This window comes from Bombina bombina, chromosome 7 (assembly GCF_027579735.1).
Source record: "Bombina bombina isolate aBomBom1 chromosome 7, aBomBom1.pri, whole genome shotgun sequence".
NCBI lineage: Eukaryota > Metazoa > Chordata > Amphibia > Anura > Bombinatoridae > Bombina > Bombina bombina.
The window spans coordinates 21,011,496-21,083,584 of record NC_069505.1 but is presented as its reverse complement, the minus strand read 5'-3'; the positions used below and the strand labels follow the sequence as shown (position 1 = coordinate 21,083,584).

General features: G+C 36.4%; 1 protein-coding gene across 1 annotated transcript; it reads right to left on the bottom strand.

Annotated features, from left to right (window-relative positions):
• Positions 1–35,299: 35,299 nt before the first annotated feature.
• On the bottom strand, positions 35,300–63,750 carry ZNRD2 (zinc ribbon domain containing 2). The gene is made up of 4 exons (XM_053719980.1): positions 63,710–63,750; positions 53,178–53,326; positions 53,017–53,101; positions 35,300–35,740 (listed from the first exon to the last, which is right to left on the bottom strand). Exons 1-4 carry the CDS (start codon positions 63,720–63,722, stop codon positions 35,421–35,423), a joined length of 567 nt encoding a protein of 188 aa, XP_053575955.1. The 5' UTR covers positions 63,723–63,750; the 3' UTR covers positions 35,300–35,420.
• Positions 63,751–72,089: the final 8,339 nt, after the last annotated feature.

Sequence of the window (72,089 nt, the reverse complement as noted above, 5' to 3'; positions counted from 1 at the left end):
GTGGATGTTCAAATGGCTTCATGAGCTCCTGTTCATACCATGACATGTAAATATTTGCGTAAATGGGTGCCACATTAGACCCCATGGCTGTGCCAGCTACCTGAAGATAGTAACAATCCTCAAATTTAAAATAGTTCTTTTCTAGACAAATCAACAATAATTCACACAGGAACTCAATAGGAGGACCACTGTAGTAGATGTTATTTGTCACCATGGACCTGACCGCCTCCACCCCCCCAGTATGGGGGATCACGTGTAGAGGCTGTCCACGTCCATGGTGACCAGGATATCATCCTGTCTAAGATCAACAAAGTCTGCGAGTCTCCTCAATAAGCAGGGTGAATCTTGTAGGTAAGCCCTGGTGTGTCTGCCCGGGGCTCGGTGTTAACCAATATTGCCATCTTTGTTGACTCTTTCCTACAGGATATTGTCAAGAACACCAGGGCTTACCTACAAGATTCACCCTGCTTATTGAGGAGACTCGCAGACTTTGTCGATCTTAGACAGGATGATATCCTGGTCACCATGGACGTGGACAGCCTCTACACGGTGATCCCCCATACTGGGGGGGTGGAGGCGGTCAGGTCCATGGTGACAAATAACATCTACTACAGTGGTCCTCCTATTGAGTTCCTGTGTGAATTATTGTTGATTTGTCTAGAAAAGAACTATTTTAAATTTGAGGATTGTTACTATCTTCAGGTAGCTGGCACAGCCATGGGGTCTAATGTGGCACCCACTTACGCAAATATTTACATGTCATGGTATGAACAGGAGCTCATGAAGCCATTTGAACATCCACAGGTGACTTTTTACACCCGCTACATCGATGATGTTCTCCTGATTTGGAGAGGTGACGAAATATCTTTGCGTGAGTGGGTGTCACATGTGAACCTCATGGCCAGCCCTATTCGTTTTAAACTTGAATTCAGTACAGACAATGTCAACTTTCTGGACCTCAATTTGTTCAAGGTGAATGATGCTGGCAGATGGCGATTTGGTACTAAATTGTACTCCAAGCCCACTGATCGCAATTCTTTGTTGCACGCCAGTAGTTTTCACCCTGGACACCAGAAAAAGGGTATTCTCACCTCCCAACTCACGAGGGCGAAGAGAAACAACAGTGAGACACATTCACAAGTTATCCAAGTAAAAGAAATGGGCATTAAACTACACAAAAGGGGTTATCCCATGACAGACATCTGCGAAATACAGGATAAAGTGCTATGCACTGATACTTTACGTGACACCAGGGCTCCTAAAAAGGATGAGCCTGAACAACTGAATCTAATCACTACGTACACACCTGGCTGTGAACGTTTATCTAATGCAGCACGCCGCCACTGGCCAGTGGTGGGCACGGATCCCACGTTACCCTTTCAGAAGATGACCGCTCCAAGGGTGGTCTACCGCAGAGCAAGGAACCTGAGGGACATTCTGGTGAAAGCTGATCCTGTGAATCACTATAAAAAGGAAACATGGCTCAAGTCATCCAAGAGAGGTTGCTTCCCCTGTGGGAGTTGTACAACATGTAACAGCATGTGCAAAGGGGACACTTTCCAACACCCTCACAAAAACCAACGGTTTAAAATAAACCATCGTCTCAGTTGTACCAGCACCTTTGTGATCTACATGCTATCTTGCCCATGTTCACTTATTTATATAGGAAAAACAATAACTTCCTTCCGCGACAGGATGGCAAATCATCGCCACGCCATTCGTGAAGCCCTGAAAGATGGTGACTCGGATCAACCGGTGGCATGCCACTGTGCAAAATTTAAACACCCGGTGTCAAGCATTAGATCGATGTTGATTGATCATATCCCACCAAACCCAAGAGGTGGTGACAGGGGAAAAAAACTACTCCAATGTGAGAGCAGGTGGATACACAAATTGGGAACTATGACCCCAAAGGGACTTAATACCACTTTGGATTTTAGCCCTTTCTATTAATGCTCATGCTACGGACCATACAAGTGCTTGGTTCTGTGGATATCTCACTGTTTGACTACTACCATACTCCTATGGGCTCGTTGTGATTTAAATCTAGGCAGTGCACTGATCTTTTGGTGCATATTTTGTCCCATTATGGTCTTTACCTTTTAATCATATTACTTTGAATTTTTTCTGCATATATATTTCTGTCATAATTTTCTGGTCAATTTTAATATTGCTCATATGGTTGTGACATGTCTTTCCTTTTTTCCTACTACATAGCAAACACAGGTTGGGTGACCTGGTTTATATTTTGTGTTTGATGTGTGATGGGAGATTATGACAAGATTGCACACCCTTACTGCCTCCGCCATAGCCACTTACTTTGGGAAATCCAGAGCGATTCTTGCCTTACCAATTGGATTGTTTATGTTGGTTGCCTATAGCAACGGCTGCGCTTCAAGAAACTCTGTTGTTCTGAACATGCGCAGTTTATTCTCTGGTGCTCCCCTGGTATCTGGCTGATTCGTCGACGTAACGCCTTGGACGTTGCCATGACAACGCCATGCTATGTGTCATCACGCTAGGCACGGCTAGCGTGTCAGCGTGACGTAGCGTTCAGTTGTTTGAACGAACAGGTAACAGGATTGGCGGCAAAGGCTAAGTGGGGTTATTTTCTATCTTCTATTTAAGGGGATTGTTTTAAATGTATGTCAATTGATCTGGGGTGTTTGGGTGCACTCTGTCCTTGTACTTTTTGTTGTATAACATTGACAAAGGCACAATGCGGTGCCGAAACGTTTGTTATCTTTTAAACTGATGTAATAAATTCTAGTTTTACTGCAAAGACCAGTGGGCTGCCTGCTTCTTGGAGAGTATTGATTTGATATTAGCAGAGCACCGTGGCACTACTCAAGTAAGATTGTGCAATCCTATCCATGACTGTATATATATATATATGGAAAAAGTACCACTAAAGAAAGTATACCATTGAAGCAGTACTACACCACCTTGGTACACAAATGGGACACTAAGGGCCCAGCGGGGTCTTGGCCGTGGTGTAGTGAGAAGTCACAAATTGTTCCTATCAGTTGAATGTAATTTGTAATCCCAGGTTCAGTGAAAATATGATGTAAAATTTCCAAGTGTATACTTAGGTAGAGTCCAATATAGTTATAGATGATCCCTCATTAGTGATGGTGTAGGAGAAAAAAGGGGATGTGATTGAAAGCTCAAAAAATAGTGCAAAATAGTGAGAGAGAAAAAAATAATTCTTCAACAAAGGATACAAATACAAAAATGTAAAAATAATGTGATTTTTTTTTTTTTAGCAGAAATTGCCAAAAGATGCCATTGATGAAAAAAAGAAGATGAAAAAGATGTGTTGAAGTTAGGATAAATACATTCGTAGGTGCAATATAAGTCTAAGTGACGAAAGTTAGTGAATGGAAAATGATTCTCAAGGTTCAGTTGGGTGTTGCAAGATTAGTGCAGCTGGGTGCTGCAGGGTTAGTGCTGCGACCAAAGGAGGAAATCCAGAGATTTTAGTGGATGTCCTGCTCCTAGCTGGATTTATCTATGAAAGATCTGCTCCTAGCTGGATTTATCAGTGAAAGATCTGCTCCCAGCTGGATTTATCTGTGAAAGATCTGCTCCTAGATGAATTTATCTGTGAAAGATCTGCTCCTAGCTGGATTTATCTATGAAAGATCTGCTCCTAGCTGGATTTATCAGTGAAAGATCTGCTCCCAGCTGGATTTATCTGTGAAAGATCTGCTCCTAGCTGTATTTATCTGTGAAAGATCTGCTCCTAGCTGGATTTATCTGTGAAAGATCTGCTCCTAGCTGGATTTATCTGTGAAAGATCTGCTCCTAACTGGATTTATCTGTGAAAGATCTGCTCCTAGCTGGATTTATCTGTGAAAGATCTGCTCCTAACTGGATTTATCTGTGAAAGATCTGCTCCTAGCTGGATTTATCTGTGAAGGATCTGCTCCCAGCTGGATTTATCTGTGAAAGATCTGCTCCTAGCTGGATTTATCTGTGAAAGATCTGCTCCTAACTGGATTTATCTGTGAAAGATCTGCTCCTAACTGGATTTATCTGTGAAAGATCTGCTCCTAGCTGGATTTATCTGTGAAAGATCTGCTCCTAGCTGGATTTATCTGTGAAAGATCTGCTCCTAACTGGATTTATCTGTGAAAGATCTGCTCCTAGCTGGATTTATCTGTGAAGGATCTGCTCCCAGCTGGATTTATCTGTGAAGGATCTGCTCCTAGCTGGATTTATCTGTGAAAGATCTGCTCCTAGCTGGATTTATCTGTGAAAGATCTGCTCCTAGCTGGATTTATCTGTGAAGGATCTGCTCCGAGCTGGATTTATCTGTGAAGGATCTGCTCCTAGCTGGATTTATCTGTGAAAGATCTGCTCCTAGCTGGATTTATCTGTGAAAGATCTGCTCCTAGCTGGATTTATCTGTGAAGGATCTGCTCCCAGCTGGATTTATCTGTGAAGGATCTGCTCCTAGCTGGATTTATTTGTGAAAGATCTGCTCCCAGCTGGATTTATCTGTGAAAGATCTGCTCCTAGCTGGATTTATCTGTGAAAGATCTGCTCCTAGCTGGATTTATTTGTGAAAGATCTGCTCCCAGCTGGATTTATCTGTGAAAGATCTGCTCCTAGCTGGATTTAACTGTGAAAGATCTGCTCCTAGATGGATTTATCTGGGGAAGATAATCAATATAGTGTAGCATGCTCAAAGTAGATATAGATGTCGAAATAAGGATTACCAGATGCTTGGTCAACGTGTTTCAGCCTCTCTCTTTTCAAGACAAAATCACTGCCCTGCATGCATTACTGACAATAAAGAAGCAAATCACTGCCCTGCGTGCATTACTGACAATAAAGAACTAAATCACTGCCCTGCATGCATTACTGACAATAAAGAAGTAAATCACTACACTGCATGCATTACTGACAATAAAGAAGCAAACCACTGCCCTGCATGCATTACTAACAATAAAGAAGTAAATCACTGCCCTGCATGCATTACTGACAATAAAGAAGTAAATCACTGCCCTGCATGCATTACTGACAATAAAGAAGTAAATCACTACACTGCATGCATTACTGACAATAAAGAAGCAAATCACTGCCCTGCATGCATTACTGACAATAAAAAAGCAAACCACTGCCCTGCATGCATTACTAACAATAAAGAAGTAAATCACTGCCCTGCATGCATTACTGACAATAAAGAAGTAAATCACTGCCCTGCATGCATTACTGACAATAAAGAAGTAAATCACTACACTGCATGCATCACTGACAATAAAGAAGTAAATCACTACACTGCATGCATCACTGACAGTAAAGAAACAAATCACTGCCCTTCATGCATTACTGCCAATAAAGAAGTAAATCACTGCCCTGCATGCATTACTGACAATAAAGAATGAAATCACTACACTGCATGCATCACTGACAGTAAAGAAACAAATCCCTGCCCTGCATGCATTACTGCCAATAAAGAAGCAAATCACTGCCTTGCATGCATTACTGACAATAAAGAAGCAAATCACTACCCTGCATGCATTACTGACAATAAAGAAGCAAATCACTGCCCTGCATGTATTACTGACAATAAAGAAGTAAATCACTGCCCTGCATGCATTACTGACAATAAAGTAAATCACTGCCCTGCATGCATTACTGACAATAAAGAAGTAAATCACTGCCCTGCATGCATTACTGACAATAAAGAAGTAAATCACTGCCCTGCATGCATTACTGACAATAAAGAAGTAAATCACTACACTGCATGCATTACTGACAATAAAGAAGAAAATCACTACACTGCATGCATCACTGACAATAAAGAAGTAAATCCCAACACTGCATGCATTACTGACAAAGAAGTAAATCACTACACTGCATGCATTACTGACAATAAAGAAGAAAATCACTGCACTGCATGCATTACTGACAATAAAGTAAATCACTGCCCTGCATGCATTACTGACAATAAAGAAGTAAATCACTGCCCTGCATGCATTACTGACAATAAAGAAGTAAATCACTGTCCTGCATGCATTACTGACAATAAAGAAGTAAATCACTGTCCTGCATGCATTACTAACAATAAAGAAGTAAATCACTACACTGCATGCATTACTAACAATAAAGAAGTAAATCACTACCCTGCGTGCATTACTGACAATAAAGTAAATCACTGTCCTGCATGCATTACTGACAATAAAGTAAATCACTGTCCTGCATGCATTACTGACAATAAAGTAAATCACTGTCCTGCATGCATTACTGACAATAAAGTAAATCACTGTCCTGCATGCATTACTGACAATAAAGAAGTAAATCACTGTCCTGCATGCATTACTAACAATAAAGAAGTAAATCACTACCCTGCGTGCATTACTGACAATAAAGAAGTAAATCACTACACTGCATGCATTACTGACAATAAAGAAGTAAATCACTACACTGCATGCATTACTAACAATAAAGAAGTAAATCACTACACTGCATGCATTACTGACAATAAATAACTAAATCACTGCCCTGCATGCATTACTGACAATAAATAAGTAAATCACTGCCCTGCATGCATTACTGACAATAAAGAAGTAAATCACTGCTCTGCATGCATTAATGACAATAAAGAACTAAATCACTGCCCTGCATGTATTACTGACAATAAAGAAGTAAATCCCTACACTGCATGCATTACTGACAATAAAGAAGTAAATCACTACACTGCATGCATTACTGACAATAAAGAAGCAAATCACTGCCTTGCATGCATTACTGACAATAAAGAAGTAAATCCCAACACTGCATGCATTACTGACAATAAAGAAGTAAATCACTACACTGCATGCATTACTGACAATAAAGAAGTAAATCACTGCTCTGCATGCATTACTGACAATAAAGAAGTAAATCACTGCCCTGCATGCATTACTGACAATAAAGAACTAAATCACTGCCCTGCATGTATTACTGACAATAAAGAAGTAAATCACTGCTCTGCATGCATTACTGACAATAAAGAAGTAAATCACTGCCCTGCATGCATTACTGACAATAAAGAACTAAATCACTGCTCTGCATGCATTACTGACAATAAAGAAGTAAATCCCTACACTGCATGCATTACTGACAATAAAGAAGTAAATCCCAACACTGCATGCATTACTGACAATAAAGAAGTAAATCACTACACTGCATGCATTACTGACAATAAAGAAGTAAATCACTACACTGCATGCATTACTGACAATAAAGAAACAAATCACTGCCCTGCATGCATTACTGACAATAAAGAAACAAATCACTGCCCTGCATGCATTACTGACAATAAAGAAACAAATCACTGCCCTGCATGCATTACTGACAATAAAGAAACAAATCACTGCCCTGCATGCATTACTGACAATAAAGAAGTAAATCACTGCTCTGCATGCATTAATGACAATAAAGAACTAAATCACTGCCCTGCATGTATTACTGACAATAAAGAAGTAAATCCCTACACTGCATGCATTACTGACAATAAAGAAGTAAATCCCAACACTGCATGCATTACTGACAATAAAGAAGTAAATCACTACACTGCATGCATTACTGACAATAAAGAAGTAAATCACTGCCCTGCATGCATTACTGACAATAAAGGGTTGTGCATTAGTCGTGGAATGAGAGAGTTAAGTAAATCCCTCACTACCGTGTGTGTGTTACTGGCATTAAAGGGACAGTAAACACCAGAATTTTTGCTGTTTAAAAAGGTAGATAATCCCTTTATTACATATTCCCCAGTTGTGCCTAACCAACACAGTTATATTAATATACTTTTTACCTCTGTAATTGCCTTGTATCTAAGACTCTGCAGACTGCCCCCTTATTTCAGTGCTTTTGACAGACCTGCATTTTTAGCCAATCAGTGCTGACTCTTAGGAGCTTCACGTGTCTGAGCTCAATGTTATCTATATGAAACACATGAACTAATGCCCTCTAGTGGTGAAAAACTGTCAAAATGCTTTCAGATTAGAGGCGGCCTTCAAGGTCTAAGAAATTAGCATATGAACCTCCTAGGTTTAGCTTTCAACTAAGAATACCAAGAGAACGCATCATAATTGGTAATAAAAGTAAATTGGAAAATTGTTTAAAATGACATGCTCTATCTGAATCATGATTTTTTTTTTTTTTTTACTTTACTGTCCCTTTAAATAAATCACTTCATGCCTGTGTCTGGTCAGACCATTCAATTGTCACTGCAGGTCGATGGATTCTGGGATCCGCACAGAAGTAGAACCTGGACCTATGAACCCACATACCACAAAAAAAACAAAAATATGAAAGCATACTACGACATATGACAGAATACTGGCACATAAATACGGAAACCACAACCAACCCAATAAATACATGGGCAGCACACAAGGCGGTCATAAGGGGGTTACTTATTAAAGAAAAAACACCAGGCACAATTATACAAAGAAATTGAAACCCTAGAAAGGCAACACAAGCTCACTAATAAAAGGGCCACCCTGCAAGCTCTCCACACTAAAAAAAAGAATTAGCTTCTCTTCTGAATGCACAGGCAACCAGGGCTATACAAAAATTAAAATCACAATATTTCATATTCGCTAATAATCCGGATAAATATATGGCCTATAAGATTAGAGAACGGTGTAGAGCCTCAGCAATTCCATTGATTGAAACAGTGCATAACACTACAACCTCACACCCACAAGAAATAGTAGACACTTTCGCAACTTATTATAGTACACTTGACGGGAAGAAGGTAAATCACAACCGGAGGACAGCAACTCTGATCTCTGCCTTTTTTGACCACACCCCACTACAAACTGTCTCTAAAGAACATATAAAAGCTTTGAACATCCCTATCTCCAATTTGGAGGTGTTGGGGGCCATTAAGGACCTCAAACCGGGTAAAGCAGCAGGCCCGGATGGATTTCCGGGCAAATATTATAAATTATTTAAAGTTGCACTGGTCCCACACCTTAACAAATTCTGCAATTACATTATGGAGGGCGGCCCTGTCCCAACAGAACTACTGAGCGCAAAAACAGTAGTTATACCTAAACCTGCGAGAGACCACACAAAATGTCAAAACTACCGCCCAATCTCCCTAATCAATCAAGACCTCAAAATTTTCACGAAAATAATAGCCAATCGACTTAAATTGATTGTTCCCCACCTGGTTCATCCGGATCAGGTGGGCTTTATAAAAGGTAGGGAAGCCCCGGACAACATACGGAGGATAACTAATCTAATCCAGACCCCAGGAAAAACAAGAACGCCTTCTCTGCTCCTCTCTTTGGATGCTGAGAAGGCGTTCGATCGAATTGATTGGGAATACATGTTTCTAACTCTACATAAGATGGGGTTTAGAGGTCCCTTTATAAAAGCCCTGCGGGCCATATACTCTCTCCCGGGGGCCCAAGTAGCCTTGGCAGGTTACAAATCAAAAAATTTCCCAATTCGCAATGGTACTAGACAGGGCTGCCCTCTATCGCCATTGCTCTTTGCCCTATGCATAGAGCAGTTAGGATCCGCGCACACCCGGACATAGAGGGGGTCAAAATAGCCACATCAGAATATAAACTAGCTCTCTTTGCGGACAACATATTACTGACAATCACCAACCCACTTATATCACTTCCCAACCTATACGACACCTTAGAGACTTTTTCTACAATCTCAGGTTTCAAGATAAATGCTGAAAAATGTGAAGCCCTTCCCATCGCAATCCCACTTCAGACCCAAACACTTCTTGAAGCAAACTTTAACTTCAGATGGATGGAAAACCAAATAAAATACTTGGGAATACACCTCCCGACAGACAGTCAGCTACTATACAAGTGTAATTATACCCCACTGTTCAGACAGATAAAACAAGACCTGATGAAATGGAGAGGGTACAACTTCTCCTGGCTGGGAAGAGTAGCAGCTGTGAAAATGAATGCTCTCCCACAGATCCTATACTTGTTTCAGGCCTTACCCATCAAAATAGTTAAAGCAGAAGTAGAAACACTACAGACAGACTAAATGTCATTAGAGGAAGCAAAACAGCTAGAATACCGAAAGCAATAATGGGTAGACATAGGATATTGGGGGGGTGGGAGTCCCAAATCTACTAGACTACTACAACGAGTCCAGACTAGCCCAAGATACTTTGCTTCTAAAAAGATCCAGGGAGGTCAAATGGCCATCCCTTGAAAAGGAGGTGGGGGATGGTATGAAATAGACTCAATCATATGGGACACAGGGGGCTCACAATCTAATAGGGAACTCCCAAGACCCTTTACTGCATATCTCATAGGGGAGACTTGGAAGACAGCGAGAACTAAAATTAATCTCCTACCACAGCACTCTCTATTTATCCCAATAAGATATATATTACCCAGTGAATTATGGTCTCAACTTAGGAAATGGGAGAATAAGGGCCTTTATAGGGTGGCGGATTGTTTGATGGCAAGAAAACATTATCACATAACCAGCTGCAAACGAAATTAGACCCGATAAAGCTACATTGGTATATGTATTTGCAACTAAACTCAGCTATACAGACTTATTTTAAAAAATTGGTAACGAGACCCCCACGATATTAGAAACCTTCACCAGATCCGAGGACCGCATTAAACACTCTATTTCCACCCTGTACTTGGCTATACAATCCTCCTCAGGTACCTCCAAAACCTCTATTATGTTAGCATGGGAAAAAGAATTGCATATACATAAAGATGTAAAGGATTGGGATAAACTCTTTCAGAGTGCTGACAAAGGCCTCTTGAGTGTAGACCTTAGAGAGAATGTGACAAAGACCATCTTTAGATGGTATATGACACCCGTGAGAACAGCACACATGCACCCACAAGGTAGTAGACTGTGCTATAGAGGATGAACTGGGAACATATAGACACATGTGGTGGGATTGCAGGGAGGTCAAAAAGATCTGGGGACAATTGTCCTCCTTTCTCAGTCAAGTTCTGAAAGAGGAACTCAATCTTTCGATACAACAGGCCCTTTTACATGAGTACATAAGCACCTATAACAAATATATCAGAATCCTTTGCACAGTCACTAGAACGTGTATAGTCAGATACTGGAAGACTGGAACTCCCACATGGACTGAGATTTACAATAAAATACAGCATACATACACCATGTATGATTTGGCTGCAGGCTTGTTAGATAACAAAGAGGTAGTCCATAGGATTTGGTATTATTGGATCGATAGGCAGATAAGGTAAAAGGGCATGGACTGGTTGGCTATTGCGCAAATCAGATAAATCATATTGTGTCGTCACCCCTCACCCCTCCCTACACTGACTTTTTTTTACTCCTATTTTTTCTCCCCTTTCCTTTTTTGCATACATGTACATTAATATCAGATAGGAATGTATATATGTTTAAAATAAGTCTGTTGAAGCAAGTTACACCATAAGAAAACAGAAAGTTGCTGGACTAAGTTGTATTAGATTAGGAATTATTGAATACAAACGAGGAGAGACTGTCTGATGCATATTTTCTTTGGAGTTGTGAATAGCCATCTCTATGTGTTATTGTATAAGTGACCTCTGGTGCACCCCCTTGTGGGGCACATAGGAGGAGCAGATATTGTTATTTATGTTACTACATGATGTACTTCTATAACCTAATAAAAATATATTTAAACATAAATAAATCACTTCTCAGTGTGCGTTACTCACACCTCCACATTTAAAGGGACCCAAAATGTTTATCTCATGATTTAGATAGAATATAACATTTTAAACCACTATCCAGTTTACTTCTATTATCTAATTTGCTTAATTCTCTTGGTATCATTTGTTGAAGGAGCAGCAATGAACTACTGGTTTCTAACTGAACACATGCGTGAGCCAATCACAATCAGTATATATATGCAGCCACCAATCAGCAGCTAGAACCTAGGTTCTTTACTGCTCCTGAGCTTACCTAGAAAAGCTTTCAGCAAAGGATAACAAGAGAAGGAAGCAAATTAAATAATAGAAGTAAATTGGTAAGTTTTTTAACATTGTATTCTCTGTCTAAATCATGACTGTCTAATTATGACTTTACTGTTCCTTTAAGTGCGCTCCTCACACAACTGCTACAGCTGGCCGTGCCCACCTGGAGCCCTCTGGACATTGATTGTTGCCTATAAATACTTCACATACAGCATCATATTGCAGTGATACCTATCGCGCGTCCTGCGGTACTTGCTTGTTCTTACAAACATTTTCAGTGCATTATAGGTTTTTTCTTTTTCTAACCTAAAAAAAACGAGAACAAATATATTAGCATTGTTTTGTAGCCAGGTACAAACACTTTGAACAAAAGATAAATTATTATCTAATTGGCTCTAAGGTGACCAATTAGGGCACAGATAAAATGATCACTTGCTCAAATCACTTTGTAGCACATTGCAGGGTCAGTATTTTGTCATTCTGGGGACACAATTATCAGATGTAAATTAAAGGAAAAAATAATTTTTTTGTTTACTATCCCTTTAAAATGGAGGAAGGAACAACTTAATTCCAGAGCTTCGTTTGGTGTCTTTCTCTCAATACCAGATGACATCAGGGATTGGCTGTGTGTTGTAACCATTTGTCACTCGCCATAAACACGTCCAATGATATTAGGTCGTTCATGATCTATTTAAAGCACCAAACACAATTCGGCACAGCTGTTTTTTTTGTTTGTATTTTTAAATAGCCCTTATACTGCAAGATTTAAAAAGAAACAGCGCGCGTCTTCAAACGTATCTTCCGACAACGCACTTCAAGTCATTAGTGCACTTTTATGCTTATTCAAAACAAATTAAAACGGAATACGCAACCTGTTTTTCCCAATAATGGATGCCTGTTGCACTCTAAAGTACACCTAACCAGGGGGGTACAAATCAATGTTTGTTTGGCTAAATGTAGCCCCCAATAAGCAAGCACTACTCAGGTGCTGAACCAAAAATGGTTTGGCTCCTAAGCTTACATTTCTACTATTCTAAATAACAACTAAACAAAAATGATATTAGGAGTAAATTAAAAACTTGCTTAAAATTGCTGCTCTATCTGAATCATGAAAGAAAAATTTGGGTTTACTTTCCCTTTAAATCAAATCCACCCTGCACCTAACCAAGTATAAAAGGTGAATATTTCAGTGAAAAGCGTACAAGTGCTGCTCTTTTTCTCTCTGTATGTATATATACTGTATATTACACCATGCAATGTTTCACAGAATGTACACAACTTGCCAAAAGCATATAGAATACATTATTAGTTTTCAATGATTATGTTCCTGGACAGCAAAACCAAACAAACAGCTGGAACACTTTTTAAAACATTTATTGTGTGTGCAGACTTTTGTAATGCAGCACTTAATTACTGATATATACTGTGCATATATAAACATGTATTGTGTGTGCAGACCTTTTGTAATGCAGCATTTAATTACTGATATATACTGTGCATATATAAACATTTATTGTGTGTGCAGACCTTTTGTAATGCAGGACATAATTACTGATATATACTGTGCATATATAAACATTTATTGTGTGTGCAGACCTTATGTAATGCAGCACTTAATTACTGATATATACTGTGCATATATAAACATTTATTGTGTGTGCAGACCTTTTGTAATGCAGGACATAATTACTGATATATACTGTGCATATATAAACATTTATTGTGTGTGCAGACCTTATGTAATGCAGCACTTAATTACTGATATATACTGTGCATATATAAACATTTATTGTGTGTGCAGACCTTATGTAATGCAGCACTTAATTACTGATATATACTGTGCATATATAAACATTTATTGTGTGTGCAGACCTTATGTAATACAGCACTTAATTACTGATATATACTGTGACTTATATTAACCATTTAATTGTGTGTGCAGACCCTTATGATAATTCACAGCAACTTAATTACTGATATATACTGTGCAGTAATAAACATTTATTGTGTGTGCAGACCTTATGTAATGCAGCATTTAATTACTGATATATACTGTGCATATATAAACATTTATTGTGTGTGCAGACCTTATGTAATGTGGCCTCTTAATTACTGATATATACTGTGCATATATAAACATTTTATTGTGTGTGCAGATCTTATGTAATGCAGCATTTAATTTACTGATATATACTATGCATATATAAACATTTATTGTGTGTGCAGACCTTATGTAATGCAGCACTTAATTACTGATATTATACTATGCATATATAAACATTTATTGTTTGTGTGCAGATCTTATGTAATGCAGCATTTAATTACTGATATATACTGTGCATATATAACATTTATTGTGTGTGCAGACCTTTTGTGATGCAGCACTTAATTACTGATCTATACTGTGCATATATAAACATTTACTGTGTGTGCAGACCTTTTGTAATGCAGCACCTTAATTACTGATATATACTGTGCATATATAATATTTATTGTGTGTGCAGACCTTATGTAATGCAGTACTTAATTACTGATATATACTGTGCATATATAAATATTAATGTGGTGTGCAGACCTTATGTAATGCAGCACTTAATTACTGATATATACTGCGCATATATAAACATTTATTGTGTGTGCAGACCTATGTAATGCAGCACTTAATTACTGATATATACTGTGCATATATAAATATTTATGTGTGTGCAGACCTTAATGTAATGCAGCACTTAATTACTGATATATAATGTGAATATATAAACATTTATTGTGTGGCAGACTTTTGTAATTCAGCACTTAATTACTGATATATTACTGTGCAATATATAAACATTTATTGTGCGTGCAGACCTTTTGTAATTCAGCACTTAATTACTGATATATACTGTGCATATATAAACATTTATTGTGTGTGCAGACCTTATGTAATGCAGCACTTAATTACTGATATATACTGTGCATATATAAACATTTATTGTGTGTGCAGACCTTATGTAATGCAGCACTTAATTACTGATATATAATGTGCATATATAAACATTTATTGTGTGTACAGACCTTATGTAATGTGGCACTTAATTACTGATATATACTGTGCATATATAAACATTTATTGTGTGTGCAGATCTTATGTAATGCAGCATTTAATTACTGATATATACTATGCATATATAAACATTTATTGTGTGTGCAGACCTTATGTAATGCAGCACTTAATTACTGATATATACTGTGCATATATAAACATTTATTGTGTGTGCAGACCTTATGTAATGCAGCACTTAATTACTGATATATACTGTGCATATATAAACATTTATTGTGTGTGTGCAGAAATTATGTAATGCAGAACTTAATTACTGATATATACTGTGCATATATAAACATTTATTGTGTGTGCAGACCTTATGTAATGCAGCACTTAATTACTAATATATACTGTGCATATATAAACATTTATTGTGTGTGCAGACCTTATGTAATGCAGCACTTAATTTACTGATATATACTGTGCATGTATAAACATGTATTGTGTGTGCAGACCTTTTGTGATGCAGCACTTAATTACTGATATATACTGTGTATATATAAACATTTATTGTGTGTGCAGACCTTATGTAATTCAGCACTTAATTACTGATGTATACTGTGCATATATAAACATTTATTGTGTGTGCAGACCTTATGTAATGCAGCACTTAATTACTGATATATACTGTGCATATATAAACATTTATTGTGTGTGCAGACCTTTTGTGATGCAGCACTTAATTACTGATATATACTGTGTATATATAAACATTTATTGTGTGTGCAGACCTTATGTAATGCAGCACTTAATTACTGATGTATACTGTGCATATATAAACATGTATTGTGTGTGCAGACCTTATGTAATGTAGCACTTAATTACTGATATATACTGTGCATATATAAACATTTATTGTGTGTGCAGACCTTATGTAATGCAGCACTTAATTACTGATATATACAGTGCATATATAAACATTTATTGTGTGTGCAGATCTTATGTAATGCAGCATTTAATTATTGATATATACTGTGCATATATAAACATTTATTGTGTGTGCAGACCTTTTGTGATGCAGCACTTAATTACTGATCTATACTGTGCATATATAAATATTTATTGTGTGTGCAGACCTTATGTAATGCAGTACTTAATTACTGATATATACTGTGCATATATAAATATTTATTGTGTGTGCAGACCTTATGTAATGCAGCACTTAATTACTGATATATACTGTGCATATATAAACATTTATTGTGTGTGCAGACCTTTTGTAATGCAGGACATAATTACTGATATATACTGTGCATATATAAACATTTATTGTGTGTGCAGACCTTATGTAATGCAGCACTTAATTACTGATATATACTGTGCATATATAAACATTTATTGTGTGTGCAGACCTTATGTAATGCAGCACTTAATTACTGATATATACTGTGCATATATAAACATTTATTGTGTGTGCAGACCTTATGTAATACAGCACTTAATTACTGATATATACTGTGCATATATAAACATTTATTGTGTGTGCAGACCTTATGTAATGTGGCACTTAATTACTGATATATACTGTGCATATATAAACATTTATTGTGTGTGCAGACCTTATGTAATACAGCACTTAATTACTGATATATACTGTGCATATATAAACATTTATTGTGTGTGCAGACCTTATGTAATGCAGCATTTAATTACTGATATATACTGTGCATATATAAACATTTATTGTGTGTGCAGACCTTATGTAATGTGGCACTTAATTACTGATATATACTGTGCATATATAAACATTTATTGTGTGTGCAGATCTTATGTAATGCAGCATTTAATTACTGATATATACTATGCATATATAAACATTTATTGTGTGTGCAGACCTTATGTAATGCAGCACTTAATTACTGATATATACTATGCATATATAAACATTTATTGTGTGTGCAGATCTTATGTAATGCAGCATTTAATTACTGATATATACTGTGCATATATAAACATTTATTGTGTGTGCAGACCTTTTGTGATGCAGCACTTAATTACTGATCTATACTGTGCATATATAAACATTTACTGTGTGTGCAGACCTTTTGTAATGCAGCACTTAATTACTGATATATACTGTGCATATATAAATATTTATTGTGTGTGCAGACCTTATGTAATGCAGTACTTAATTACTGATATATACTGTGCATATATAAATATTAATTGTGTGTGCAGACCTTATGTAATGCAGCACTTAATTACTGATATATACTGCGCATATATAAACATTTATTGTGTGTGCAGACCTTATGTAATGCAGCACTTAATTACTGATATATACTGTGCATATATAAATATTTATTGTGTGTGCAGACCTTATGTAATGCAGCACTTAATTACTGATATATAATGTGAATATATAAACATTTATTGTGTGTGCAGACTTTTGTAATTCAGCACTTAATTACTGATATATACTGTGCATATATAAACATTTATTGTGCGTGCAGACCTTTTGTAATTCAGCACTTAATTACTGATATATACTGTGCATATATACACATTTATTGTGTGTGCAGACCTTATGTAATGCAGCACTTAATTACTGATATATAATGTGCATATATAAACATTTATTGTGCGTGCAGACCTTTTGTAATGCAGCACTTAATTACTGATATATAATGTGCATATATAAACATTTATTGTGTGTGCAGACCTTATGTAATGTGGCACTTAATTACTGATATATACTGTGCATATATAAACATTTATTGTGTGTGCAGATCTTATGTAATGCAGCATTTAATTACTGATATATACTATGCATATATAAACATTTATTGTGTGTGCAGACCTTATGTAATGCAGCACTTAATTACTGATATATACTGTGCATATATAAACATTTATTGTGTGTGCAGACCTTATGTAATGCAGCACTTAATTACTGATATATACTGTGCATATATAAACATTTATTGTGTGTGCAGATATTATGTAATGCAGAACTTAATTACTGATATATACTGTGCATATATAAACATTTATTGTGTGTGCAGACCTTATGTAATGCAGCACTTAATTACTAATATATACTGTGCATATATAAACATTTATTGTGTGTGCAGACCTTATGTAATGCCAGCACTTAATTACTGATATATACTGTGCATGTATAAACATGTATTGTGTGTGCAGACCTTTTGTGATGCAGCACTTAATTACTGATATATACTGTGTATATATAAACATTTATTGTGTGTGCAGACCTTATGTAATTCAGCACTTAATTACTGATGTATACTGTGCATATATAAACATTTATTGTGTGTGCAGACCTTATGTAATGCAGCACTTAATTACTGATATATACTGTGCATATATAAACATTTATTGTGTGTGCAGACCTTTTGTGATGCAGCACTTAATTACTGATATATACTGTGTATATATAAACATTTATTGTGTGTGCAGACCTTATGTAATGCAGCACTTAATTACTGATGTATACTGTGCATATATAAACATGTATTGTGTGTGCAGACCTTATGTAATGTAGCACTTAATTACTGATATATACTGTGCATATATAAACATTTATTGTGTGTGCAGACCTTATGTAATGCAGCACTTAATTACTGATATATACAGTGCATATATAAACATTTATTGTGTGTGCAGAGCTTATGTAATGCAGCATTTAATTATTGATATATACTGTGCATATATAAACATTTATTGTGTGTGCAGACCTTTTGTGATGCAGCACTTAATTACTGATCTATACTGTGCATATATAAATATTTATTGTGTGTGCAGACCTTATGTAATGCAGTACTTAATTACTGATATATACTGTGCATATATAAATATTTATTGTGTGTGCAGACCTTATGTAATGCAGCACTTAATTACTGATATATACTGTGCATATATAAACATTTATTGTGTGTGCAGACCTTATGTAATGCAGCACTTAATTACTGATATATAATGTGAATATATAAACATTTATTGTGTGTGCAGACTTTTGTAATTCAGCACTTAATTACTGATATATACTGTGCATATATAAACATTTATTGTGCGTGCAGACCTTTTGTAATTCAGCACTTAATTACTGATATATACTGTGCATATATACACATTTATTGTGTGTGCAGACCTTATGTACTGCAGCACTTAATTACTGATATATAATGTGCATATATAAACATTTATTGTGCGTGCAGACCTTTTGTAATGCAGCACTTAATTACTGATATATAATGTGCATATATAAACATTTATTGTGTGTGCAGACCTTATGTAATACAGCACTTAATTACTGATGTATACTGTACATATATAAACATTTATTGTGTGTGCAGACCTTATTTAATGCAGCACTTAATTACTGATATATACTGTGCATATATAAACATTTATTGTGTGTGCTGACCTTATGTAATACAGCACTTAATTACTGATATATACTGTGCATATATAAACATTTATTGTGTGTGCTGACCTTATGTAATACAGCACTTAATTACTGATATATACTGTGCATATATAAACATTTATTGTGTGTGCTGACCTTATGTAATACAGCACTTAATTACTGATGTATACTGTACATATATAAACATTTATTGTGTGTGCAGACCTTATTTAATGCAGCACTTAATTACTGATATATACTGTGCATATATAAACATGTATTGTGTGTGCTGACCTTATGTAATACAGCACTTAATTACTGATGCATACTGTACATATATAAACATTTATTGTGTGTGCAGACCTTATTTAATGTAGCACTTAATTACTGATATATACTGTGCATATATAAACATGTATTGTGTGTGCAGACCTTATGTAATGCAGCACTTAATTACTGATGTATACTGTACATATATAAACATTTGTGTGTGCAGACCTTATGTAATGCAGCACTTAATTACTGATATATACTGTGCATATATAAACATTTATTGTGTGTGCAGACCTTATGTAATGCAGCACTTAATTACTGATATATACTGTGCATATATAAACATTTATTATGTGTGCAGACCTTATGTAATGCAGCACTTAATTACTAATATATACTGTGCATATATAAACATTTAGTGTGTGTGCAGACCTTTTGTAACGCAGCACTTAATTACTGATATATACCGTGCATATATAAACATTTAGTGTGTGTGCAGACCTTTTGTAATGCAGCACTTAATTATAGATATATACTGTGCATATATAAACATTCATTGTGTGTGCAGACCTTATGTAATGCAGCACTTAATTACTGATATATACTATGCATATATAAACATTTATTTTGTGTGCAGGCCTTTTGTAATGCGGCTCTTAATTACTGATATATACTGTGCATACATAAACATTTATTGTGTGTGCAGACCTTTTGTAATGCAGCACATAATTATTGATATATACTGTGCATATATAAACATTTATTGTGTGTGCAGGCCTTTTGTAATGTGGCACTTAATTACTGATATATACTGTGCATATATAAACATTTATTGTGTGTGCAGGCCTTTTGTAATGCGGCACTTAATTACTGATATATACTATGCATATATAAACATTTATTGTGTGTGCAGGCCTTTTGTAATGCTGCACTTAATTACTGATATATACTGTGCATATATAAACATTTATTGTGTGTGCAGACCTTATGTAATGCTGCACTTAATTACTGATATATACTTTGCATATATAAACATTTATTGTGTGTGCACAACTTATGTAATGCAGCACTTAATTACTGATATATACTGTGCATATATAAACATTTATTGTGTGTGCAGACCTTATGTAATGCAGCACTTAATTACTGATATATACAGTGCATATATAAACATTTATTGTGTGAGCAGACCTTATATAATGTAGCACTTAATTACTGATATATACTGTGCATATATAAACATTTATTGTGTGTGCAGACCTTATGTAATGCGGCACTTAATTACTGATATATACTGTGCATATATAAACATTTATTGTGTGTGCAGGTGTCAGGGTTTTTTCCCTGTTGTGTTTGCCATGTGCTGTTGGTAGCCATTTTACTCACCTCTCTTCCTGACTATGGTGCATTGTGGGGGATGCTGCTCAATTCCTGCACTTCCTTTTATGGCCAGACTGGTGTGCATCATCCATGTGAGACAGGATGCAGTCTCAGAATTGTGATGTCATCACTTATTATTTAAAGGGCCTCTGTTCAGTATGCTTTGCCTTTGCGTTGTCTCAGACCTGTTTGTGAGAGTTGCTGTGTATTACCTGGCTGCCTGACGTCCTTCCTAGTTCCTGATCCCTGGCTTGTTCCTGACTCTGCTGTTTTCCTTGTTCCTGATTCCGGCTCGTCTGACTATTCGCTTTGGCTCCTGACTCGGCTCGTCTGACTAGTAGCTCTGGTTTTGATTCCTGGCTTGTTATTTGACTTGTGGACTTTTAATTATTTTTTGCTATTAATAAAGGTGTGATTATTTTTGCACTTCTCGTCTCAGTCTGATTCCTGGCACCCTGACATTACGCAAAGGCCATGAATCCTGATGGTGCTAATAATCCACCTTTAACTGACATCATTTCCAGGATGGATGAACAGGATCACTGCTTGGATCAATTTGCACTAGCCCTGCAAACCATGCTGACTCGCACTGCACATTTGGACAAAAGTGTCCCGCAAGTGATGGCTGCTCCTGTTTCCACTGCTGCACCTATGCCTACCAGGAGCATGTGCGGTTCTGCACCTCTACCTCAGCGATATGGAGGCGATCCTATTCAGTGCAGAGGGTTTTTGAACCAGCTGGGCATTTACTTTGAGATGTTACCTCAGGCGTTTCCCTCTGACAGAGCTAAGGTGGGATTTCTCATCTCGTTACTCTCTGACACATCTCTTGCCTGGGCTAATCCCTTGTGGGAGACTAATAAACCTGTGACTTCAAATTACCCTGAATTTGTGGTCTCCTTTCGAAGGGTATTTGATGTTCCGGCTCGCTCCTCCTCTGCTGCTAAACGACTCGTGTCAATTCAGAAAGGTACAAGATCTGTTGCTCAGTATGCTATTGAGTTCCGTACGCTTGCCGCAGAGGTAGGTTGGAATAATGAAGCCCTTGTTGCCGCCTTCTTTCATGGGCTCTCTGATGCAATTAAAGACGAAGTTGCTGCCAGAGATTTACCAGAGGATCTCGAGGCATTGGTGTCTTTTTGATCCTAATTGACATCAGACTCAGAGAGAGACCCTCTTTCAAGGAGCGCTTGCGGAAGCCTCCTGTTCCGTTGTCTCCTACATGTTCGTTCCCACCCATGCCTCCCTCTCCTCCCATGCCTCCTGGACCCGAGTCACCAGGTACTGCTGAGCCGATGCAGCTGGGATTCACGCATCTCTCCGCGGCGGAGAGGGCCTTTAGGAGGAGGGAGGGGCTCTGCCTCTATTGTGGGTTACAGGGCCACCTTTTGAAGTCTTGTCCTACACGTCCGGGAAACGCTCACAGCTAAGGTCCTGTCGGGGGCAGACCTTGGGTGGTTTATCCTCGTCCCCAGAACCACTTAAGGAGAAACCTTTAGTAACGGTTGTCCTTTTCTGGGTGGACTCCTCCATAGTCACCCAGGCTCTTGTTGACTCCGGTGCTGCGGGCTATTTCATTGACAGTGCTTTTGTATCAAAGCACTCCATTCCTGTTTTGCCTCGGTCCGTTCCGCTTGCTATTGAGGTCATTGATGGCAGGCCCCTTCAGCCCACACTCGTTACTCACGAAACTGCTCCGTTGTCCATGGATGTTGAGGCTCTCCATTTTGAAACCCTCCAGTTCCAGGTGATAAACTCTCCGCATTTTCCGGTTGTTCTGGGTTATCCCTGGCTCCAAAAGCACAATCCCAGGCTCGACTGGCGCAGGTCCAAAATTTTGTCGTGGTCCACGCAATGTATTTCCACTTGTCTTCGGAAACCAGTTAAAGTCTTGTGCACTTCTTCGGTATCTCAATTGGCAGAGGAGTACCGAGAGTTCCTAGACGCGTTTGACAAGGTGCGTGCCGGTACGTTGCCTCCTCACCGGTCTTACGATTGTGCCATAGACCTGCAACCCGGAGCCATTCCTCCTTGGGGCCGGGTGTACCCTCTGTCTGTTGCAGAGAATTGTGCTATGGAGGAGTATGTTGCCGATGCTCTGTCACGGGGCATCATCCGCAAATCCTGCTCTCCTGAAGGGGCTGGCTTCTTCTTTGTGAAGAAAAAGGGTGGCGGGTTAAGACCATGTATCGATTATAGGGGTCTTAATCGTCTTACCATTAAGAATGCTTACCCTATTCCGCTTATTATGGAACTCTTTGACCGCCTCAAGGGAGCTACGGTCTTTACTAAACTTGATTTGAGAGGAGCGTACAATCTCGTTAGGATTAAGGAGGGCCAAGAATGGAAAAAAGCATTTAACACCAGGAGCGGGCATTATGAGTATCTTGTAATGCCCGTTGGCCTATGTAATGTTCCTGCCATTTTTCAGGAATTTATTAATGATGTCCTACGAGATATGTTGCAACAGTGTGTTGTGGTGTACTTATACGACATCCTCATACACTCACCCACACTTGAGGCTCATCGTTCTGATGTTACACGGGTTCTTCAGAGACTACGTGAGAACGGCCTGTTTTGTAAACTCGAGAAATGTGAGTTCCATCAGACTCAAGTAACCTTCCTAGGTTATGTTATCTCCGTTGCAGGGTTCTCCATGGATCCTGACAAGTTATCTGCAGTTCTGCAGTGGCCTCGCCCAGTTGATCTTCGGTCTATTCAACGTTTTTTGGCGTTCGCCAATTACTATAGAAAGTTTATTAAAAACTTTTCTTCCTTGGTCAAACCTATCACAGACATGACCCGTAAAGAGAATGATCCACTCCATTGGTCACCTACTGCCATTAAGGCCTTTGATAGTGTTAAGACTGACTTTGCTGCCGCTCCAGTTCTGGCTCATCCTAACCCTGTCCTGCCTTTCGTTCTTGAGGTTGATGCGTCTGAGACTGGAGTAGGTGCCCTCTTCTCTCAACGTCCTACACCTGACGGTTCCTTGCATCCGTGTGGTTTCTTCTCTAAGAAATTGTCTCCAGTGGAGTGCAATTATGAAATTGGCGACAGGGAATTACTGACCATAATTTTGGCACTTAAAGAATGGAGGCATCTTCTCGAGGGTACTAGCGTGACAGTGCTCATTCTTACTGACCACAAGAATTTAACTTATCTATCTGAAGCAAAACGTTTGTCGCCCCGACAGGCCAGATGGGCGCTATTTTTGTCTCGGTTTAATTATGTGGTCTCCTACCTGCCTGGTAGTAAGAATGTTAGGGCTGATGTCCTCTCTCGACAATTTTTGCCTCTGTCCAAGGAGGAGTCTGTACCTACTCCTGTTATACCTCCTGACCATATTTTGGCTACCATACGTACTAATTTGACTTCTCCCTTGGGGGAGGAGATCCTGGCTGCACAAACCAATGCACCTCCTGAGAAACCTAGTGGTAAGAGTTTTGTTCCTGAGAATCTTCAAACTAAACTTTTGCACACCTACCACTATCCTAAAGCCGCAGGTCACCCAGGCAAGAACCAAATGATTTGGTCTGTCATTCGACAATTCTGGTGGCCAGGTCTTCGTTCTGATGTTGCTGCGTATGTTGCCTCCTGCTCAGTTTGTGCACAGTATAAGACTCCTCGACGTCTTCCTGTGGGTCTTCTTCAACCTATTGCTAATGGTGAGCGTCCTTGGACACATCTTTCCATGGACTTCATTGTCGAGCTCCCTGTTTCCAATGGCAATACTGTTATCCTTATGGTGGTTGACCGTTTTTTCTAAAATGTCACATTGCATTCCCTTGATGAAGCTGCCTACCACTCAGGAGCTTGCTTCAATTCTTGCCCGGGAGGTCTTCCGTTTACATGGGTTACCCAAGGAGATAGTGTCGGACCGGGGTAGCCAGTTTGTGTCTAGACTTTGGCGTTCCTTTTGTGCTCAAATAGGGATCCAGCTTTCCTTCTCCTCGGCATATCACCCTCAATCCAATGGGGCTGCGGAACGGTCTAATCAAGCTCTGGAACAGTTCCTCCGTTGCTATGTCTCAGATCACCACAATAATTGGTCTGAGCTGTTACCTTGGGCAGAGTTTGCTTGTAATAGTGCTATTAATGCTTCCTCCAAGATATCCCCGTTCATGGCGAATTATGGGTTTCAACCATCCTTGTTGCCCGATTCATTCATGTCTCAGGGTATTCTGGCTTTGGAGGAGCATCTCCGGCAACTCCGTTCCACGTGGGTGCAGATTCAGGATTGCCTTCATCGTTCTATGCAGTGCCAAAAGTTCCAGGCAGATCGTAGACGTCTGCCCGCGCCTTACTACCAGGTTGGTGAGAGAGTTTGGCTGTCCTCCCGCAACTTGAACCTTCGTGTGCCTTCCAATAAATTGGCTCCCCGTTATGTTGGTCCTTTTCGAATACTCCGTCGGGTTAATCCTGTGGCCTAGGCTCTTGACCTTCCTCCTGCTATGCGCATCTCCAATGTTTTTTTTATGTCTCCCTCTTGAAACCATTGGTTTGTAATCGGTTTACCACTGTGTTGCCTCGTTCCCATCCTATCTTTGTTGACAACCATGAGGAGTATGAGGTCAGCAGCATTATTGACTCTCGTATGTCCAGGGGCCGTGTACAGTATTTGGTTCACTGGAGGGGGCTACGGTCCGGAGGAGCGTTCTTGGGTTCCCTCCCCTCATGTTAATGCTCCCGCCCTCCTCCGTGCCTTCCATGCCTGTTTCCCCAATAAGCCTTTTGTCCTCCCGCGGGGGAGGGGTCGTTGAGGGGAGGGTACTGTCAGGGTTTTTTCCCTGTTGTGTTTGCCATGTGCTGCTGGCAGTCATTTTACTCACCTCTCTTCCTGACTATGGTGCATTGTGGGGGATGCTGCTCAATTCCTGCACTTCCTTTTATGACCAGACTGGTGTGCATCATCCATGTGAGACAGGATGCAGTCTCAGAATTGTGATGTCATCACTTATTATTTAAAGGGCCTCTGTTCAGTATGCTTTGCCTTTGCGTTGTCTCAGACCTGTTTGTGAGAGTTCTTGTGTATTACCTGGCTGCCTGACGTCCTTCCTGGTTCCTGATCCCTGGCTTGTTCCTGACTCTGCTGTTTTCCTTGTTCCTGATTCCGGCTCGTCTGACTATTCGCTTTGGCTCCTGACTCGGCTCATCTGACTAGCAGCTCTGGTTTTGATTCCTGGCTTGTTATTTGACTTGTGGACTTTTTATTATTTTTTGCTATTATTCTCGTCTCAGTCTGATTCCTGGCACCCTGACAGCAGGCCTATTGTAATGCTGCACTTAATTACTGATATATACTGTGCATATATAAACAGTTATTGTGTGTGCAGACCTTTTGTAATGCGGCACTTAATTAGATATATACTGTGCATATATAAACATTTATTGTGTGTGCAGACCTTTTGTAATGCGGCACTTAATTACTGATATATACTGTGCATATATAAACATTTGTGTGTGCAGACCTTATGTAATGCAGGCACTTAATTACTGATATATACTGTGCATATATAAACATTTATTGTGTGTGCAGACCTTATGTAATGCAGGCACTTAATTACTGATATATACTGTGCATATATAAACATTAATGGTGTGTGCAGACGTTTTGTAATGCAGCCATTGATTGCTGATATATACTGTGCCTATATAAACATTTATTGTGTGTGCAGACCTTTTGTAAAGCAGCACTTAATTACTGATATATACTGTGCATATATAAACATGTTATTGTGTGTGCAGACCTTTTGTAATGCAGCACTTAATTACTGATATATACTTTGCATATATAAACATTTATTGTGTGTGCAGACCTTATGTAATACAACACTTAATTACTGATATATACTGTGCATATATAAACATTTATTGTTGTGTGCAGACCTTATGTAATGCATCACTTAATTACTGATATATACTGTACATATATAAACATTTATTGTGTGTGCAGACCTTATGTAATGCATCACTTAATTACTGATATATACTGTGCATATATAAATATTAATGGTGTGTGCAGACTTTTTGTAATGCAGCAATTGATTGCTGATATATACTGTGCATATAAAAACATGTATTGTGTGTGCAGATCTTTTGTAATGCAGCACTTAATTACTGATATATACTTTGCATATATAAACATTTTTTGTCTGTGCAGACCTTTTGTAACGCTGTACTTAATTACTGATATATACTGTGCATATATAAACATTAATTTTGTGCGCAGACCTTTTATAATGCGGCACTTAATTAGCGATATGTACAGTGCATATATAAACATTTATTGTGTGTGCACAGACCTTTTGTATTATATATATGCTATATATACATACTGTACATATACACATTTATTATAATTGCTCATGATGAATAGAATTACTAAATTTAATGTGTTTGTCCCAAGTCTCTAGAAATTAATTCTTATCTTAGCATCTGTGTGTGTGTAAAATCTTTACTTTAACACTTTTGTGACCAAACTTTATTTTCTAACCTTATTATAGTGAGACGCCGATGTTTTCTTGCAGGTCTCGTACACCTGTATGTCTCATTATTTCATCTCACCAAATGTAAGATGGTGAGTTTGTCTCAAAATGCGTAAAGCGTATCTACAATCTCTAATCCTATATTATAAAAGGCCAAGTGTTTGTCTGAAGCCGTCATGCGCAGTAGAGACAAACACTTGGCCTTGAGATAGGGAGCGCAAGGTACACAGCATACAAGCAGCTGTGAGATAGGGAGCGCGAGCTACTCAACAGCTGTGAGGTCTGCTGCGTGAGAAGCGGCAACGTGCTCCCCAGACCTCACAGCTGTTTGTGGCCAACGGGAGCGTCGCGAGGGGCAGTGGCTGGGCGTCGTGAGGGGCGTGGCCGGGCGGGTGTTGCCGCGATGGGGCGTGGCCGGGCGGGGTCCCGCGAAGACAGAGCCAAAGAGAAGGGGGGGGGCAGAGAGCCAAAGAGAAGGGGGGGGGGGGCAGAGAGCCACAGAGAAGGGGGGGCAGAGAGCCAAAGAGAAGGGGGGGGGGCAGAGAGCCAAAGAGAAGGGGGGGGGCAGAGAGCCAAAGAGAAGGGGGGGGCAGAGAGCCAAAGAGAAGGGGGGGGCAGAGAGCCAAAGAGAAGGGGGGGGGGGCAGAGACCAAAAGAGAAGGGGGGGGGGCAGAGAGCCAAAGAGGGGGGGGGGCAGAGAGCCAAAGAGAAGGGGGGGGGGGCAGAGAGCCAAAGAGAAGGGGGGGGGCAGAGAGCCAAAGAGAAAGGGGGGGAGAGAGAGCCCAAGAGAAGGGGGGGCAGAGAGCCAAAGAGAAGGGGGGGGGGAAGAGAGCAAAGAGAAGGGGGGAGAGCCAAAGCGGGGGGAGAGAGAGAGCCAAAGAGGGAAAAAGAGCCAAAAAGGAGAGAGAGCCAAAGAGGGGGGAGAGAGAGCCAAAGAGGGGGGGGGGAGAGAGCCAAAGGGGGGGGAGAGCCAAAGAGGGGGGAAAAGAGAGAGCCAAAGAGGAAAGAGAGCCAAAGAGGAGAGCAAAAGAGGGGAGAGAGACAAAGAGGGGGGAGAGAGAGCCAAAGAAAGGAGGGAGAGAGCCAAAGAGGGGGGAGAGCGCAAAGAGGGGGGGAGAGCGCCAAAGAAGGGGGAGAGAACAAAAGAGGGGGGAGAGAGCCAAAGAGGGGGGAGAGAGCCAAAGAGGGGGAGGGGAGAGAGCAAAAGAGGGGGAGGGGGAGAGCCAAAGAGGGGGGGGGAGCCAAAGGGGGGGGAGAGCCAAAGAGGGGGGGAGAGAGAGAGCCAAAGAGGGGGGAGAGAGAGCCAAAGAGGGGGGAGAGAGAGAGCCAAAGAGGGGGGAGAGAGAGCCAAAGGGGGGGGGGGAGAGAGAGCCAAAGGGGGGGAGCAAAGAGGGGGGAGAGAGAGAGCCAAAGAGGAGAGAGAGCAAAAGAGGGGGAGAGAGCCAAAGAGGGGGGGGGGGAGAGCCAAGAGGGGGGAGGAGAGCCAAAGGGGGGGGAGAGCCAAAGAGGGGGGGAGAGAACAAAAGAGGGGGGGAGAGAGAGCAAAAGAAGGATGGAGAGAGCCAAAGAGGGGAGAGAGAGAGCAAAAGAGGGGAGAGAGAGAACAAAGGAGAGGGGGGAGAGAAAGCAAAAGAGAGGGGGGAAAGAAAACAAAAGAGAGGGGGGGAGAGAGAGCAAAAGAGAGGGGGGAAGAGAGAGCAAAAGAGAGGGGGGAGAGAGTAAGGGGGTGGGACCGCTGTTCTGAAAAAAATGGCCCGTGTACACGGGCTTTAGTACTAGTAAATTATAAACACTATTTCACTTCACACCAAATAAAATTTTTCAAAACAATCAAATAATTAGGACTCAAATAACAAATACATTTCCTAAGAAATTGTTTGTAAAACGCGCTTGTATGAAATCAAAATGCATAGAGGCTCATATATTATTTATGGGGGAATTAATGACCTACCGTGAGGATGGGTCAGCACAATACATTATATTGTTACTAGAGATACTTCATGTCATTTACATGTTCTGTAAACTTCATTGTGGTGTCAAATAATTGTTTTTACTTTGAATTGCAAGTTATGTTTGTACAAATGTCCCATTATCTCTAAGGACAAACCAGTTGACCCTGTCAGTGAAAATACAATTACAAATACGTGTAAAGGGGGAGGGGAAGAGAGCAATAACTGGCAAATAGTAAATGACACAGTGGGAGGAGCAACTTACTGCTTTATTAACAGAAAATAGCGAAAAACAGAAAAGCACCGTGCTGTGCTCTGTAAGGGGAAGTTTACCCAAATATAACCTCCGCTTTCATGAAATAAAACAGGAATTCAGATACATACAAGTTTTCCACAACCTTTTTTATTTCTGCAAGTTACAGGAACTTCTCATTTCTCTGGTTTAAAGGGACACTGAACCCAATTTCTTCGTGATTCAGATAGTGCATGACATTTTAAGCACTTTCTAATTTACTCCTATTATCAAATTTTCTTTATTCTCTTGGTATCTTTATTTGAAATGCAAGAATGTAAGTTTAGATGCCGGCCCATTTTGGTTAACAACCTGGGTTGTCCTTGCTGATTGGTGAAATAAATTCATCCACCATAAAAAGTGCTGTCCAGAGTTCTGAACCAAGAAAAAAAGCTTAGATGCCTTCCTTTTCAAATAAAGATAGCAAGGAGAACGAAGAAAGATTGATAACAGGAGTAAATTATAAAGTTGCTTAAAATTGCATGCTCTATCTGAATCACAAAAGAAAAGAATTGGGTTCAGTGTCCCTTTAAGTTATAAGAATTAAAGGAACAGTGTGTTTTTTAAATGTGTACAGTATATATCACTAATTAAAGGGACATGAAACCCAATTTTTTTCTTTCCTGATTTAGAAAGAGCATGTCATTTTAAACAACTTTCTAATTTACTTCTATTATCTAATTTGCTTCATTCTCTTGATATCACTTGCTTAAAAGCATATCTAGATATGCTCAGTAGCTGCTGATTGGTTGCTGCACATAAAGGCCTTGTGTGATTGCTCACACATGTTACATTGCTATTTCTTCAACAAAGGATATCTAAAGAATTGAGCAAATTAGATAATAGAAGTAAATTGGAAAGTTGTTTAAACTTGCATGCCCTATCTGAATCATGAAGTTTAATTTTGACTAGACTGCCCCTTTAAGTGCTGCATTATAAATGGTCTGCCCATACAATAAATGTTTATATATGCACAGTATATATCACTAATTAAGTGCCGCATTGCACGTATTACATAAGGTCTGCACACACAATAAATGTTTATATATGCACAGTATATATCAGTAATTAAGTTCTGTATTACATAAGGTCTGCACGCACAATAAATGTTTATATATGCACAGTATATATCAGTAATTAAGTGCTACATTACATACGGTCTGCACACACAATAAATGTTTATATATGCACAGTATATATCACTAATTAAGTGCTGCATTATAAATGGTCTGCCCATACAATAAATGTTTCTATATGCACAGTATATATCAGTAATTAAGTGCAGCATTACATAAGGTCTGCGCACACAATAACTGTTTATATATGCTCAGTATATATCAGTAATTAAGTGCTGCATTACATAAGGTCTGCGCACACAATAACTGTTTATATATGCACAGTATATATCAGTAATTAAGTGCTTCATTACATAGGGTCTGTACACACAATAAATGTTTATATATGCACAGTATATATCAGTAATTAAGTACTGCATTACAAAAGGTCTGCACACACAATAAATGTTTATATATGTACAGTATATATCAGTAATTAAGTGCTGCATTACATAAGATCTGCACACACAAATGTTTATATATGCACAGAATATATCACTAATTAAGTGCTGCATTACATAAGGTCTGTGCACACAATAAATGTTTATATATGCACAGTATATCACTAATTAAGTGCTGCATTACATAAGGTCTGCACACACAATAAATGTTTATATATGCACAGTATATATCAGTAATTAAGTGAGGTATTACAAAAGGTCTGCACACACAATAACATGTTTATATATGCACAGTATATATCAGTAATTAAGTGCTGCATTACATAAGGTCTGCGCACACAATAAATGTTTATATATGCACAGTATATTTCAGTAATTAAGTGCTGCATTACAAAAGGTCTGTACACACGATGTTTATATATGCACAGTATATATCATTAAGTGTTGCATTACATAAGTCTGCACACACAATAAATGTTTATATATGCACAGTATATATCAGTAATTAAGTCTACATTACATAAGGTTTGCACACACAATACGTTTATATATGCACAGTATATATCAGTAATTAAGTGCTGTATTACAAAAGGTCTGCACACACAATAAATGTTTATATATGCATAGTATATATCAGTAATTAAGTACTGCATTACAAAAGGTCTTGGCACACAATAAATATCTATATACAACGTAATTTAGCACTGATTTGCAAATAGTGTGCATACACAATAGCTATTTTAAATATGTACAGTACATACAACAATTAAAGGGGCAGTGAACTGTAAAATTGTACCCATTTTAATGTGTTTCTAATATATTTTACCTGCTTCAGTTTGTTAAATTGTTTTAAAATAGCTCCTTTACCTTTATTTTGTCATTTGAAACAACTGCATTTGTCTGCTACCTATACTAAAAATGTCATTATTGCTGTAATGTGTAAAGAAAAGCTATGTAACCAAGATCCAGCTGAATAAATTATACTCCAAGTGAGGGGGTGGAAGAGATTGTGACTAAAATGTTAATTTTCATTTGCGATCTCAGACAGAGATAAGGAAGCGTTTGGGGTCTATTTATTAAGCTGCGGCGGACAGGGGTGCACATACGCGCCCGTCTGCCCGCAGCTCGCCTCTAGCAGGCTGAATTCCACTGCCGAAATTCAGCATTGCAAACGAGCGCTATTTTGCTGTCAATCTGCCCGGTCGGACAAGACCATGGATATTGAAATTCGCCACCTAAGAGGTGGTGAAAGGTTAGGGAAACAGTGGTCTGATGACCGCTGCTTGTTAAATACAGACTGCAGGTCCTCTTGTGAGAACCTGCAGTCGTAGGGGGTCAAAGGGTGGCGAAAGCCTTTAATAAAGCGACCCCTTTTTTTGTTTATAGAGTAATAAGATGTCATCCAATATGGCGGAGGTAATCTCACTGTGTTTAGCATAAGCACACTATAAATACTCCATGAAAGCTTTTGGGGTACTTACTAAAAAGTCAAAAATTGTTATCCGGGGTTTCTAAAGTCCTTTTAGCTGTTGTAGAACAGCCCTGTAAATCTATTGTCATTATCGAGAATTTGGATTAAAATCAGAAAAACAGGACCGGAACATATGGCCATTTTCACTGAAACAATAGGGAAAAAAGTGTTGTCAGACAATGAAAATGGCTGATTGGTGTCAATATTGATAACGGCTCACTGGCAGCTGATAACTTGATGATAATTATCACATAACGGCTTATATTGGGGATGAACCCATAATCAGGCAATTACCCTTACAAAAAGTCTTCAGTGCACTAACTCTTTAGAGCTATATATGAAAATATTAAGGTGGCATTACACACCCTTACGACTGTCACAAATGGCACCAAATTCTGCTAAATGCTGGCGAGGGTGTGGAGAAAAAGGATCTGATTTACATATCTGGTGGAACTGTCCAAAACTAGCTAAATGCTGGGGACAAATATGTGCTCTTTGCGTCAAGCTAGGAATTAGGGTCCGAATAAGCCTGTACTTGCCCGGTTTAATATTCTACCCACTAAATTACCAAAACCTCAAAAACGTTTGGCAGATTTTATCTTTGCGGGCGGCTATGAAAATTTAATAGCAAGAGGGTTGGAGAAAATTAGACCCCCCCCTTCTTTGGATTTTGTGTTTACATCAATAGAATAGTTTGCAAAATGGAGAGAAGTTTCTATCAGTTTGGATAAATTAGACTCATATTGGAGCATATGGGATTTATAGCTCCGTAGGTGAGCTATGAACAAGTTGACAAGTGAGGTCTTAGGCCTAGCTCTTTATCTGCCTCTCTCTCCTTAATGAGGTATTTTTTTTAGCTCTCTCTCCTCCCACTTGAGTGTACATAAGGTCTCTGCCCTCTGAGCTACCCTCTTTTACCAAGTATGGAATCTATATGTTAGTGCCAAGACTGCTTTATATCACTTGAGATATGATGTTTATAGGAATATGATGTGCTATACTATTCCCAGTAAAAAAATAACTAGGTTCTCTTTTAGTTTAATAAGAACATATAGACTGATTATTGACAAATAGCAATATTTATTTATTCTGGTATATAAGATGTAATTTCATTGAGATGTTAACGTTGTCAAAGTTTATCTGGGTACACTCTGTTCCCTTATGTTCGGCGACATCCTGCACGATTCCCAGTGGAACCTATGAGACACTCCAAGGCTCAATGACGCTATTGTCAATATATTTCTTATAAGAGGAGGTTTTTAGAAATCCTGATGACCAATTTGTGTTATTTCTTTTGATCTTAAAAATTTGTGCCTATAACATGAACTATTGTATTTTGTCTGAGTTTTGTTTGTTAATGCTGAATAAATAAAAATGTATTAGATTAAGATATAATAAAGAAACATTTTAAACATCCCCCATAAAAAAACAACAGTTGTTTATAGTACAAATAGAATAATGTGCTAATAAAAAGTGTATATTTGCGCATATAACCGAAAAATTAAAGGAAGCCCAATGTTAAAAAGGTAGAAACTAACTTTAACAATAGTTTTTATATATTTTTTCATTGGCATTTCACTCATTTTTCTACCTTTTTAACATTGGGGTCTCTGATTTCTTGGTTATATGCGCATATCTATACTTTTTGATGAACGCATTAGTCTATTTGAGTTATAAACAATTGTTACATTTTATTTATTGAATTGTTATATTTTCTGTGATTACCTTGTATCTAAAAGTAATTTAGGTTGATCCGAGGAGCATTTATATAAAACTTCACTTTTATCGAAACATCAGGTGTCAAATTTAAAAGCAAATAAAAAATTGCCAGGAGCTCAAAAGTAAATAAGATAAAACTTTTATTAATACAGAGGGGACATCTACCCCTTCTGCCAACTTAATAGACGTGACGCGTTTCGGCTAAATGCCATACTCAAAGTCCAAGCAAGTCCATACATGTCAGTACATCACAGCAATAAAAGCTAACGTGTCAGCCGAAAGCCGTATTCATAGATATTAAGTTTTATATATATGCTCCTCGGATGAACCTTCATTACTTTGTGTTTACTGGCCAATTACCTTGTATCTACGCCTCTGCAGACTTCCCCCTTATCGCAGTTCTGTTGACAAACTTGCATTTTAGCCAATCAGTGCTAACTCATAAATTACTCCACGGTGAGTGAGCACACTGTTATCTATATGGCATATGTGAACTAGCACTGTCTAGTTGTGAAAAACTATGAAAATGCACTGAGATAAGAACTTAAAAACTAGTGTATGAGCCTACCTAGGTTTAGCTTTCAACAAAGAAATACTAAAAGAACAAAGCAAATTTTATTATAAAAAGTAAATTTGAACGTTGTTTAAAATTACATGCCCTATCTGAATCATAAATGTTTCATTTTGACTTCACTGTCCCTTTAAGCCCGTCTGTGCATTCCTCTCATGCACTACAATGTCGCTCTCTTTCTATATGCTGGAGAGGACGGTTGGCACTACGGCCAATCAGCACACACTACATGGTGTGAAGCCAAACAACATATTTATTCCTTTATAGTTATATAATTAACAGCCAAAATAACGAATCCAACACAAATCAAAATGCCTGAACAGGAAAAAAAAAGTTTTAGGAAGTAATTTGGGATTTCAGTGCTGAAGGTCTTTGAGGTGGCGCAGGCTCTGGGCGCAGGACCCAATAAGAGCACACAGCTGGGAACTGTACTCCACTGAGCAGGAACCTTGTAGCTGCTGAGACGCCCAGCTCATCTTCTCCAGCACGGCGCTCTCAGCAGACTGGATGGCATCACCATTAGAGGTTCCCGAGCAGGAGGTGGTTGTGGGAGGCTCCGATGTGGCCCTTGATACTGAAGGAGCCTGGACTTCCCGGGGAGGAGAGCGATCTTGACAGGGCTGAAGAGACAGTCGATGCTCTCGCACTTGTGACAGAGCAGCCTGGGGATTAAGGACTAAAACAAAAAATGATAAATCACTGTGAGTAAATACACAGATAGATGTAGTCTAAAGAAAAAACATTGTAAATGGGGGGGGGGGGTCTGTAGAAAATGCTCTAGAGAATTAGTAAGACTTATAGCAACACACATGGTGGGTGGGCAGAAACAAGCAAGCTGAATATGGAGGCAGCTGAATTTATTAGAAGTTGACCCATTTTTGGTCCAGCATCTGGATACCGCTTGCTGATTGGAGGCTACATTTAGACACCACTCAACAAGAGCTACCCAGGCGCTGAACCAAAATGGGCCGGCTCCTAAGCTTACATTCTTGCTTTTTCAAATAAAGATAGCAAGAACGAAGAAAAATCGTTAATAGGAGTAAAGTAGAAAGTTGCTGCTCTGTGGAAATCTAAGAAGTATCCAGTGGAAGCATTTTATTTTATAAAAGGGTGGCCAATTAATTAAATAGACTTCCAGTAAAGGTGGTAAGGACAATACCAGAGCCGGGGACCTGTTATTCCAAGAACCGATAAAACCTTCCAAAACTAATACGTGAAGACATCAAGGGTTTGTAAAGAAGCAACTATCACATACCGTATCTATATAACAAGGGAAATAAACTGATAATACGTCTGGTACAGTATCACATACCGTATCTATATAACAAGAGATATAAACTGATAATATGCCTGATACAGTATCACATACCGTATCTATATAACAAGGAGTATAAACTGATAATATGTCTGATACAGTATCACATACCGTATATATATAACAAGGGATATAAACTGATAATATGTCTGATACAGTATCACATACCGTTCTTATACAGAGATATACTATAGTGTCTAATACAGTATCCGTATCTAATAACAAGAGATATACAACTGATAATACGTCTGATACAGTATCACATACCGTATCTAGATATAACAAGGGATATAAACTGATAATAACGTCTGTATACAGTATCACATACCGTTCTATATAACAAGGGATATAAACTGATAATATGCGTCTGATACAGTATCACATACCGTATCTATATAACAAGGGATATAAACTGATAATACGTCTGATACAGTAGCACATACCGTATCTATATAACAAGGAGTATAAACTGATAATATTCTAATACAGTATCACATACCTTATCTATATAACAAGGGATATAAACTGATAATACGTCTGATACAGTATCACATACCGTATCTATTATAACAAGGGATATAAACTGATAATACGTCTGATACAGTATCACATACCGTATCTATATAACAAGGGGATATAAACTGATAATACGTCTTATACAGTATCACATACCGTATCTATATAACAAGAGATATAAACTGATAATTGTCTGATACAGTATCACATACCGTATCTATATAACAGGGAGAATAAACTGATAATAGTCTAATACAGTATCACATACCGTATCTATTATAACAAGAGATATAAACTGATAATATGTCTGATACAGTATCACATACCGTATCTATATAACAAGGATATAAACTGATAATACGTCTGATACAGTATCACATACCAGTATCCCTATATAACAAGAGATATAAACTGATAATACGTCTGATTACAGTATCACATACCGTTATCTATATAACAAGGATATAAACTGATAATACGTCTGATACAGTATCACATACCAGTATCTATATAACAAGGGATATAAACTGATAATACGGTATGATACAGTATCACATACCGTATCTATATAACAAGGATATAAACTGATAATATGTCTGATACCAGTATCACATACCGTATCTATATAACAAGAGAATTACAAACTGATAATACGTCTGAATACAGTATCACATACCGTATCTATATAACAAGGGATATAAACTGATAATACGTCTGATACAGTATCACATACCGTATCTATATAACAAGGGATATAAACTGATAATACGTCTGATACAGTATCACATACCGTATCTATATAACAAGAGATATAAACTGATAATATCGTCTGATACAGTATCACATACCGTATCTATATAACAAGGGATATAAACTGATAATACGTCTGATACAGTATCACATACCGTATCTATATAACAAGGGAAATAAACTGATAATACGTCTGATACAGTATCACATACCGTATCTATATAACAAGGGAAATAAACTGATAATAAGTCTGATACAGTATCACATACCGTATCTATATAACAAGGGATATAAACTGATAATACGTCTGATACAGTATCACATACCGTATCTATATGAGATATAAACTGATAATACGTCTGATACAGTATCACATACCGTATCTATATAACTAGGGATATAAACTGATAATACGTCTGATACAGTATCACATACCGTATCTATATAAGTCTGATACAGTATCACATACCGTATCTATATAACAAGGGATATAAACTGATAATATGTCTGATACAGTATCACATACCGTATCTATATAACAAGAGATATAAACTGATAATACGTCTGATACAGTATCACATACCGTATCTATATAACAAGGGATATAAACTGATAATACGTCTGATACAGTATCACATACCGTATCTATATAACAAGGGATATAAACTGATAATACGTCTGATACAGTATCACATACCGTATCTATATAACAAGGGATATAAACTGATAATATGTCTGATACAGTATCACATACCGTATCTATATAACAAGGGATATAAACTGATAATACGTCTGATACAGTATCACATACCGTATCTATATAACAAGGGATATAAACTGATAATATGTCTGATACAGTATCACATACCGTATCTATATAACAAGAGATATAAACTGATAATACGTCTGATACAGTATCACATACCGTATCTATATAACAAGGGAAATAAACTGATAATACGTCCTGATACAGTATCACATACCATATCTATATAACAAGAGATATAAACTGATAATACGTCTGATACAGTATCACATACCGTATCTATATAACAAGGGAAATAAACTGATTAATATGCCTGATGACAGTATCACATACCATATCTATATAACAAGAGATATAAACTGATAATACGTCTGATTACAGTATCACATACCGTATCTATATAACAAGGGATATAAACTGATAATAGTCTGATACAGTATCACAATACCATATCTATATAACAAGAGGATATAAACTGATAATACGCTTATACAGTATCACATACCGTATCTATTAACAAGGGATATAAACTGATAATACGTCTGATACAGTATCACATACCAGTATCTATATAACAAGGAGATATAAACTGATAATACGTCTAATACAGTATCACATACCGTATCTATATAACAAGGGATATAAACTGATAATACTGCTGATACAGTATCACATACCGTATCTATATAACAAGGGATATAAACTGATTAATACGTTCTAATACAGTATCACATACCGTATCTATATAACAAGGGATATAACTGATAATATGTCTGATACAGTATCACATACCGTATCTATATAACAAGGGATAATAAACTGATAATATGTCTAATACAGTATCACATACCGTATCTATATAACAAGGGATATAAACTGATAATAGTCTGATACAGTATCACATACCGTATCTATATAACAAGAGATATAAACTGATAATATGTCTGATACAGTATCACATACCGTACTATATAACAAGGGATATAAACTGATATACGTCTTATACAGTATCACATACCGTATCTATATAACAAGGGATATAAACTGATAATACGTCTGATACAGTATCACATACCGTATCTATATAACAAGGGATATAAACTGATAATACCGGTGATACAGTATCACATACCGTATCTATATAACAAGGGATATAAACTAGATAATACGTCTTATACAGTATCACATACGCGTATCTATATAACAAGGGATATAACTGATAATACGGTCTGATACAGTATCACATACCGTATCTATATAACAAGGGATATAAACTGATAATACGTCTGATACAGTATCACATACCGTATCTATATAACAAGGGATATAAACTGATAATACGTCTGATACAGTATCACATACCGTATCTATATAACAAGGGATATAAACTGATAATACGTCTAATACAGTATCACATACCGTATCTATATAACAAGGGATATAAACTGATAATACGTCTGATACAGTATCACATACCGTATCTATATAAAAAGGGATATAAACTGATAATACGTCTGATACCGTATCACATACCGTATCTATATAACAAGGGATATAAACTGATAATATGTCTGATACAGTATCACATACCGTATCTATATAACAAGGGATATAAACTGATAATAGTCTGATACAGTATCACATACCGTATCTATATAACAAGGGATATAAACTGATAATACGTCTGATACAGTATCACATACCGTATCTATATAACAAGGGGATATAAACTGATAATACGTCTGATACAGTATCACATACCGTATCTATAAACAAGGGATATAAACTGATTAATACGTCTGATTACAGTATCACATACCGTATCTATATAACAAGGGATATAACTGATAATACGTCTGATACAGTATCACATACCGTATCTATATAACAAGGGATATAAAACTGATAATACGTCTGATACAGTATCACATACCGTATCTATATAACAAGGGATATAACTGATAATATGTCTATACAGTATCACATACCGTATCTATATAACAAGGGATATAAAACTGATAATAAGTCTAGATACAGTATCACATACCGTATCTATATAACAAGGGATATAAAATGATAATATGCCTGATACAGTATCACATACGTATCTATTATAACAAGGGAGTATAAACTGATAATACGTCTGATACAGTATCACATACCGTATCTATATAACAAGGGATATAAACTGATAATATGTCTGATACAGTATCACATACCGTAATCTATATAACAAGGGATATAAACTATAATATGTCCTGATACAGTATCACATACCAGTATCTATATAACAAGGATATAAACTGATAATATGTCTGAATACAGTATCACATACCGTATCTATATAACAAGGGATAAAACTGATAATACGTCTGATACAGTATCACATACCGTATCTATATAACAAGGGATATAAACTGATAATATGTCTGATACAGTATCACATACCGTATCTATATAACAAGGGATATAAACTGATAATATGTCTGATACAGTATCACATACCGTATCTATATAACAAGAGATATAAACTGATAATATGTCTTATACAGTATCACATACCGTATCTATATAACAAGGATATAAACTGATAATATGTCTGATACAGTATCACATACCATATCTATATAACAAGGGATATAAACTGATAATACGTCTGATACAGTATCACATACCATATCTATATAACAAGGGATATAAACTGATAATACGTCTGATACAGTATCACATACCGTATCTATATAACAAGGGATATAAACTGATAATATGTCTGATACAGTATCACATACCGTATCTATATAACAAGGGATATAAACTGATAATACGTCTGATACAGTATCACATACCGTATCTATATAACAAGGGATATAAACTGATAATACGTCTAATACAGTATCACATACCGTATCTATATAACAAGGGATATAAACTGATAATATGTCTGATACAGTATCACATACCGTATCTATATAACAAGGGATATAAACTGATAATATGTCTAATACAGTATCACATACCGTATCTATATAACAAGGGATATAAACTGATAATACGTCTGATACAGTATCACATACCGTATCTATATAACAAGGGATATAAACTGATAATACGTCTGATACAGTATCACATACCGTATCTATATAACAAGGGATATAAACTGATAATACGTCTGATACAGTATCACATACCGTATCTATATAACAAGGGATATAAACTGATAATACGTCTGATACAGTATCACATACCGTATCTATATAACAAGGGATATAAACTGATAATATGTCTGATACAGTATCACATACCGTATCTATATAACAAGGGATATAAACTGATAATATGTCTGATACAGTATCACATACCGTATCTATATAACAAGGGATATAAACTGATAATACGTCTGATACAGTATCACATACCGTATCTATATAACAAGGGATATAAACTGATAATACGTCTGATACAGTATCACATACCATATCTATATAACAAGGGATATAAACTGATAATACGTCTGATACAGTATCACATACCGTATCTATATAACAAGGGATATAAACTGATAATATGTCTGATACAGTATCACATACCGTATCTATATAACAAGAGATATAAACTGATAATATGTCTGAATACAGTATCACATACCGTATCTATATAACAAGGATATAAACTGATAATATGTCTGATACAGTATCACATACCGTATCTATATAACAAGGATATAAACTGATAATATGTCTGATACAGTATCACATACCGTATATATATAACAAGGGATATAAACTGATAATATGTCTGATACAGTATCACATACCGTATCTATATAACAAGGGATATAAACTGATAATAAGTCTGATACAGTATCACATACCGTATCTATATAACAAGGGATATAAACTGATAATACGTCTGATACAGTATCACATACCGTATCTATATAACAAGGGATATAAACTGATAATATGTCTAATACAGTATCACATACCGTATCTATATAACAAGGGATATAAACTGATAATAGTCTGATACAGTATCACATACCGTATCTATATAACAAGGATATAAACTGATAATACGTATTATACAGTATCACATACCGTATCTATATAACAAGGGATATAAACTGATAATACGTCTGATACAGTATCACATACCGTATCTATATAACAAGGGATATAAACTGACAATACGTCTGATACAGTATCACATACCGTATCTATATAACAAGGGATATAAACTGATAATACGTCTGATACAGTATCACATACCGTATCTATATAACAAGGGATATAAACTGATAATAAGTCTGATACAGTATCACATACCGTTATCTATATAACAAGGGAATATAAACTGATAATACGTCTGATACAGTATCACATTACGTATCTATATAACAAGGGATATAAACTGATAATAAGTCTGATACAGTATCACATACCGTATCTATATAACAAGGGATATAAACTGATAATACGTCTGATACAGTATCACATACCGTATCTATATAACAAGAGATATAAACTGATAATACGTCTGATACAGTATCACATACCGTATCTATATAACAAGGGATATAAACTGATAATACGTCTGATACAGTATCACCTACCCGTATCTATATAACATAGGGATATAAACTGATAATACGTCTGATACAGTATCACATACCGTATTCTATATAACAAGGGATATAAACTGATAATACGTCTGATACAGTATCACATACCGTATCTATATAACAAGGGATATAAACTGATAATATCGTCTGATACAGTATCACATACCGTATCTATATAACAAGAGATATAAACTGATAATATGTCTGATACAGTATCACATACCGTATCTATATAACAAGGGATATAAACTGATATAGTCTGATACAGTATCACATACCGTATCTATATAACAAGGGATATAAACTGATAATATGTCTGATACAGTATCACATACCGTATCTATATAACAAGGAGATATAAACTGATAATATGTCTGATACAGTATCACATACCGTATCTATATAACAAGGGATATAAACTGATAATACGTCTGATACAGTATCACATACCATATCTATATAACAAGAGGATATAAACTGATAATACGTCTAATACAGTATCACATACCGTATCTATATAACAAGGGATATAAACTGATAATACGTCTGATACAGTATCACATACCGTATCTATATAACAAGGGATATAAACTGATAATATGTCTGATACAGTATCACATACCGTATCTATATAACAAGGGATATAAACTGATAATACGTCTGATACAGTATCACATACCGTATCTATATAACAAGGGATATAAACTGATAATATGTCTGATACAGTATCACATACCGTATCTATATAACAAGGGATATAAACTGATAATAAGTTGATACAGTATCACATACCGTATCTATATAACAAGGGATATAAACTGATAATACGTCTGATACAGTATCACATACCGTATCTATATAACAAGGGATATAAACTGATAATATGTCTGATACAGTATCACATACCGTATCTATATAACAAGGATATAAACTGATAATATGTCTGATACAGTATCACATACCGTATCTATATAACAAGGGATATAAACTGATAATATGTCTGATACAGTATCACATACCGTATCTATATAACAAGGGATATAAACTGATAATATGTCTGATACAGTATCACATACCGTATCTATAATAACAAGGGATATAAACTGATAATACGTCTGATACAGTATCACATACCGTATCTATATAACAAGGGATATAAAACTGATAATACTGTCTAATACAGTATCACATACCATATCTATATAACAAGAGATATAAACTGATAATATCGTCCTAATACAGTATCACATACCGTATCTATATAACAAGGGATATAAACTGATAATACGTCTGATACAGTATCACATACCGTATCTATATAACAAGGGATATAAACTGATAATACGTCTGATACAGTATCACATACCGTATCTATATAACAAGGGATATAAACTGATAATATGTCTGATACAGTATCACATACCGTATCTATATAACAAGGGATATAAACTGATAATACGTCTGATACAGTATCACATACCGTATCTATATAACAAGGGATATAAACTGGATTAATACGTCTGATACAGTATCACATACCGTATCTATATAACAAGAGATATAAACTGATAATACGTCTGATACAGTATCACATACCGTATCTATATAACAAGAGATATAAACTGATAATAGTCTGATACAGTATCACATACCGTATCTATATAACAAGGGATATAAACTGATAATACGTCTGATACAGTATCACATACCTATCTATATAACAAGGGATATAAACTGATAATATGTCTAATACAGTATCACATACCGTATCTATATAACAAGGGATATAAACTGATAATAAGTCTGATACAGTATCACATACCGTATCTATATAACAAGGGATATAAACTGATAATATGTCTGATACAGTATCACATACCGTATCTATATAACAAGGGATATAAACTGATAATACGTCTGATACAGTATCACATACCAGTATCTATATAACAAGAGATATAAACTGATAATACGTCTGATACAGTATCACATACCATATCTATATAACAAGGGATATAAACTGATAATACGTCTGATACGAGTATCACATACCGTATCTATATAACAAGGGATATAAACTGATAATACGTCTGATACAGTATCACATACCGTATCTATATAACAAGGGATATAAACTGATAATAAGTCTAATACAGTATCACATACGTATCTATATAACAAGAGATATAAACTGATAATACGTCTGATACAGTATCACATACCGTATCTATATAACAAGGGATATAAACTGATAATACGTCTGATACAGTATCACATACCGTATCTATATAACAAGGGATATAAACTGATAATATGTCTAATACAGTATCACATACCGTATCTATATAACAAGGGATATAAACTGATAATACGTATGATACAGTATCACATACCGTATCTATATAACAAGGGATATAAACTGATAATACGTCTGATACAGTATCACATACCGTATCTATATAACAAGGGATATAAACTGATAATAAGTCTGATACAGTATCACATACCGTATCTATATAACAAGGGATATAAACTGATAATACGTCTGATACAGTATCACATACCGTATCTATATAACAAGGGATATAAACTGATAATATGTCTGATACAGTATCACATACCGTATCTATATAACAAGGGATATAAACTGATAATATGTCTGATACAGTATCACATACCGTATCTATATAACAAGGGATATAAACTGATAATATGTCTGATACAGTATCACATACCGTATCTATATAACAAGGGATATAAACTGATAATATGTCTGATACAGTATCACATACCGTATCTATATAACAAGGGATATAAACTGATAATACGTCTTATACAGTATCACATACCGTATCTATATAACAAGGGATATAAACTGATAATACGTCTGATACAGTATCACATACCGTATCTATATAACAAGGGATATAAACTGATAATATGTCTAATACAGTATCACATACCGTATCTATATAACAAGGGATATAAACTGATAATCGTCTAATACAGTATCACATACCATATCTATATAACAAGGGATATAAACTGATAATATGTCTGATACAGTATCACATACCGTATCTATATAACAAGGGATATAAACTGATAATACGTCTGATACAGTATCACATACCGTATCTATATAACAAGGGATATAAACTGATAATATGTCTAATACAGTATCACATACCATATCTATATAACAAGAGATATAAACTGATAATACGTCTGATACAGTATCACATACCGTATCTATATAACAAGAGATATAAACTGATAATATGTCTAATAGAAATATGAACAGGAAACACAGAAATGTGTTTTCTATAACACGTAAATATGTTAGATTTATACAAGTTTTATAAAATATTTGCACTCTGGGAAACGCTGCCAGAGAAATAAGTAGCATTTGTTAACTAGAAAATAAATCTCTTCTTTCTAACTGTATGCTCCCCAGAATACCATTAATGGGGATTTAGTTAAAATACATATCCTAGAGAAAATACCCAAGCTGTAACTATAATGGTGCTTCCTGTCTACCTAAACCAGGAAAGGCACTCAAGAGGTTAACAAAAACTTGCTATATTTAAAAACTGTAACATTATACAGCAGAACAAGGGGCGGCAGAGGTTCTGTAGGAAAATGAATAAAAAACAGAGAGAAACAGGAGGTGATAATGATATAGTCAACAGAAAACTCTTAAAAGAATATAAAATACTCTGAGATAAAAATGTCTAAATATACACTCTGCATTTGTATTTGTTATCCCTGCTTTTCCTGTAATTCACCTATGAAAATTGTGCATTTTCCCGTTCTCAGAATCGGAAGTGCACTCTGAAGAGTTTACAGGGCTAATCCTGCTACTTATCTGTCCCTAACTGGCCTTAGCAAACGTGATAAGATAATGCAACACAATGACACTGGTTAGTTGTGTCTATTACAGTTACAAGCCTGGACTGGCTCCTTCAAATAACGCAAGTAGAGTTTGATTACAAAAGGTCTGCACACACAATAAATGTTTATATATGCACAGTATATATCAGTAATTAAGTGCTGCATTACATAAGGTCTGCACACACAATAAATGTTTTATATATGCACAGTATATATCAGTAATTAAGTGCTGCATTACATAAGGTCTGCACACACAATAAATGTTTATATATGCACAGTATATATCAGTAATTATGTGCTGCATTACATAAGGTCTGCACACACAATAAATGTTTATATATGCACAGTATATATCAGTAATTAAGTGCTACATTACATAAGGTCTGCACACACAATACATGTTTATATATGCACAGTATATATCAGTAATTAAGTGCTGCATTACATAAGGTCTGCACACACAATAAAATATTTATATATGCACAGTGTATATCAGTAATTAAGTGCTACATTACAATATGTCTGCACACACAATAAATGTTTATATATGCACAGTATACATCAGTAATTAAGTGCTACATTACATAAGGTCTGCACACACAATAAATGTTTATATATGCACAGTATATATCAGTAATTAAGGGCTGCATTACAATAGGTCTGCACACACAATAAATGTTTATATATGCACAGTATATATCAGTAATTAAGTGCTGCATTACATAAGGTCTGCACACACAATAAATGTTTATATATGCACAGTATATATCAGTAATTAAGTGCTACATTACATAAGGTCTGCACACACAATACATGTTTATATATGCACAGTATACATCAGTAATAAAGTGCTGCATTACAACAGGTCTGCACACACAATAAATGTTTATGTATGCACAGTATATATCAGTAATTAAGTGCTGCATTACATAAGGTCTGCACACACAATACATGTTTATATATGCACAGTATATATCAGTAATTAAGTGCTGCATTACATAAGGTCTGCACACACAATACATGTTTATATATGCACAGTATATATCAGTAATTAAGTGCTGCATTACATAAGGTCTGCACACACAATACATGTTTATATATGCACAGTATACATCAGTAATTAAGTGCTGCATTACATAAGGTCTGCACACACAATACATGTTTATATATGCACAGTATATATCAGTAATTAAGTGCCTGCATTACATAAGGTCTGCACACACAATAAATGTTTATATATGCACAGTATATATCAGTAATTAAGTGCTGCATTACATAAGGTCTGCGCACACAATAAATGTTTATATATGCACAGTATATATCAGTAATTAAGTACTGCATTACATAAGGTCTGCACACACAATAAATGTTTATATATGCACAGTATATATCAGTAATTAAGTGCCACATTACATACGGTCTGCACACACACAATACATTTTTATATATGCACAGTATATATCAGTAATTAAGTGCTGCATTACATAAGGTCTGCACAAACAATAAATGTTTATATATGTACAGTATATATCAGTAACTAAGTGCTGCATTACTAAAGGTCTGCACACACAATACATGTTTATATATGCACAGTATATATCAGTAACTAAGTGCTGCATTACTAAAGGTCTGCACACACAATAAATGTTTATATATGCACAGTATATCAGTAGTTAAGTGCCGCATTACAAGATTTCTGTGCACACACAAAAATGTTTATATGCACAATATATATTAGTAATTAAGTGTCGCATTACAAAAGGTCTGCACACACAATAATAATGCTTTATATATGCACAGTATATATCAACAATTAAGTGCTGCATTACATATATATATATACATACATACATACCGTAAATTTTCTGTCCCCTCAAAATAACTCAACACACAGCCATTAAGGTCTAAACCGTTGGCAACAAAAGTGAGTACACCCCTAAGTGGAAATGTCCAACTTGGGCCCAAAGTGTCAATATTTTGTGTGGCCACCATTATTTTCCAGCACTGCCTTAACCCTCTTGGGCATGGAGTTCACCAGAGCTTCACAGTTTGCCACTGGAGTCCTCTTCCACTTCTCCATGATGACAACACAGAGCTGGTGGATGTTGGAGACCTTGCTCAACCCCACTTTCCATTTGAGGATGCCATACAGATGCTCAATAAGGTTTAGGTCTGGAGACATGCTTGGCCAGTCCATCACCTTTACCCTCAGCTTCTTTAGCATGGAAGTGGTCGTCTTGGAGCTGTGTTTGGGGTAATTATGTTGGAATACTTCCCTGCGGCCCAGTCTCCGAAGGGAGGGGATCATGCTCTGCTTCAGTATGTCACAGTACATGTTGGCATTCATGGTTTCCTCTATGAACTGCAGTTCCCCAGTGCCGGCAGCACTCATGCAGGCCCAGACCATTACACTCCCACACCATGCTTGACTGTAGGCAAGACACACTTGTCTTTGTACTCCTCACCTGGTTGCCGCCACACACGCTGAACCAAATAAGTTTATCTTGGTCCCAGTAATCCACTTGGTTCCAGTAATCCATGTCCTTAAACTGCTTGGCTTCAGAAAACTGTTTGCAGGCTTTCTTGTGCATCCTTCCTTCTGGGACGACAGCCATGCAAACCAATTTGATGCAGTGTGCGGCGTATGGTCTGATCACTGACAGGCTGACCCCCCCACCCCTTCAACCTCTGCAGCAATGCTGGCAGAACTCATACGTCTACTTCCCAAAGACAATCACTGGATATGACGCTGAGCATGTGCACTCAACTTCTTTGGTCGACCATGGCGAGGCCTGTTCTGAGTGGAACCTGTCCTGTGAAACCGCTGTATGGTCTTGCCCACTGTGCTGCAGTTCAGTTTCAGAGTCTTGGCAATCTTCTTATAGCCTAGGCCATCTTTATATAGAGCAACAATTCTTTTTTTTCAGATCCTCAGAGAGTTCTTTGCCATGAGGTGCCATGTTGAACTTCCAGTGACCAGTATGAGAGAGTGTGAGAGCGATAACACCAAATTTAACACACCTGCTCCCCATTCACACCTGAGACCTTGTAAAACTAACGAGTCACACAACACCGGGGAGGGAAAATGGCTAATTGGGCCCAATTTGGACATTTTTACTTAGGGGTGTACTCACTTTTGTTGCCAACAGTTTATACATTAATGGCTGTGTGTTAAGTTATTTTGAGGGGACAGCAAATTTGCACTGTTATACAGGCTGTACACTCACTACTTTACATAGTAGCAAAGTGTCATTTCTTCAGTGTTGTCACATGAAATTATATAATAAAATATTTACACTGTTATACAGGCTGTACACTCACTACTTTACATAGTAGCAAAGTGTCATTTCTTCAGTGTTGTCACATGAAAAGATATAATAAATATTTACACTGTTATACAGGCTGTACACTCACTACTTTACATAGTAGCAAAGTGTCATTTCTTCAGTGTTGTCACATGAAATTATATAATAAAATATTTACACTGTTATACAGGCTGTACTCTCACTACTTTACATTGTAGCAAAGTGTCATTTCTTCAGTGTTGTCACATGAAAAGATATAATAAAATATTTACACTGTTATACAGGCTGTACTCTCACTACTTTACATTGTAGCAAAGTGTCATTTCTTCAGTGTTGTCACATGAAAAGATATAATAAAATATTTACACTGTTATACAGGCTGTACACTCACTACTTTACATTGTAGCTAAGTGTCATTTCTTCAGTGCTGTCACATGAAAAGATATAATAAAATATTTACACTGTTATACAGGCTGTACAATCACTACTATACATTGTACAAAGTGTCATTTCTTCAGTGTTGTCACATGAAAAGATATAATAAAATATTTACACTGTTATACAGGCTGTACACTCACTACTTTACATAGTAGCAAAGTGTCATTTCTTCAGTGTTGTCACATGAAAAGATATAATAAAATATTTACAGTGTTATACAGGCTGTACACTCACTACTTTACATTGTAGCAAAGTGTCGTCACATGAAAAGATATAATAAATATTTACACTGTTATACAGGCTGTACACTCACTACTTTACATTGTAGCAAAGTGTCATTTCTTCAGTGTTGTCACATGAAAAGATATAATAAATATTTACACTGTTATACAGGCTGTACACTCACTACTTTACATTGTAGCAAAGTGTCATTTCTTCAGTGTTGTCACATGAAAGTATATAATAAAATATTTACACTGTTATACAGGCTGTACTCTCACTACTTTACATTGTAACAAAGTGTCATTTCTTCAGTGTTGTCACATGAAAAGATATAATAAATATTTACACTGTTATACAGGCTGTACACTCACTACTTTACACTGTTATACAGGCTGTACACTCACTACTTTACACTGTTATACAGGATGTACACTCACTACTTTACACTGTTATACAGGCTGTACACTCACTACTTTACATTGTAGTAAAGTGTCATTTCTTCAGTGTTGTCACATGAAAAGATATAATAAATATTTACACTGTTATACAGGCTGTACACTCACTACTATACATTGTAGTAAAGTGTCATTTATTCAGTGTTGTCACATGAAAAGATATAATAAATATTTACCTGTTTATACAGGCTGTACACTCACTACTATACATTGTAGTAAAGTGTCATTTCTTCAGTGTTGTCACATGAAAAGATATAATAAAATATTTACAAAAATGTGAGGGGTGTACTCACTTTTGTGAGATACTGTATACAAACATATATACATATACAGGCGTACCTCTGAGATATTGTGGGTTTGGATCCAGATCACCGCAATAAAGCAAATATAGCAATACAGCGAGTCACACAACTGTTTTGGTTTCCCAGTGCATATAAAAATTATATTCACACTATAGTGTAGTCTATTAAGTGTGCGATAGCAGTATGTCCGAAAAACAATGTACATACCTTACAATACTTTACTGCTAAAAAATACTAACCATAATCTGAGCCTTCAGTGAGTCATATTCATTTTGCTGGTGGTGTGTATATATAGGAGTGTGTATTTATGTGTATATATGTTGTAAAAATGGTGCCGATAGACTTGCTTGACAAAGGGCTGCCACAAACCTTCAGTTTGTAAAAAGAGCAATATCTGTGAAGCGCAATAAAACGAGGTATGTCGGTATGTGCAACAACAGACCAGGGATACAGTATATAAAACTCTCTTAAGCATTTGCATCTTTTGCGTTTGCTGTGCTTAAAGGTCAACTATTAAATGTGCATGATTCAGAGAGAGCAAGTAATTTAAAGACACTTTTAAATTCACTTCTATTTTCAAATGTGCTTTGTTCTCTTGGTATCCCTTGTTGAAAAAGAATATGCACATATCCTACAGTAGTGGGAGCTAGCTGCTGATTGGTGCCTGCCTCTTGTGATTGGCTGACTGGATGTGTTCTGCTAGCTGCCAGTAGTGCAATGCTGTTCCTTCAGCAAAGGATAACAATAGAATGAAGCAAATCTGATAATAGAAGTTAATTGTAAAGTTGTTTAAAATTGTATGTTCTATCCAAATCATTAAAGAAAATGTTGGGAGTTTACTGTCCCTTTAATCAGGGATCACATGATGTTGACTCTATAGTATGTAGCATGGTCGGTTTTGTGGAAAAGGCACAATGCACAAAGGTAAAGTACAAGATAAACAGGAAAAAAAGATAAAAATGTTCATGGAATTTCTTTTCATACCCATAAATATTTTGAGACTTCATTTTCGAATTTATCGTACTGCTACTCTGTGTTTATTCTTAACTTCTTAGAAAAGAAAATAATGGAATAAATAAATAGTTCCAGCTCAGGAAATCTCTCTGTAACCAAGCTCATAAAACCATTGGTTTAACCCTTTATAGTTTCTTTCTTTAAATTAACATTTTTTTTGTATTAAAAAGGCATTTTAGGCCCTTTGATAGTTCAGAATGAGACAGTGATAAATGTGACACAGGAAGCGCAGAGACGCGAGAAGGAGGAGAACAGACGTTGGCTTAGGGAGGCAGAGGGCAAACAAGATAAAGAGGGAGGAGGGTACAGCTGGCAGAGGGCACACAGACAAGATAAAGAAGGAGGACGTCTGACCTGGGTTATCTTTCTCTGTGTCTGAGTCGAGCTCCTGGCAGGACACACACAGCAGCTTCTTCTGCTTGTCTTGTAACAGGACGGTCTACGGGCGAGAGACAGAGATTAGATCCCGCTGCGCACAAATCCCTGCACCCATATACATCTACCCAGTCGCTCACCCCACACGCCTCACAGCACTCTGCCAGCATTCTGTACCCCTTCAGCAGGTAGTCGCCCATGAGGCGGCTGATGCGGTCCTGGCGTTCACGCCTGGCGCGCAAAATCTTCATGTCTGCCTCAGAGGGGGGTGACCAAGGTTCATCGTCACCTGGGGGGCAGAGGGGAAAAAGAGAAAAGTGGGAAGGGTTTAGGAAATTGACAGGGAAACATATTGACCATTCTATATATATATATATATATATATATATATATATATATATATATATATATATATATATATATATAGCTTTTTGGTGGGGGGTACTCGTCACCTCTGCACTTTTTTTTTTAAGCAAAAAAGCACTATATATATATATATATATATATATATATATATATATATATATATATATATATATAAAACATAATTTATGTAAGAACTTACCTGATAAATTCATTTCTTTCATATTGGCAAGAGTCCATGAGCTAGTGACGTATGGGATATACAATCCTACCAGGAGGGGCAAAGTTTCCCAAACCTCAAAATAACTATAAATACACCCCTCACCACACCCACAAATCAGTTTAACGAATAGCCAAGCAGTGGGTTGATAAAGAAAGGAGTAAAAAGCATTAACAAAGGAATCTGGAAATAATTGTGCTTTATACAAAAAAATCATAACCACCATAAAAAGAGTGGGTCTCATGGACTTTTGCCAATATGAAAGAAATGAATTTATCAGGTAAGTTCTTACATAAATTATGTTTTCTTTCATGTAATTGGCAAGAGTCCATGAGCTAGTGACGTATGGGATATCAAATACCCAAGATGTGGAACTCCACGCAAGAGTCACTAGAGAGGGAGGGATAAAAATAAACAACAGACATATGCTGAAAAATTAATCCACAACCCAAAATATAAGTTATTCTCATGAAAAAACTTAAAACATCAGCAGAAGAATCAAACTGAAACAGCTGCCTGAAGAACTTTTCTACCAAAAACTGCTTCTGAAGAAGTAAATACATCAAAACGGTAGAATTTAGTAAATGTATGCAAAGAGGACCAAGTTGCCGCTTTGCAAATCTGATCAACTGAAGCTTCATTCTTAAAAGCCCACGATGTGGAGACTGATCTAGTAGAATGAGCTGTAATTCTCTGAGGACACAAGGGACAACAATTTCTCTACTAATGTTGTTAGAATTCACAACCTTAGGTAAGAACTTAAATGAAGTCCGCAAAACCGCCTTATCCTGATGAAAAATCAGAAAAGGAGATTCACAAGAAAGAGCAGAAAGCTCAGAAACTCTTCTAGCAGAAGAGATGGACAAAAGGAACAAACCTTTCCAAGAAAGTAGTTTAATGTCCAAAGAGTGCATAGGCTCAAATGGAGGAGCCTGTAACGCCCTCAAAACCAAATTAAGACTCCAAGGAGGAGAAATTGATTTAATGACAGGCTTAATACGAACTAAAGCCTGTACAAACAGTGAATATCAAGAGTAGCAATCTTTCTGTGAAATAAAACAGAAAGAGCAGAGATTTGTCCCTTCAAAGTACTTGCAGACAAACCTTTATCCAAACCATCCTGAAGAAACTGTAAAATTCTAGGAATTCTAAAAGAATGGCAACAAAATTTATGAGAAGAACACCATGAAATGTAAGTCTTCCAAACTCGATAATAAATCTTCCTAGACAGATTTATGAGCTTGTAACATAGTATTAATTACTGAGTCAGAGAAACCTCTATTACTTAGAACTAAGCGTTCAATTTCCATACCTTCAAATTTAATGATTTGAGATCCTGATGGAAAACTGGACCTTGAGACAGAAGGTCCGGCCTTAACGGAAGTGGCCAAGGTTGGCAACTGGACATCCGAACAAGATCCGCATACCAAAACCTGTGGGGCCATGCTGGAGCCACCAGCAACACAAATGATTGTTCCATGATGATTTTGGAGATCACTCTTGTAAGAAGAACTAGAGGCGGGAAGATAGAAGCAGGTTGATAACACCAAGGAAGTGTCAGCGCATCCACTGCTTCTGCCTGAGAATCCCTGGACCTGGACAGGTATCTGGGAAGTTTCTTGTTTAGATGAGAAGCCATCAGATCTATTTCTGGAAGACCCCACATCTGAACAATCTGAGAAAACATATAGGGATGGAGAGACCACTCCCCTGGATGTAAAGTCTGACGGCTGATAATCTGCATCCCAATTGTCTACACCTGGGATATGAACCGCAGAAATTAGACAAGAGCTGGATTCCGCTTAAACAAGTATACAAGATACTTCTTTCATAGCTTGGGGACTGTGAGTCCCACCCTGATGATTGACATATGCCACCGTTATAATATTGTCTGTGTGAAAAAAAAAAAAAGAACGGTTCTCTCTTCAACAGAGCCAAAACTGAAGAGCTCTGAGAATTGCACAGAGTTTTAAAATATTGATTGGTAATTTCGCCTCTTGAGATTTCCAAACCCCTTGTGCTGTCAGTGATCCCCAGACAGCTCCCCAACCCGAAAGACTTGCATCTGTTGTGATCACAGTCCAGGTTGGAAAAACAAAAGAGGCCCCTTGAACTAAACGCTGGTGATTTAACCACCACGTCAGAGAGTGTTGAACATTGGGATTTAAGGATATTAATTGTGATATCTTTGTATAATCCCGGCACCATTGATTCAGCATACAAAGCTGGAGAGGTCTCATGTGAAAACAAGCAAAAGGAATCGCGTCCGATGCTGCAGTCATGAGGCCTAAAACTTCCATGCACATAGACACTGAAGGGAATGACTGAGACTGAAGGTGCCGACATGCTGCAACCAATTTCAAACATCTCTTGTCTGTTAGAGACAGAGTCGCGGACACTGAATCTATCTGGAAACCTAAAAAGGTGACCCTTGTCTGAGGAATCAAAAAACTTTTTGGTAAATTGATCCTCCAACCATGTTTTTGAAGAAACAACACTAGTTGATTTGTGTGAGATTCTGCAGAACGTAAAGACTGAGCTAGTACCAAGCTATCATCCAAATAAGGAAACACCGCAATACCCTGTTCTCTGATTACAGAGAGAAGGGCACCCAGAACCTTTGAAAAGATTCTTGGAGTTGTTGCTAAGCCAAATGGAAGAGCAACAAACTGGTAATGCTTGTCTAGAAAAGAGAATCTCAGGAACTGATAATGTTCTGGATGAATCGGAATATGAAGGTAAGCATCCTACAAGTCTATTGTAGACATATAATGTCCTTGCTGAACAAAAGGCAGAATAGTCGTTATAGTCACCATCTTGAAAGTTGGTACTCTTACATAACGATTCAAAATTTTCAGATACAAAACTGGTCTGAATTAATTTTCTTTCTTTGGGACAATGAATAGATTTGAATAAAACCCCAGACCTTGTTCCTGAAAAGGAACCGGCATGATTAGCCCTGAAACCTCCAGGTCTGAAACACACTTCAGGAAAGCCTGAGCTTTCAATGGATTTACTGGGATGCGTGAGAGAAAAAATCTTCTCACAGGAGGTCTTACTCGGAATCCTATTTGGTACCCCTGAGAGATAATGCTCTGAATCCATTGATTTTGGACAGAATTTGCCCAAACATCCTTGAAAAACCTTAATCTGTCCCCTACCAGCTGAGCTGGAATGAGGGCCGCACCTTTATGCGGACTTAGGGGCTAACTTTGGTTTTTTAAAAGGCTTGGATTTATTCCAATTTGAGGAAGGCTTCAAATTGGAAACAGTTTCCTTGGGGGGAGGATTAGGTTTTGCTCCTTATTTTGACAAAAGGAATGAAAACGATTAGAAGCCTTAGATTTACCCTTAGGTTTTTTATCCTGAGGCAAAAAAACTCCCTTCCCCCCAGTAACAGTTGAAATAATAGAATCCAACTGAAAACCAAATAAATTATTACCTTGGAAAGAAAGAGATAGTATTCTAGATTTAGATGTCATATCAGCATTCCAAGATTTAAGCCACAAAGCTCTTCTAGCTAAAATAGCTAAAGACATGGATCTAACATCAATTTTGAAAATATCAAAAATTGCATCAAAATAAAATGATTAGCATGTTGTAGTAAACGCACAATGCTATATAAGTCAGAATCCAATTCTTGCTGCGCTAAATTCTCCAACCAAAAAGTTGAAGCAGCTGCAACATCAGCCTAAGAAATTGCAGGCCTAAGAAGATGACCTGAATATAAATAGGCTTTCCTTAGATAAGATTCAAGCTTCCTATCTAAAGGATCTTTAAAGTGATATACAGTCCTTAGCGCTTTTGATCTTGTTTTTTATTGTTTTTTTATATTTTTAATAAATTGTGGTAATATGTACCAGATTTAACCTTTATAAGTATATATCCGTTATTTTTAGAGCGGACTAGATATTTCCCCTCACCTTATAGCTGGTTATTTACCATTGCATATAGATATTCAAGATATTTTTATGTTAGAATGAAGTCAAGGGTTACTTTATTGAGAGGTCCCTTGCCAAGGTAGAAAACGCTTAGCATTGGTGAAGAGCTAACAAAGATAAATATCCCACTTTGGTGAAATTAGTAAAACCCTACTTATGCACCTCAACAGCCTTTTCTCTGCTGCAGGAAATATAGCTGCAAACAGAGAACCATCCTTAGCCAGAAGCATGTGGACATGTTGAGATGTTTGCATTTCAATGCAAAGTTTCTGAAAGAGTGAATAACAGAATGTTATTAACAGTGATAGTCTAACTCTTTCTAGTTCTACCTCTTTTCAAGCAGTACTATCTTCCATAGAAATAGTGGTTTGTTTAGCAAGAGTAGAAATAGCCCCATCAACCTTGGGGATCTTTTCCCAAAATTCTATTGAAATTGCTGGTAAAGGATACAATTTTTTAAACCTTGCAGCCGGCTTATTCCATTCCTTAGAAATCATATCAGAAATAGCATCAGGAACAGGAAAAACCTCTGGAGTAACCACAGGAGGTTTAAAAACAGAATTTAAACGTTTACTGGTTTTAATACCAAGAGGACTAGCTTCCTCAATATCCAAAATAATTAACACTTCTTTTAACAAAGAACGCATATGCTCCATTTTAAATAAATAAGTAGATTTGTCAGTGTCAATATCTGAGGAAGGATCTTCTGAATCAGCTAGATCCTCATCAGAGGTGGATAATTCATTATGTTGTCGGTCATTTGAAATTTCATCAACTTTATGAGAAGTTTTAAAAGACCTCTTACGCTTATTAGAAGGCGGAAATGCAGACAAAGCCTTCTGAATAGAATCAGTAACAAATTCTTTAAAATTCATAGGTATATCATGTACATTAGAAGTTGAAGGAACTGCAACCGGCAATGTACTATTACTGATGGACACACTATCTGCATGTAAAAGTTTATCATGGCAACTAATACAAATGACATTAGGAGAAATAATCTCCACAATTTTACAACAAATGCACTTAGCTTTGGTAGAACCGATGTCAGGCAGCAAAGTTCCAAATGATACTTCTGAGGCAGGATCAGATTGAGACATCTTGCAGAATGTAAAAGAAAAAACAACATATAAAGCAAAATTATCAATTTCCTTATATGACAGTTTCAGGAATTGGAAAAAAATGCAAATAGCATAGCCCTCTGACATAGAAAAAGGCAAGAGGCAAAGCAATGGGGCAAATGAAAAAAGTTTGGCGCCAAGTATGACGCACAACGTAACTTAAAAATTTTTGGGCGCCAACCATGTCCGGAAATGACACACTCGCGTCACTAACAACGCAACCCTGTGTGAAACCTCTGCGTCAATTACGACGCCGGAAATTACGAACTTGCGTCAACAGACGTGCCTTTCGTGCCAAGAATGACGCAATAAAGTGTAGCATTTGGCGCACCCGCAAGCCTAAGTCAGCCCGCAATTTGAAACAAAGTAGTCAATTGAAAAAAAAAGACTAAACCCCAGGTAAGAAAAATATTTCTCAATATTAACTTTCCCCAAATATGAAACTGACAATCTGCAAAAGGAAATACATGAACCTGACTCATGGCAAATATAAGTACAATACATATATTTAGAACTTTATATAAATGCATAAAGTGCCAAACCATAGCTGGGTGCCTTAAGTAATAAAAAACATACTTACCAAAAGACACCCATCCACATATAGCAGATAGCCAAACCAGTACTGAAACAGTTATCAGTAGAGGTAATGGTATATGAGAGTATATCGTCGATCTGAAAAGGGAGGTAGGAGATGAATCTCTACGACCGATAACAGAGAACCTATGAAAAAGACCCCCATTTGGAAAATCATTGCACTCAATAGGTGATACTCTCCACGTCCCTCTGACATTCGCTGTACTCTGAGAGGAATCGGGCTTCAACATGCTGAGAAGCGCATATCAACGTTGAAATCTTAGCACAAACTTACTTCACCACCTCCATAGGAGGCAAAGTTTGTAAAACTGATTTGTGGGTGTGGTGAGGGGTGTATTTATAGGCATTTTGAGGTTTGGGAAACTTTGCCCCTCCTGGTAGGATTGTATATCCCATACGTCACTAGCTCATGGACTCTTGCCAATTACATGAAAGAAATATATATTTATAAAGTCATCAGTACCACGGTATGCTTCTTTTTGTCCGGGACAGTTGGCAACATTATTATGATTACAGATGTGGATAACAAGAAATCATAACAAACGCAATGTGACTTGATAGTGATGGCAGTTTTATTTAGTAAACACATCAATGTCCCTATCCCAACAAAATGTTTGTATGGGGGAATTATCAAAGTTATTATCAAATCTTCTTTGTGTACAACGTATTATTGTTTTCTAATGGATGTTCCTATCCAGAATACAAATGTATATTGTTTATATGTGGTGAAGGGCCCATCAGTAAACTAGCAGGTCTTTCCTTTATCAACCAATAGGCAATAATCTGTGAATATCATCTGTGCACAAACATGCACTTACTGTTAATGGCAATATAAACTTATTCATGTAAAAAAAATATATATATCAACGTTTAAATCATCATGTTATATGAATAATCTTTTATATATATATATAAAATTTACCCTACTTTTTAAAAACAGAGCACTAAACCATTGATGATTTTCAATAATTATCAACAGAATATGCAAATGAGCTACCCAGTGTTTAACATTGTTCCCTAACATATATATATATATATATATATATATATATATATATATTACTAGTATTAGATATTGTATATAATGAATACTATAAAACTTATATATAATTATTACTAGTATTAGATATTGTATATATAATGAAAACTTATAAAACTAATATAATTATTACTAGTTTTAGATATTGTATATATAATGAATACTATAAAACTAATATAATCATTACTAGTATTAGATATTGTATATATAATGAATACTATAAAACTAATATAATTATTACTAGTATTAGATATTGTATATATAATGAATACTATAAAACTAATATAATTATTACTAGTATTAGATATTGTATATATAATGAATACTATAAAACTTATATATAAGTATTACTAGTATTAGATATTGTATATATAATGAATACTATAAAACTAATATAATTATTACTAGTATTAGATATTGTATATGTAATGAATACTATAAAACTTATATATAATTATTACTAGTATTAGATATTGTATATGTAATGAATACTATAAAACTTATATATAATTATTACTAGTATTAGATATTGTATATATAATGAATACTATAAAACTTATATAATTATTACTAGTATTAGATATTGTATATATAATGAATACTATAAAACTAATATAATTAGTACTAGTATTAGATATTGTATATATAATGAATACTATAAAACTAATATAATTAGTACTAGTATTAGATATTGTATATATAATGAATACTATAAAACTAATATAATTAGTACTAGTATTAGATATTGTATATATAATGAATACTATAAAACTAATATAATTATTACTAGTATTAGATATTGTATATATAATGAATACTATAAAACTAATATAATTAGTACTAGTATTAGATATTGTATATATAATGAATACTATAAAACTAATATAATTAGTACTAGTATTAGATATTGTATATATAATGAATACTATAAAACTAATATAATTAGTACTAGTATTAGATATTGTATATATAATGAATACTATAAAACTAATATAATTAGTACTAGTATTAGATATTGTATATATAATGAATACTATAAAACTAATATAATTAGTACTAGTATTAGATATTGTATATATAATGAATACTATAAAACTAATATAATTAGTACTAGTATTAGATATTGTATATATAATGAATACTATAAAACTAATATAATTAGTACTAGTATTAGATATTGTATATAATGAATACTATAAAACTAATATAATTAGTACTAGTATTAGATATTGTATATATAATGAATACTATAAAACTAATATAATTAGTACTAGTATTAGATATTGTATATATAATGAATACTATAAAACTAATATAATTAGTACTAGTATTAGATATTGTATATATAATGAATACTATAAAACTAATATAATTAGTACTAGTATTAGATATTGTATATATAATGAATACTATAAAACTAATATAATTAGTACTAGTATTAGATATTGTATATATAATGAATACTATAAAACTAATATAATTAGTACTAGTATTAGATATTGTATATATAATGAATACTATAAAACTAATATAATTAGTACTAGTATTAGATATTGTATATATAATGAATACTATAAAACTAATATAATTAGTACTAGTATTAGATATTGTATATATAATGAATACTATAAAACTAATATAATTAGTACTAGTATTAGATATTGTATATATAATGAATACTATAAAACTAATATAATTAGTACTAGTATTAGATATTGTATATATAATGAATACTATAAAACTAATATAATTAGTACTAGTATTAGATATTGTATATATAATGAATACTATAAAACTAATATAATTAGTACTAGTATTAGATATTGTATATATAATGAATACTATAAAACTAATATAATTAGTACTAGTATTAGATATTGTATATATAATGAATACTATAAAACTAATATAATTAGTACTAGTATTAGATATTGTATATATAATGAATACTATAAAACTAATATAATTAGTACTAGTATTAGATATTGTATATATAATGAATACTATAATACTAATATAATTAGTACTAGTATTAGATATTGTATATATAATGAATACTATAAAACATATATAATTATTACTAGTATTAGATATTGTATATATAATGAATACTATAAAACTAATATAATTAGTACTAGTATTAGATATTGTATATATAATGAATACTATAAAACTAATATAATTAGTACTAGTATTAGATATTGTATATATAATGAATACTATAAAACTAATATAATTAGTACTAGTATTAGATATTGTATATATAATGAATACTATAAAACTAATATAATTAGTACTAGTATTAGATATTGTATATATAATGAATACTATAAAACTAATATAATTAGTACTAGTATTAGATATTGTATATATAATGAATACTATAAAACTAATATAATTAGTACTAGTATTAGATATTGTATATATAATGAATACTATAAAAACTAATATAATTAGTACTAGTATTAGATATTGTATATATAATGAATACTATAAAACTAATATAAGTATTACTAGTATTAGATATTGTATATATAATGAATACTATAAAACTAATATAATTAGTACTAGTATTAGATATTGTATATATAATGAATACTATAAAACTAATATAATTAGTACTAGTATTAGATATTGTATATATAATGAATACTATAAAACTAATATAATTAGTACTAGTATTAGATATTGTATATATAATGAATACTATAAAACTAATATAATTAGTACTAGTATTAGATATTGTATATATAATGAATACTATAAAACTAATATAATTAGTACTAGTATTAGATATTGTATATATAATGAATACTATAAAACTAATATAATTAGTACTAGTATTAGATATTGTATATATAATGAATACTATAAAACTAATATAATTATTACTAGTATTAGATATTGTATATATAATGAATACTATAAAACTAATATAATTAGTACTAGTATTAGATATTGTATATATAATGAATACTATAAAACTAATATAATTATTACTAGTATTAGATATTGTATATATAATGAATACTATAAAACTAATATAATTAGTACTAGTATTAGATATTGTATATATAATGAATACTATAAAACTAATATAATTATTACTAGTATTAGATATTGTATATATAATGAATACTATAAAACTAATATAATTAGTACTAGTATTAGATATTGTATATATAATGAATACTATAAAACTAATATCACTAATAACAAATAATAACAACTAGTAGCAAGTATAGTGATTAACCCCTCAGCTGCTGGGCAGGATTCTCTAGCATCTAAAGGGTCACTCTAAGTGAGTTTTCTGGGTAATGGAGCCATTTGTCACATGACATGGCACTACTGTCACGGTACGTGGAAATATCTTGTGTGCCCCACTCCTCCTTACCCTGCAGCGCCATGCTGCCCAGCCAACCGGAAGTGAGTGCGGAAGTGCTGCGGAACACTGAAACGCAAATCTATCTGGAACGCATGAGTAACAACATATCAGCTCGGGGGAAAACCTCAGGGTAAACACGGCGTTCCGTGTATGATACGGGTCGTTTAATATCATTGTTACACAATAATAACCATTTACACTTATTCTGTTACACTTTAGCTGTTTTATTTAGTATTTTATTCTTTTTTTAAGTCAAATGTTGTCACGGACTTGGCTCTGTCACATAATAATGTATGATGAATTGTTCCGCGGTCTGCATGATACCGAAGGGGAGGGCCCAGAAGGACAAGTACAGTAACCCCGCCCCTTTCAGATTTTGTATTAAAAAGCATGGGGAGAATATGATGTCATAAAATAGCATTTTAATGAAGACTGTATTTAAAGCAGATCTCCTGTCCCAGATAATGTGGGATTGGTTGAGAGTAGGTTTATTATTATTTAATTATACTTTATGATGCCCCAACGTTGTCCATGGGTACAATTCATTTAAATAAAACAATGATATAAAACTTGTAAGAGCCAGGACAAAATTTACAAACACATACAGGAGGAGTTGAGGGCCCTATTCAGTGGGAACTTGCAATCTAGTTTACCACTTTTTCTGGAACAAAATACTGACCATGTTCATTATAAATAGATATACAGTACAGCATAAATCTCAGGAACTAAAGCTGCTAGTGTATAATACGATTACAGTACATGATAAATTTATTTCTATATTTAATCTTTTTTTTTCAACTTTGACCTGGACCTTAAAAATACCGTTCGTGTCTGTAAAATACTGTCTGGGTGGCAAGCTAGTAGAGAGGTCAGGCACACTTACTGCCCGCAGCCTCTCAGGGTAAATACCCGGCTCTGACACACATTGGCACCACCCACTAGCTGCCCCTCATGCTGGGATCCGCCCACAAAGATCCAGAAACTCTGGGAAATATTGGACTGTGTCTTTTATTTGTGCATCACAAAATCTTCACTACATTAATAATGATTTTCATGCAGCGTTTCAAACTATCACTTTGAAAAATATGCATTGTTCTTTAGTCTCAGGACACACCCTTCGAAAAACCTCATAAAGTTTATTCATTGCTTTTGCTGCAGCCAATTTAAGGGACAGTAAACGTTATTTTAAAAAAAACAGTAGCAACAAACATTTTACTACCAGTAATCCACAATATGCCCTGAAAAAAAGTACCGTAAACAGAGGTGGGATTTAGCAGATTTTTGCCAGTTCTTAAGAAACTGTTCCCAAAACGTATAAAGTGTAATTTAGGTTTTGTATTATAGAGAAGTTTGATAACCTGTTGCTAAATTTCACTGACCGTAAGCAACAGTTTTTAGTCTTTATTTTACCTTCAAATGTGCTTCTCGCACCCGGCACCGGTCGCTCCTTTGTAAGTAGCTTTATTTTTTAATTTAAATTAGCTATTGCGCATGCATATATACATATAGATACGCATGCACAGTCGCTCCTCTGAGACATTCACAGTAAACCTCTTATGATGGAGTGGTGAGCATTTGCCTTAGGATTGGCAGAACCATTTGTTGCTTATTTAAATTTAAAAAAAAAACTGCTTACAAGGGGTGACCAGACCTTGGTTGCAGAGGGGGACATTTGAAAGTAAAATTAAGTCTGAAAGTAGATGTTTACTATACTTTGTCAGGGGTTATTTACTTACATATACATACTGACATTTACACACATACATATGTACACACACATACATACACATATACACAAACATATACACAAAAACATACATACATATGCACACACATACATATACACACCCATACATAGATATACAAAAATACATATACACACCCATACATATACACAAATACATATACACACCCATACATATACACAAATACATATACACACATACATATACATATGCACACCCATACATATACACAAATACATATACACACATATATACACACCCATACATATACACACATACATACACATATACGCACAGATACATATACACAAATACACATACATACACATACATACACATATACACACACATACATATACACCAAGACATACATACACACACATATACACAAAAACATACATACATATGCACACCCATACATATACAAACATACATACACATATACATATACACAAATACACACACACATACATACACATATACACAAACAAACATATACACAAAAACATATATACGCACACACATACATATACACACCCATACATATACACACATACATACACATATTCACACAGATACATATACACAAATACACATACATACACATATACACACACATACATATACACCAAGACATACATACACACACATATACACAAAAACATACTTACATATACACATACATGCATATACAAAAAGACATACATACATATATATACACACATACATATATGCAAAGACATACATACATATACACACATACATACGTACATACATGCATACACATACATATACACACATCCATACATATACACACACATACATATACACACATACATACGTACATACATACACACATACACATACATATACACACATACATACTTACGTACATACATACACACATACACATACATATACACACATACATACGTACATACACGCATACACATACATACGTACATACATACACGCATACACATACATATAGACACATACATACGTACATACACGCATACACATACATATACACACATACATACATATGTACATTCACGCATACACATACATATACAAACATATTCCGCCCAAGAAAGTATCCAAGATACTTCTTTCATCGCTAAAGGACTGCGAGTCCCCCCTTGATGATTGACATTTTGTCAGGGTTTTTTCCCTGATCTGTTTGCCATGTGCTGCTGGCAGCCATTTTTTTCACCTCTCTTCCTGACTCTGGTGCATACTGTGTGATGCTGCTCATTTCCTGCACTTCCTTTTATGGCCAGACTTGTGTACATCATCCGTGTGAGACAGGATGCAGTCTCAGAATTTTGATGTCATCACTTATTATTTAAAAGGCCTCTGTTCAGTATGCTTTGCCCTTGCGTTGTCTCAGACCTGTTTGTGAGAGCTCCTGTGTATTACCTGGCTGTCTGACATCCCTCCTGGTTCCTGATCCCTGGCTTGTTCCTGGCTCTGCTGTTCTCCTTGTTCCTGATTCCGGCTCGTCTGACTATTTGCTTTGGCTCCTGACTCGGCTCGTCTGACTACTAGTTCTGGTTTTGATTCCTGGCTTGTTATTTGACTTGTGGACTTTTTATTATTTTTTGCTATTAATAAAGGTGTGATTATTTTTGCACTTCTTGTCTCAGTCTGATTCCTGGCACCCTGACATTACGCAAGGGCCATGAATCCTGATGGTGCTAATAATCCACCTTTACCTGACATAATTTCCAGGATGGATGAACAGGATCACCGTTTGGATCAATTTGCACTATCCCTGCAAACCCTGCTGACTCGCACTGCACATTTGGACCAAAGTGCCCTGCAAGTTATGGCTGCTCCTGTTTCCGCTGCTGCACCTAGTCCTACCAGGAGCATGTCCGGTTCTGCAAGCTCTGGAACATTTCCTCCGTTGCAATGTCTCAGATCACCACAATAATTGATCTGAACTGTTACCTTGGGCAGTTTTCGCTCGTAATAGTGCTATTAATGCTTCCTCCAAGTTATCCCCGTTCATGGCGAATTATGGGTTTCAACCATCATTGTCGCCGGATTCATTCATGTCTCAGGGTATTCCGGCTTTGGAGGAGCATCTCCGGCAACTCCGTTCCACGTGGGTGCAGATTCAGGATTGCCTTCATCATTCTATGCAGCGCCAAAAGTTCCAGACTGATCGTAGGCGTCTGCCCGCGCCTTCCTACCAGGTTGGTGAGAGAGTTTGGCTGTCCTCCCGCAACTTGAACCTTCGTGTGCCTTCCAATAAACTGGCTCCCCGTTATGTTGGTCCTTTTCGAATACTCCGACGTGTCAATCCTGGGGCCTACGCTCTTGACCTTCCTCCTGCAATGTGCATCTCCAATGTTTTTCATGTCTCCCTCTTGAAACCATTGGTTTGTAATCGGTTTACCACTGTGTTGTCTCGTCCCCTCCCTATCTTTGCTGACAACCATGAGGAGTATGAGGTCAGCAGCATTATTGACTCTCGTATGTCCAGGGGCCGCGTACAGTATTTGGTTCACTGGAGGGGCTACTGTCAGAAGGAGTGTTCATGGGTTCCCTCCTCTGATGTTCATGCTCCTGCCCTCCTCCGTGCCTTCCATGCCGTTTCCCCAATAAGCCTTTTGTCCACCCGCAGGGGAGGGGTCGTTGAGGGAGGGTACTGTCAGGGTTTTTTCCCTGATCTGTTTGCCATGTGCTGCTGGCAGCCATTTTTCTCACCTCTCTTCCTGACTCTGGTGCATACTGTGTGATGCTGCTCATTTCCTGCACTTCCTTTTATGGCCAGACTGGTGTACATCATCCGTGTGAGACAGGATGCAGTCTCAGAACTGTGATGTCATCACTTATTATTTAAAGGGCCTCTGTTGCCCTTGCATTGTCTCAGACCTGTTTGTGAGAGCTCCTGTGTATTACCTGGCTGTCTGACATCCCTCCTGGTTCCTGATCCCTGGCTTGTTCCTGACTCTGCAGTTCTCCTTGTTCCTGATTCCGGCTCGTCTGACTATTCGCTTTGGCTCCTGACTCGGCTCGTCTGACTACCAGTTCTGGTTTTGATTCCTGGCTTGTTATTTGACTTGTGGACTTTTTATTATTTGTTGCTATTAATAAAGGTGTGATTATTTTTGCACTTCTTGTCTCAGTCTGATTCCTGGCACCCTGACACATATGCCACAGTTGTGATATTGTCTGTCTGAAAACAAATGAATAATTCTCTCTTTAATAGTGGCCAAGCCTGAAGAGCCCTGAAAATAGCACAGAGTTCTAAAATATTTATTGGTAACCTCGCCTCTTGAGGATTCCAAACTCCTTGTGCTGTCAGAGACCCCCAGACAGCTCCCCAACCTGTGAGACTTGCATCTGTTGAAATCACAGTCCAGGCAGGACGAACAAAATAGGCCCCTTGAATAATCCGATGATGGACTAACCACCAGGACAGAGAGAGTTGAATGTTGGGATTTAAGTATATCAACTGTGATATCCAAGTATAATCCCTGCACCATTGATTCAGCATGCAAAGCTGCAGAGGTCTCATATGAAAACAAGCAAAGGGGATCGCGTCCGATGCTGCAGTCATGAGACCTAAAACTTCCATGCACATAGTCACTGAAGGGAATGATTGAGACAGAAGGTTTCAACAGGCAGAAACCAATTTCATTTGTCTCTTGTCTGTTAAAGACAGAATAATGGACACTGAATCTATCTGGAAACCTAAAAATGTGACCCTTGTCTGAGGAATCAAGGAACTCTTTGGTAAATTGATCCTCCAACCATGTCTTTGAAGAAACAACACAAGTTGATTTGTGTGAGATTCTGCTGAATGAAAAGACTGAGCCAGTACCAAGATATCGTCAAAATAAAGAAACGCTGAAATACCTTGCTCTCTGATTACAGATAGAAGGGCACCGAGAACATTCGAAAAGATTCTTGGAGCTGTTGCTAGGCCAAATGGAAGAGCAACAAACTGGTAATGCTTGTTTAGAAAAGAGTATCTCAGAAACCGATAGTGGTCTGGATGAATCTGGATGTGAAGATACGCATCCTGTAAGTCTATTGAGGACATGTAATGAACTTGCTGAACAAAAGGCAGAATAGTCCTTATAGTCACCATCTTGAAAGTTGGGACTCTTACAAAATGATTCAAAAACTTCAGATCCAGAACTGGTCTGAAAGAATTTTCCTTCTCTGGGGCAATGAATAGATTTGAATAAAAACCCAGACCCTGTTCCAGAATTGGAACTGGTACAATCACTACTGAAAGCTCCAGATTTGAAACACACTCCAGAAAAGCCTGAGCTTTCACCTTCATGCAGTCTTGGGGGCTGGCTTTGGTTTCTTGTAAGGCTTGGATTTATTCCAACTTGAGAATGGCTTCCAATTGGAGCCAGAGTCTTTAGGGGAAGGAGTGGTTTTCTGTTCTCTATTCTGACGAAAGGAACGAAACCGATTAAAAGCTTTAGATTTGCCTTTAGACTTTTTATCTTGAGGCAAAAAAACTCCCTTCCCCCAGTAATAGTGGAAATAATAGAATCCAACTGGGAACCAAACAAATTATTACCCTAAAATGATTAAGATTGTAGCCTAGATTTAGATACCATGTCAACATTCTATGATTTGAGACATAAAGCTCTTCTAACTAAAATAGCCAAAGACATAGATTTAACATCAATCTTGATTATATAAAAAATAGCATTACAGATAAAATGATTAGCATGTTGAAGCAAACAAACAATGCTATGCTAAGCTATCCAATCAAAAAGTTGATGCAGCCGCAACATTAGCCATAGAAATGGCAGGTCTGAGCATATAGCCAGAATGCAAATAAGCTTTCCTTAGATTAGATTCAATCTTCTTATCTAAAGGATCCTTAAAAGAGGTACTATCTTCCATAGGAATAGTAGTATGTTTAGCAAGATTAGAAATAGCCTCATCAACCTTAGGGACTTTTCCCCAAAACTCTAATTTATCCACTGGCAAAGGATACAACTTTTTAAACCTTGAAGAATGAACAAAAGAAATACCAGGCTTAGACCATTCCTTAGCAATCACATCATAAATAGCATCAGGAACAGGAAAAACCTCAGGAGTAGTCACAGGAGGTTTATAGACAGAATTAAAATGTTTACTGGATTTATTATCAATAGGACCAGACTCCTCAATATCCAAAGTTATTAACACTTCTTTTAACAAAGAACGAATATACTCAAACTTAAAAAGATAAGATGATTTATCAGTGTCAATGGGGCCTATCTATCAAGCTCCGAATGGAGCTTGAGGGCCTGTGTTTCTGGCGAGCCTGCAGGCTCGCCAGAAACACCAGATATGAAGCAGCGGTCTAAAGACTGCTGCTCCATAACCCTGTCCGCCTGCTCTGATGAGGCGGACAGGAATCGCCGGAATTCAACCAGATTGAGTACGATCGGGTTGATTGACACCTCCCTGCTGGCGGCCCATTGGCTGCGAGTCTGCAGGGGGCGGCGTTGCACCAGCAGCTCACAAGAGCTGCTGGTGCAATGCTGAATACGGAGAGCGTATTGCTCTACGCATTCAGCGATGTCTGTCAGACCTGATCCACACTGTCGGATCAGGTCCGACAGACATTTCATAAATAGGCCTCAATGTCTGAAGTAGGGTCTTCTGAGTCAGAGAGATCCTCATCAGAGGAGGATATATCAGTATGTTGCTGGTCATTACAAATTTCATCAGTATTATGAGAAGTTTTCAAAGACCTTTTACGTTTATTTGAAGACGGTAATGCAGCCATAGCCTTCTGTATCGCTTCAGCAATATAATTTTTCATATCAACAGGGATATCATGTACTTTAGATGTTGAAGGAACAACAGATACTGTACTAGCACTAATAGAAACCTTTTCTGCATGCAAAAGCTTATCATGACAACTGTTACATACTACAGCTGGAGATATAATCTCCACTAGCTTACAACAGATACACTTAGCTTTGGTAGAACTGTGTTCAGGCAGCATGGTTCCTACAGCAGCTTCTGAGACAGGATCAGATTGCGACATTTTGTAAAATGTAAAAAAGAAAAAATATCATTAAACAGAAATATCTTATTTCCACATATAGCAGTTTCAGGAATGGGAAAAAATGCAAATGCTAAAATTGGCAAAAAAAGCAAATAGCATAGCCCTCTGAGCATAAAGAAGGCAAAGAGCATATAGGAAGTGAGGTAAAATAAAACTAATCTTTTTGGCGCCGAATATGACACACGACGCAAAAAAGTTAAGAAATGTTTTGACGCCAACAAACAGCTGGAAATTACGCATCTCGCGTCATAACATACACAATTTTGCGCCAAACAACCTAGCGTCAACTAAGACGCAGGAAATTACGACCTTGCGTCATGAAAGACGCACATTTGCGCCCCAAAAATTGATGCAATAAACAAACAGCATTTTGCGCCCTCGCGAGCCTAATTTGCCCGCAAGTTTCCAAGAAAAAACAAGTCAAATTGAAAAGAAAGACTATACCCCAGGTTATACAAACTTCCTAAAACATGATTCCCATAACGAAACTGCCAGACTGCAAAGGGAAATATACATAAACCTGACTCATGACAAATATAAGTAAAATACATATATTTAAAACTTTATATTAATACATAAAGCGCCAAACCATAGCTGA

Excerpts from the sequence above, each read along its gene's own strand:
- ZNRD2 (XM_053719980.1), bottom strand. Across the intron at positions 53,102-53,177 it reads AGTGCTGTGAGGCGTGTGGG|ACCGTCCTGTTACAAGACAA; the intron begins GTGAGCGACTGG and ends TCTCGCCCGTAG. Across the intron at positions 35,741-53,016 it reads CACAGAGAAAGATAACCCAG|TCCTTAATCCCCAGGCTGCT; the intron begins GTCAGACGTCCT and ends TTTTTGTTTTAG.